Source organism: Bufo gargarizans, chromosome 4 (assembly GCF_014858855.1).
Source record: "Bufo gargarizans isolate SCDJY-AF-19 chromosome 4, ASM1485885v1, whole genome shotgun sequence".
Taxonomy (NCBI): domain Eukaryota; kingdom Metazoa; phylum Chordata; class Amphibia; order Anura; family Bufonidae; genus Bufo; species Bufo gargarizans.
In genome coordinates, this window is record NC_058083.1 from 95,835,801 (window position 1) to 95,896,748 (window position 60,948).

General features: G+C 42.8%; 1 protein-coding gene across 1 annotated transcript; it reads right to left on the bottom strand.

The window, feature by feature from the left end:
* Positions 1 to 1,479: 1,479 nt before the first annotated feature.
* Positions 1,480 to 60,726, bottom strand: LOC122934552 (serotransferrin-B-like). The gene is made up of 17 exons (XM_044290112.1): positions 60,611 to 60,726; positions 60,185 to 60,348; positions 59,624 to 59,732; positions 57,654 to 57,830; positions 55,561 to 55,699; positions 53,854 to 53,909; positions 40,245 to 40,408; positions 25,329 to 25,476; positions 25,021 to 25,169; positions 23,972 to 24,068; positions 21,044 to 21,085; positions 11,909 to 12,067; positions 9,616 to 9,766; positions 8,785 to 8,849; positions 5,656 to 5,840; positions 4,191 to 4,383; positions 1,480 to 1,926 (listed from the first exon to the last, which is right to left on the bottom strand). Exons 1-17 carry the CDS (start codon positions 60,654 to 60,656, stop codon positions 1,892 to 1,894), a joined length of 2,079 nt encoding a protein of 692 aa, XP_044146047.1. The 5' UTR covers positions 60,657 to 60,726; the 3' UTR covers positions 1,480 to 1,891.
* Between the last annotated feature and the right edge of the window lie 222 nt (positions 60,727 to 60,948).

Below are 60,948 nucleotides of genomic sequence, written 5' to 3' on the forward strand. Positions count from 1 at the left end.
CTTTCTGGCCATAAAGTCCAAATTGGTGGAGTGCTGCAGTGATTGTTGACCTTTTTGAAATTTCTCCCATCTGCACACAGGATCTTTGCAGCTCAGCCAGAGTGACCATTGAGTTCTTGGTGACCTCTCGCATCAAGGTCTTATTACTTAGTATGGAGGGCACAAGAACTTTCAGTGCAGCAGATATTTTTTTGTAACCTTCTCCAGATCTGTGCCTCCACAGAATCCTGTCTCTGAGCTCTACGGACACTTCTTTCTTCCTCGTGGCTTGTTTTTTTCCCCTCTGATATGCAAAGTGAGCTGTGAGACCTTTTAAAGATAGGGCTATGTCTTTCCAAATTATGTCCAATCAACTGAATTTACCACAAGGTGTAGAAATATCTCAACGATCATCAATGAGAATTGTGAGGCCACTAGAGCTAAATTTAAAATGACCATGTAAAATTTGAGTTTTTCCTTTTTAAAAAATGTCTAAAATTCTGTTTTCACTTTCTCATTGTGGGGTATTGTGTGCAGAATGATGGAAAATACTTTATTTTTTATTTTTTTTATTTTAGTAAAAGGGCACAACATAAAATGGGACACAAGTAAAGGATCTTAAGACTTTCTGAATGCATTGTAATTCAGAAACGATGGGCCTTAAAAAAAAAAAAGGTCTTACCCTGGGTCCCAGCCAGTGTTAGGGTACGGCCACACAGTCAGGTTTTTAGAAGCCAAAACCTTGAGTGAAATAATAAAAAAAGAGGAGTCGCATCTTTCCTGTATACTTTCTCTCCTTTTATGATGTACTCTTGACTTCCAAAACTGCATGAAGAAACCTCACCGTTTTGCCGTACCCTTAGGCGCAGGGCACAAGGAGAGGTGTCCACTCTTTCTGTATAGGAAGAGACTTGTCAGCTGTAGTGAGCTGGTTGGAGAAAGGAGAAGTCAGCATGCAATGTTATTTGTCCAGCCAAAAGCCCTCATTTATGCCAAAAACCGTCCATTATAGTCACTGGGAATTTGGCAGTGCCTGGCCGTGTCCGGCACTTCCAGATACAGTGCAAAACAGCTGCCAAAGCAGCCTGCCGGATTTCACTACACAACACTACTGTTAGGCCCCTTTCACACGGGCGGGAGGTGAACGCATTGCACCCGCACTGAATCCGGACCCATTCACTTCAATGGGGCTGTTCAGATGAGCTGGGATTTTTTTCATGCAACATGATGAGGTGAGATAATTAATTGTTATTATTTTTTAACCCCTAAAGCCACATTTTACTAAGCATTCTGTATTAAGGATGCTATTACTTTCCCTTATAACCATGTTATAAGGGAAAATAATAAAATATACAGAACACCGAACCCAAACCTGAACTTCTGTGAAGAAGTCCGGGTACCGCAGTCAGTTTTTTTTATCACGTGCATGCAAAACGCATTGCACCCGCGCGATAAGAACTGAACCCAATTGCAGTCAAAACCTAATCCGGACCAGCTCGTCTGCAAGGGGCCTGAACGTAGCCTAAGGCCTCTTTCTGATGGCCAGTATCTAATCAGTATTTGTAAGCTAAAACCAGGAGTGGGTCCAGAGCACAAAAGTGGCACAAATCTTTATATATTACTTTTTCTCTCCCGGCTTTGGCTTACAAATACGCTGGTTCTATGTATATAATGGTGCAAGAAATCCGTGGAAAAAAAAAAATCACCAAGCAGAAGCCTTGCTTTAAAGACAGCAAGAGGCAGCTGTGGTAGCTGTGAAAAGGTATTGACAGTGTGAATAATGGAGGCAAATATAGTCACGTCTATAACATTTATTGAAGAAATGGGTCTGTTTTAGTAGACGGATGAAGACTGGATCAGGAAATGAAGGACCAGTGGCCAGCAGTGGGTAATTCTTCACTTCCAGACCGGCCTAACAGCTGTGGAAGATGCAGGCGGACAGCAGTTCTGTGAATGGAAACATAAATATATGCAATATGTAAATATATAAAAGTATATATGTAATTTATAGACAATCCCTCGGACTCACGACACTCTCACCTCTTACTACATCCACAATTAACCAGCAGCGAGTAGTAGGTTCACAACTGATCTCTCCTCACTCCATACATCAGCTGGATCTCCTGCATGAGAAGCCGTACTTCCATAGCAGGTTTCCGTTATTGTATGGTTGAATATATTATGTCGGTAATTCTGTGTACCTCCAACTACAACCTCTTCAATGTTAGGGTATTTAGTAAGACTGGCCTGTTTGCCGTTTAGTCCATTTTAAATTTGTGCCTGTGTGTGGAAGCTGCAGAAGGAGAAAATGCAGGATACACACGGCCTGTATCTGTTTTGCGTTTCCATGATTTGGGGATCACAAAACGGATACAGTCATGGGAAATCCCCCTTTGTCAGTGGAGCCCACCAGGCACCATTGGTGTCTCCTGTGTGATGGAGCCATCATTTGTGATCCACATCTGATCAGCTATTTATGAGTGTCACATGTGGACCCGTTCATTTGCTGTCCATATCTGTATAACTGTTCCACAAAAAAGATAGAATATGCCTTTTTTTTGCTCAGTCATTTACTTGAACTAATCTATACATATAGGGGTCATTAACTAACAGTTCTATGCCCCATTTTGGCATAAAAATGTTGCAGGAACCCTTTTTGCGACATTGTTGGCAATATTTTTTGCATGTGGGTTTTTATGCCGTTTTCGTCACATAGGAGTCTTGGTTAAGTGGTAGGAGTGTGGCTAAATAACTAATTTTACGCCTGGAAAAAGGTGTAAAAGTTGCCAAAAAACTGGCGTAGATTCTTTGGCAGGGACAAGAACTACCAAAGATGCATTTAAATTAGGTGCATTTTCCAGCAGCAATGCAGCGTAAAGCAAATAAAAAAGTCTGCCCCAAACAAATTACGGCTTTAACCCTTTAAGGACCTCTGCCGTACATGTACGGCAGAAGTTCGGTCCCCATAGCCGCCAGTTTTCTGCTATTTTAAATAGCAGAGACCCGCGGCACATGTATGCGATCAGCCATAAGGCGGATCGCATACATTTTCCCTTTCAGATGCCATGGTCAAATGTGACCACGGCATCTGCGCAGTCCAGAAGCGGAAGTCGTGCACTTCCGCTCTGGTAACAGCGTTCCCCGGCTGAGGTCGGGGAACCTGTTACATTGATCTAATAGGCTGAAGCCTCAAGCAGGCTTTGGTGCCTATTAGATGACTATACCAATACAGGCCACTAGGTGGCAGCATTGTATTGGTATAGTGCAAATGAAGTGTTCAATGGTGTCTATATAGACATCAATGATCATAATAGGCAATCTAATGAGTGCCAGTTATTGTCACACAACGTGACTTAAAAAAGTAAAAAAAAGTATTTGCAAATATAAAAAATAAAAGTTCAAATCACCCCCCTTTCCTTAAAATAAAAATACTTAAACAATAAAAAAATAAACATCATGGGCATCGCCGCGTGCAAACATGCCCATACTATTAAAATAAAACAATATTAATGGCATACGGAAAAAAGCGTAACGGGAAAAAAAATTAAAAGCCAATTTGCAATTTTTTTGTCGCTTCAACTACCCAATCATTTTTTTTATAAAGAGTGATCAAAAAGTCTCACACACTTCAAATTGTTATCACTGAAAAGAACAGATCGTCCCACAAAAAATGAGCCCTCACACAGCCCCGTACACATAACTACAAAAAAGTTATAGGGCTCAGAATATGGTTATAAAAAATATATAATTTTTTCCTCAGCATTAAAATGCAAGAAAAATTATACAAGTGTGGTATTGTTGTCACTGTACTTTCCTGGAGAATGAAGATAACAGGTCAATTTTACCGCATAGTGTACAGTGTAAAAAAAAAATATAACTTTTTCAGAATTGTGTTTTTTCCCAATTCTACCCCATTTGGAATTTTTTTCCTGCTTCCTACTACATGGTATGCAACCATAAATGGTGCCATTAGAAAGCACTACGTGTCCAGCAAAAAATAAGCCCTCATAAGGCTGTGTGAATTAAAAAATATAAGGACTATGGGAAGGCGGGGAGTGAAAAACGAAAACGCAAACATGGAAAATCCCAGGGTTTATAAGGGGTTAATAAATGACCCCCATGGTATACAAAGAAAGCCACCACAGGTGCACACCAGTTTATGCATAAAGCTCATATGAGTGGGAGAAAATTGGAACTGGAATAGTAAATACCTGATGTTGTGGAGCATTTGTTAAGTGTAGACACTGCTGAGTAGTAGGCTTTTCCTAGGAAATCCTCCATAGTCATTTTTTGGTCAATCTCAAGCAAACATTGGGTAGAGTCCTTGAAAAGAAGATCTTTGCCTTCAGTAGAGCCAAATAACTGAAATTTCTGTCTCTGGATTCCATCGCGTCCGAACAGAGACTGCAGAAAGAAATTATGGTCATTTAAATTGATTGATGTTCTCGATTTGACAATATTTATGTTTCTTGGTTTAATATACTCTGTCCCAATGCTTAGCACCTATAATTAAAGTGGACCTTTCATGGGTCCAGACATTATGAAATAAGTAGCAGGTTTTGTAGGGCATAGTCCATGGATGTAAGATCACTTACTATTTTTTCTGGGCGCCGCTCCATTTGCCTGCTGTGCCCCTGTTCACTTCTCCCACCTGGTATCAATACAGAAAGGAGGAAACGCCAGGGTTTCTTAATGGGCCTCTACTCCTATCTGGCTGTAGCGTGGTCCAATCACACCGGAGAGCGTCACTGCCAGGGAGAAGGAGACGCCCATTTATAAACAGGGCAGTCTCCTCCTCCCTGTAATTCATTAGCATACCAGGCGGGAGAAGTGAACAAGTGAACAGGGGCACAACGGGCGAACGGAGCGGCGCCCAGAAACAATAGTAAGCGATCTTACATCCATGGACTATGCCCTACATAGCCTGCTACTTATTTCATAATGTCTGGACCCACGAAAGGTCCTCTTTAACATCAACTGGACAGTCACAAAAATAAAATTTATGAAGCACATATCAACAATGGCAGAAAACAAAGTACTAAAGTAAACTCACTGGTAGATGAAGTAAGAATGGAGTAAGGTCCTCCTGAATATAAAATGACTAGACTAGACAATCAGCAACTCCCCCCTATTTAACCAGGCAAAGCTAGATTATAACCAAAACCCAGATTCAGATGCAACTGTCCAAGCAAAATTTGTAACTACATGAACATAAAGCAAAAGGCAGACCCCATGTTGCTAGAAACAGACCCCAGATAAAATATATGCATCGCTTGATCCCAGATAAAATCTCTACATTGCTCATTCTTAGTTAAATGCTCTACCTTATTTGATCCCAGATATCTCTGCTGGATCTGAGATAAAGAAGTTTTGGTTGATGGAGATTTGATCCATAAAAACCATCCAGCACACTTCAGGGGGACTTTGCAGGCTCTAAAGGTATAAATATCTAAACTTCGATCTTTGTTTTCAGGGATACCTTGAGTAGTTTTGGTGTGGGTGGATATGAGTGGGTGCAGCAGTCTTTTGGTGTGGGCTTAGGTGCTGGTGTTTCAGCACTAATTGTGAATGAATCTACCTCAGGATAATTGCTTGTTTTTGAAATCTGATAGGAAGCAGACAAATGACGCAGAAACATTTGGAGATGATTTGACAGTGATCTTCTCAATTCATTACCTGCTGTTTGCTAAGCATCTTCTGCACACTAATCCTCTTCTCTGATCGGGTGACGACAGCATGGGCCGGTACTTCTGCCAGGTTGCAGGTTTTGTAGTCACTGACAGATGCACGAGAGCCATCAAGGCATAACAACTCAAAATCACTTGACTTCAGTTTCTTTGCCCATTCTGTAGAACTTTTACCTGAATGAAGCCCATCAACAATAAATGAATAAACCTTAAAGAGGACCTTTCACCTGTAAAAACATTGTGAACTAAGTATGCTGACATGTACAGCAGCGCCTGGGGATCTCACTGCACTTACTATTATCCCTGGACGCCACTCCGTTCTCCCGTTATGCCCTCCGGTATCTTTGCTCTGTAAGTTATAGTAGGCGGTGTCTGCCCTTGTCCTGTGGGCGTCTCCTGCTCCTAGGCTGCAGTGCTGGCCAATCGCAGAGCACAGCTCACAGCCTGGGAGTTTTTTTTCTCCCAGGCTGTGAGCTGTGTGTTGCGATTGGCCAGCGCTACAGCCTAGGAGAAGGAGACGCCCACAGGACAAGGGCAGACACCGCCTACTATAACTTACAGAGCGAAGATACTGGAGGACATAACGGCAGAACGGAGCGGCGCCCGGGGATAATAGTAACTGCAGTGAGATACCCGGGCGCCGCTCTCCATGTCAGCATACTTAGTTCACATTGTTTTTACAGGTGAAAGGTCCTCTTTAATGTCTACCAGTGCATTAACAGTATAACCTGCTACATGAAATTGAGCCATTGAGTTATTCAATAAAATGTATCTGTATAGTGCCACCTGCTGTTTAGTTTTTTTTTTCTTATTTCTTTGACCTACTCACTGAGATGGCCGCATATGCTCAGTTTCATCCTTCAACTGCCTCCTGAGTTGGATAGGGAGAGTATGTAGCTATAGCAGAAAAGACACTCCCCTTGAGCTGTCAGCTTGATATAAATCTAGCAGAGCAATGAATGGGGAGATCTTTGGATCCATTTGAGGTACCTGGATAGTTCTAGCTTTGTTAGAAAGAGGTTGCCATGTACTATACTATTTTTTACATTACTCATGGGATAACCCCTTTAACAGCAAACAATTGTTTTAGCCAATGAATGACAGGCCATTATTGACTGTGTTTAATATTTTCAAGAGATCTTTAATTCAAAGAAAGATCATTCGTCAACGAAACATCTTACTTTGAATGAAAGTTCCTTGAAAGATCTTTCGTCAATTGCCCTGTTTAGTTAAAAATGTATGGCCAATATGGAATAAAATGTGTTTGATTATGTCTGTGAAATGAACGTTCACCAGACGTTTGTTAGTTTAACTGCTGTCCAACTATCAACCAACCTCTATCTAACATGTTTGGCCAGCTTAAGTTTTCACGTCTGTCAAGTTGTTAAAATTCAATTCAGCTGCTTTTTAAAGGGTTGATCCCTTTAGGCTATCCCTGACAAGAAGCCAAATGCAGGCAACCAGGGTATATTAGGTCCCGCAAGAGAAAGGGCCTAGTAGGGTGGCTATCAGCACTTTTGCTGTATATTATATGAGTGATTAAAATATGGTGGTGCAGGTACCAGAATGGCTAGTTTTTGTCCACTTTGCCTCCAAAAATGAATTTAAAAGCGGATTAAAGGTTATGACATTGTAATTATTTGCAATTTCAGACAAACTCTGTCTGCAGCTCCTCTCTAAGGCTGAGTTCAGATCACTGGGGATTTTCCTATATAGGAACACAAAAAAAAGACATGCCAGATCCAGCATGTATTAGACACAGATGGTGCCTGACAGATCCCAAAAAAGATCCAGCATGTACCAGACACTAATGGTGCCTGACAGATTCCACTGACTATATTAAGGTTCATCAGGTTTTAAATGCCGTTTCCTTGACTCTGCCAGACATGCACTGGTATTTTGTCCTGCTTTTTTTTGCTTGAATTAGCATTGGAGGATCCTATCGGGACCTAGCCTAACCTTTCCTGAAGCTAATCTAAGGTCAAATTCTGTTTGACTCACATTTTTGCATTAACAGTTTTAGATCTGATCTTAGATTAGCTTCAGTGGAAGCAAAAATAAGGCTGTAGATAGATCTGTCACCCAAATTAAAATGTAGCCTTTAATAAATATTTCATAACAAGTAACCCACAATCAAAAGGAAATAGATGATAAACGAAAACAAAATAATAAATCAGCAATGGAGATTAGGGCAGTTTTGTAGATTTAGGTGTAGGCCACTAGATGAAGACTTTCTTTAGTACTGGCCCTATGTTGTAGTCCCTTCCTACAAAACAAAATGGCCGCCCCGATAGGGACGATCCCGTATTCAGGAACCTCCTGAAAGCCCCTAGATGGCCCTACCATAGTAGTGTGGCCTAAAGCAGGTTTATCAGAATACCTAACATAAATGCCAAAAACAAAAAATTATAGATACAAGAGATATTCAGTAATAAAATGTCATGGCCTACACCTATATCTACAAAACTGCCCTAATCTCCATTGCTGATTTATTATTTTGTTTTCGTTTATCATCTATTTCCTTTTGATTGTGGGTTATTTTTTTATTAAATATTTATTAAAGGCTACATTTTAATTTGGGTGGTGGTCTGCAAATTGCTATAAATATATATACTACCTGTAGTAACTTTACTCTCTGATGGGTTATAGTCTTAGCTGTGATATTTCAGATTTAGCACAGAACTGAGCAGTATGCATTGTACTGTATTATGTGCAAGTTGCACAAGTCAAACGGTTAAAAAATGTTATAGAAATCAATAGCAAATCTTTTATCTTAATGTTTTATTTAAACCAAGACAACCCCTTCATTTATATTTGTTTCTGAGAAAGTTGGATAAGAACCAATGTCTCTACAAGTACAACTATCCCTATCGATATTTTCTTCCATGTAGGTGTGTGTTTAGTCAGATGTACTGTGTACGGTCTAGACGTTGGGTGTTAAGCAGCCATGTTATTAGTTATCAGGCTTTCTCAGAAACTGATATAACAAGAAACACCAAAATAGCTAATAAACTCGAGAGAATGACTCAATAACTTAGAGTTACTCTCTTTTGTGGGTATTTCTGTTTAATATAAGCTTACATTATAGGTTTAGAACTACAGCATATTAATTTCTTACCATCTGTGTTCTCAAATACAGTTGTGTGCTTTACAAAAGCTACATCTCCTCTTTCAACAAGACACCTACAATTACAGAAACGTATGTTAGTTATCAACATTGACAATGTATTAGTCCATTTCTTCTACCCACCACTCATTAATGACAGAAGCTACTACCTCCACTAAAACACTATGACGTTAGGTTAGATTATCCTTAGTTTAGCAGTTGTACATGTTGTCCAGATTTGCCTAAAATCCACTAATTTCCCAGTCCCTTTTTAATTTGTTTTCTAGAAGGCGAGGAGGTAAAGGAACAAAGGTCACAGGCACTTTCATTGGTATAGTAGGTGGCCATAGTGTGTCAAGGTTAGTTTTGGCGTGGTGGCACGTGCTTCTAAGAGGAATGACGGAGGCTCCTTGAATAGCAGCTGGCCATTACTGTTAGTCCCAAAGGGCAGTCTACACCTGGTCTAGCACATAGTGGTGACGATAAGACCGCAATTAGATTAAAGAAGTTCTCTAAGTTACAGATGTTGACGATACCCCCACAATCAGCTGTTTCAGGTTGCTGTAACTCTTAACGAAAGCTATATTCAAGTGAACTGGAACTGGAAACTACACAAGGCATGTAGCCTTCTGCTTCCAATCTGTACAATGTTAGTTTCTTGCGCCACTGTAACCTGAAACAGCTAATGGGTGGGCTCAGATGTCAGACCCCAGCCGATCTGATATTTATGATCTATCCATGGATAGCCCAGAGAACTCCTTTAACCAGCTTATCATCTTTCAGATATTTCACTTTTTTTGAAATTTGAACAAGAGATTATTAGAAGCTATTAGTCTTAGTTACCTGAAGGCTCCGGAGTATCCATAATAAGCTTCAGCATCACTAGGAGAACACTTAGAATCTGTGAGAGGTTTTTGGGGGTCACCCATACATAGCTGACAGAAGGTGGAATCAATGTCCGAGCCAGGAGCACAACTTTTACTGAAGTAGGAACCTGCCATATACACAAAGCAGATGAAATATTATCAGTAACATTACAGATACACTTGCTTGGTTCCAGGGGTGGATTATAATGAGGGTAATCTGGGCTACTGGGCCCAAATTGCCCTCATTATATCTGCCAGGAGCTGTAAATCTCTTGCACGTACAGATCGATCTCATGTCTTAGAGAAGATAATGCAACTCATTTGTGTGCATTGCAACGTTCTCTAAAGCTGGATTTTTACTGCCCGATGTTTGGGCTGATTATCAGGAATGAATGTTCTTACGAACTCTCATTTATGATAATCGGCCGATGTCGCTTCACATGTGTCATCACTAGTGGCTCTGAAATCTCAGGAACTTTCAATCAAAAAGAAAAAGAGCTGCTGGGTGATGTGATGGTGAACCAAATGGAGGGACCCTGCCCATGGCGCACCAGAAACCTTATTTTCAATAGAAAGATGTGCTGATGTTTTGGGGAACACATGATAATATGCTTACATTGAAATACATTTTGGGGGTGATGCCCTTTAAAACTTTTGAGTTTTGATATAGCTGTTACATATTTGTTATAGCATCACTAGTATTCCTTTGATTCCCTTGCTGTACGTCCAGTGCTGGTGGTCACATGTGCTCAGTTGCTCAGTATTGCAACATGAACATTTCTGTATGTGGTTGGTGGGGAGACTCCTGCTATTGTACAGAAACAAAAGGAATTGCTGCACTGTAAGAGACTTCTCGCAGATATTGGATATCTTAGGAAGATGTTTTGAGAGGGAATCAAAATAAGAGCAGTGGGTGTTATTCAAGTATGTAACAGCACCGTTTGGAGTTCTAGACAGAGGGTCCTTTTACACGGACCAATTTTTAGATAAATTATCGGGGATGAGCGCTTGGTTCCCGATAACTGTGGCCTGTGTAAAAGGTGCCAATGTTCACACTATGAATGAGCAAACACCACATTTATCAGGTGATTGTGTTGTTCTGCCGGAACCAAAACTCATTGTTCCTGTCTGCAGATCATGATGTTTAAGCAGTGGTCTGCTACCAAGTGTGGTAAGGTGAACAGAAAAGTGTATGGTAAAGTCCTGGAAGGGGTGTATATCCCACCCAGCTTCCTCAACTGGGTGAGGTACAAAAAATCCAGAAGGTTAAAATGGCCTCAGCAATGTGTAGGTTGCTGAGACAGTTTTGTTAAGTTTATGGGCTGGATTTTTTTTGGACTGGGAGAAGGTAGGATTGGTAGAGGGACCTCCCCAGTCCACCACATTCCGTGGCAGGTTTTCCCCTAGCCTGAGGGATCCCCAGCTGAGGCCAGCTGGGATTGTCAAGGGGAAGTAAAGTCAGTCCAGGCTGTCAGTCTGGGGAGAGTAATGCCTGGAGAAAGTCTGGGAAACTGGCTGCCCTGCTGGGTAGAGAATCCGAATTCTCTGTGTGACCTGTGTTCAATAGGTGTTACAAACTTCACTGTATTAGCCAGAGCCCAGACGGGCAGGTGTTTATTTTGGTTTGGTTTATGTTTTTGTGGTGCTGGAAATGAAAATGCTCTAAAATGAGATCAAAATGTTGTATGTATGTATCCCAAAATGATACCAATGAAAACTACAAGTCGTTGTTCAAAGATAAAGCCCTTACACAGCTCCATAGAAAGAAAAATCAAAAAGTTCTGGGTTTTGGGACGCCGTGAGGCAAAAATATTTTCTTTTTTTGTGCATGTGACGATAAAAAATAAAATAAAAATTTGCTTGGTCACTAATGTGTAAAACAGACTGGTCACGTTACTCAGAATAGCAAAAACATGGCTGCTATCTTCTCAAAACAGCACCACCCCTGTCCATGCATTGCATCTGGCATTGCAGCTCAGCCTGTGGACAGGTGTGGTGCTGTTGTGGGAAGAAAGCAGCCAAGTTTTTGTAACTCTGCCCAACTCTTTAAGAAAAGGTGACATTTATGTATGTACGGCTGGCACCACCACAAGATAAGACTTAAATTTTTCGTTGTGCTGCTATACGCATTTTTTCCTATGACATTTATGTAAGATATATTTAAAGATTTGGGTTTGGTAATTAGCCGATCATGCAAATAAAGATGTTTTGAACAGTTCTTTTTAGCGAGGTAAGCTCTTTGCATAGTTGTCACACTGTTTTGCACTCACCAATATCACAATTATTGTTCTTCTTATTAATAAGACCCACTGGAATATTCCAGCCAGCAGTGCGTCCTACAGCTGTATGGCACGACATCTTGCCTTTAAGATTATTCCATGAGATGTCTTTGTTACTCTTCTTCACAACAGCAACAGCATAATATGTTCCTGTGCGGAGAAAAAATGAAAAAATTATAATTTACGTTATCCACGATGGAGACAGACAGAGAAGTGTGCGAGTGATGGCCTTTAGGTTCTTAGGTTCTATGTATAGCAAATAACATAGTACCAAAACAGTTTTCAGGTGTGCAGCACTCCAAATTCACAAGCGGGTAAAGCCAATTTTAAGAATTTTTAGAAGGTACCAGATGAATATTCTGAGGGTACCTGGTCCCCACAGCGTCGGATCCTAGCTTAGATCTGAAGCAGTCTTTCAATTAAAGCATAAATGACTCCATTATTAGGGGTACAGATAGGGCGATCTGTCACAAAGACTGGGATCATCGAACGGTGTGTTGTCTTCCTGGAGCTCGAATTCGACACATTGCGGATCGGGTTGACAGATTACTGGGAGGGGCTGGAGAAGATCCAGCGGTCATCGTCCATATCGGAACCAATGACAAAGTTAGAGGTAGGTGGAGCGTCCTTAAAAATGATTTTAGGGATTTAGGTCAAAAGCTTAGGGAAGGGAACTCAAAGGTAGTATTTTCCGAAATACTGCCTGTACCACGAGCCACGCAAGAAAGGCAGCGGGAGATTAGGGAGGTTAACAAGTGGCTCAAGAACTGGTGTAGGATGGAGGGGTTTGGGTTCCTGGAGAACTGGGCTGACTTCTCTCTCGGCTACAGGCTCTATCGTAGGGATGGGCTGCATCTCAATGGGAAAGGGGCAGCTGTGTTGGGGGAGAAAATGGCTAGATGGTTGGAAGAGTGTTTAAACTAGGGACTGGGGGAGGGTAATTACTTTATAGGAGGGGAAGATAGTGCAGATAGAGACCGGGGGCAAGGTAGTGGAACTGGGGGAGGAATGGAAGGAGAGACTAGAACACTTCAGAAGTAAAGGTGTAGGGTAAAAAATATACATAAACCTCTTAAATGTATGTATACTAATGCCAGAGGCCTGACTAAAAAAACTGGGGAACTGCAATTAGTGATGTTTGAGGGGGACTATGACATAGTGAGAATAACTGAGACATGGCTGGATGATAGCTATGACTGGGCAGTTAATGTACAGTGTTACAGTCTGTTTAGAAAGGATCGCCAAAACTGGTAAGGGGGAGAAGTCTGCTTTTATGTAAAATCCTGTCTAAAGCCCACAGTCCGGGAAGGTATAAGTGAGGAACATGAACATGTGGAGTCACTGTGGGTAGAAATACATAGAGGCAAAAACAATAATAAATTACTAATAGGAGTTTATTATAAACCACCCAATATACCAGAGTCCACAGAAAATCTACTAATAAACAAGATAGATGAGGCAGCAAATCATAATGAGGTGGTTATTATGGGGGACTTCAACTACCCAGATATAGACTTGGAAACTGAAACCTGTACATCTCATAAAGGAAACAGGATCTTGGCATTAACTAAAGCCAATTACCTTTCCCAACTGGTTCAGGACCCGACTAGAGGGACGGCCATACTGGACTGAGTATTAACCAATAGACCTGACAGAACAACAGACGTGCAGGTTGGGGGACACCTGGGAAATAGTGACCATAAAGTAATAACCTTCCAATTATCATTCATAAGAGTGTTTCTTCAGGGAGAAACAAAAATACCAAACTTCAAAAAAGCTAAATTAAGCCAACTAAGAGAGGTCATAGGCCGAACTAACTGGGACAATGTCCTCAAAAATAAAAATAAAGCCACAAAATGGGATAATTTTTAAAAGCATCCTAAAATCTAATTGTGAGAGGTACATACCTTATGGGAATAAAAGGTTAAGAACAAGAAGAAACCAATATTGGATAAATAGAACTGTAAAGAAACCTTTTGACAAAAAGAAAGCATTTAAATCACAAAAACAGGAGGGTAGTGAGGAAGCACTGAAAAACTATAAGGAACAAAATAGAATATTGAGAGCAAGAGAGAAAGTAGTAGGGCACACCACTTATTTGGTTCCACACGGATTATTAGTACAACAATATTTATTAGTCGTAATATACAATGTTAAATGGACATGCTAAAATTAAACACTCTAAAATGGATTAATAAAATACTTAAATAAAGTAGTAAATGAATTATATTAGTTCTCTGTATTTAAACCAGAGCTTCAGGGTCTTTTATATGGTACGATAATGTCTTTCCAAAGGGTTAATTAACCCAATCGATATCCCAATAGGTAACACTTCAATAGTAGACTTGATATTCAGATACAGTCTTTTAAATAGTCGATTGTATCTTTGCGGCTTGGTCGTCACTTTACATATATAATCGCTACAATGTTACTGCCTGTTTGTAAGAATAAGCCGGAGCTGTTTTACTCACTGTTTTGAATGGAGTAATGCCGGTTTTATTACATCACTGGTGGCGTCCCCCGTGTGATGAAGTTCTTTACAGGATGTGATGCAATTTCTACAGGACTTGTAAGGATTCGGGATCCTCGGTGTTCGTATACAAATGTACTGTATTGGAGGTTAGCTGGTAGTATATTCCTTCTGCACTTTTAGTTGGTGTTTCGCAGGGTTAAAACTCACCAGGAAAGACTCTCCAGAAAAGCAGGTATCCGGCTTTTCTTTGCTTTTAAGAACGAAAGATTCACCGGTCCCTCTCCTCTTTCTTTTCTTTACTTTAAGCGCTTTTTGATCCTCCGGTTCTGTACTTTATCATGGGATTAATTACCATACGCGTTCGGAGTGGGCTATGACTCCTTCTTCAGTGGCTGAATTTCCCATGAAAGTGACCAGTTTTCATACACCTAAACAGGTGTGGTCTAAATTGATTAACTTAAATCAACATACACATAAATATACCACTTTGTATTAAAAGCGTACAATAGAATACATCAATAAAATAAATCTAAAATGAAAAAGTCGTATATATGAAAAAAAACGTATATATTTGAAAACCTAAAATGAAAAAATCGTATATATTAAAAAGATCGTATGCATAAAGGACGAGATCACATTTGTCTACATTATAGATAAAATCCATTGTATTATATCCCATATTTTATATGGTAATAGTTATATATGGCAAGAAAGAGAACTGAAAAACGCACAGCCCGCTATGCGGTAATTCTGCGATTTTTATACAGTGCGATTTCATTGCGTTTTTACTGTAATTCAGTTTTCTACGATTGTGTATATATTAACTTATATTAAAGTAATCGTATATTCCTTCTAATTCTGTCTGTAATAAATATATGACATCAATATTATACAAATAATTAAAGTCGTATATATTATCAAGAGATAGTATATATTCTTCCAATAGGACAAATGTAATCAGTAATAAAACAGAGATATTTTCTCAAAGGATTTTCATACCAATTTTTCTGTAAAAATTCTTTAAAAAATCTACTCAAAACAGATGTTCTATTTATTTAATTCAGGGGAAAAGAGATTCCATTCTGAGAGAAAGTATTCCATTCAGAAGATATTTTCAACATTTTCAATATTTTCAATATTTAGAATATTGAATAATATTGAAATAATATTGAAAATGTTGAAAATATCTTCTGAATGGAATACTTTCTCTCAGAATGGAATCTCTTTTCCCCTGAATTAAATAAATAGAACATCTGTTTTGAGTAGATTTTTTTAAAGAATTTTTACAGAAAAATTGGTATGAAAATCCTTTGAGAAAAATTCTGTTTTATTACTGCTTATATTTGTCCTATTGGAAGAATATATACTATCTCTTGATAATATATATGACTTTAATTATTTGTATAATATTGATGTCATATATATATTACAGACAGAATTAGAAGGAATATACGATTGTATGACTTAAATATAAGTTAATATATACCCAATCGTAGAAAACTGAATTACAGTGAAAACGCTATGAAATCGCACTGTATAAAAATCGCAGAATTACCGCATAGCGGGCTGTGCGTTTTTCAGTTCTTCAGTTCTCTTTCTTGCCATATATAACTATTACCATATAAAATATGGGATATAATACAATGGATTTTATCTATAATGTAGACAAATGTGATCTCGTCCTTTATGCATACGATCTTTTTAATATAGACGATTTTTTCATTTTAGGTTTTCAAATATATACGATTTTTTTAATATATACGACTTTTTCATTTTAGATTTATTTTATTGATGTATTCTTTTGTACGCTTTTAATACAAAGTGGTATATTTATGTGTATGTTGATTTAATCTTTTTTTAAACTGAGAAATAATGGGTTTGTGAGTGACATATATGTCTTTCCGACCATGAAAAGAAACCCACGTCGCTTCCTATACACAGCACAAGTAAATCAATTTAGACCACACCTGTTTAGGTGTATGAAAACTGGTCACTTTCATGGGAAATTCAGCCACTGAAGAAGGAGTCATAGCCCACTCCGAAACGCGTATGGTAATTAATCCCATGATAAAGTACAGAACCGGAGGATCAAAAAGCGCTTAAAGTAAAGAAAAGAAAGAGGAGAGGGACCGGTGACTCTTTCGTTCTTAAAAGCAAAGAAAAGCCGGATACCTGCTTTTCTGGAGAGTCTTTCCTGGTGAGTTTTAACCCTGCGAAACACCAACTAAAAGTGCAGAAGGAATATACTACCAGCTGACCTCCAATACAGTACATTTGTATACGAACACCGAGGATCCCGAATCCTTACAAGTCCTGTGGAAATTGCATCGCATCCTGTAAAGAACTTCATCACACGGGGGACGCCACCAGTGATGTAATAAAACCGGCATTACTCCATTCAAAACAGTGAGTAAAACAGCTCCGGCTTATTCTTACAAACAGGCAGTAACATTGTAGCGATTATATATGTAAAGTGACGACCAAGCCGCAAAGATACAATCGACTATTTAAAAGACTGTATCTGAATATCAAGTCTACTATTGAAGTGTTACCTATTGGGATATTGATTGGGTTAATTAATGCTTTGGAAAGACATTATCGTACCATATAAAAGACCCTGAAGCTCTGGTTTAAATACAGAGAACTAATTTAATTAATTTACTACTGTATTTAAGTATTTTATTAATCCATTTTAGAGTGTTTAATTTTAGCATGCCCATTTAACATTGTATATTACGACTAATAAATATTGTTGTACTAATCATCCGTGTGGAACCAAATAAGTGGTGTGCCCTACTACTTTCTCTCTTGCTCTCAACATTTTTTAGAGGATTGGGTGAATCCTCTTTGTAGGAGCACCCATACCATTCTTGATTAGTAGGTGAGCCCTCTCTAATATTTATTTTTGACAAAATAGAATATGTAAAAAACAAATAAAAGCGGCCAAACTAGAGACCACAAGATTAATTGACTAAGAGAGCAAAACTAACCCTAAAATGTTCTTTAATTATATAAATAGTAAAAAGTATAAATCTGAAGGTGTCAGCCCTTTACAGAGTGATGAAGGGGAAGTTGCAGAGAACGATGAAGAGCAAGCAAAGTTATTAAATATTTTTTTCTTTACTATATTCACTGAAGAAAATAATGATGAAATGCAGAATGAATGAGGAATTTTCTTTTACAAAGTGCCCTGTCTGACCCAGGAAGAAGTACAGCCGCGTCCTAAAGACAAATCGCCAAGACCGGATGGCATACACCCCCGTATCCTAAGAGAATTAAGTAATGTCATAGCTAGACCCTTATTTCTGATATATGCAGACTCTATACTGACAGGGAGTGTTCCACGGGATTGTCGCATAAACGTGGTGCCAATATTCAAAAAGCATCCAAAAACAGAGCACGGAAACTATAGGCCGGTAAGTTTAACATCCGTCGAGGGTAAACAGTTTGAAGGTTTTCTAAGAGATGCTATCTTGGAGTACCTCAATGAAAATAAGCAAATAACATCATATCAGCATGGCTTCATGAGGGATTGGTCATGTCAAACTAATGTAATAAGTTTCTACAAGGAGGTAAGTTCTAGACTTGACAGCGGTGAATCAATGGATGTCGTATATCTGGACTTCTCCAAAGCATTTGACACTGTACCACATAAAGGGTTAGTATATAAAACGAGAATGCTCGGACTGGGAGAAAATGTCTGTATGTGGGTAAGTAACTGGCTCAGTGATAGAAAACAGAGGGTGGTTATTAACAGTACACACTCAGATTGGGTCACTGTCACTAGAGGGGTACCTCAGGAGAAAGTATTGGGCCCTATCCTCTTCAATATATTTATTAATGATCTTGTAGAAGGCTTGCACAGTAAAATATCAATTTTTGCAGATGACACTAAACTGTGTAAAGTAATTGACACGGAAGAGGACAGTATACTACTACAGAGGGATCTGGATAGATTGGAGGCTTGGGCAGAGAAGTGGCAGATGAGGTTTAACACTGACAAATGTAAGGTTATGCACATGGGAAGGAATAATGCAAGTCACCCGTACATACTAAATGGTAAAACATTGGGTAACACTGACATGGAAAAGGACCTAGGAAACTAAGCTGTAAAAACCAGTGTCAGGCAGCTGCTGCCAAGGCCAGTAAGATAATGGATTGCATCAAAAGGGGCATAGATGCCCATGATGAGAACATAGTCCTGCCACTTTACAAATCACTAGTCAGACCACACATGGAATACTGTGTACAGTTCTGGGCTCCTGTGAACAAGGCAGATATAGCAATGCTGGAGAGGGTTCAGAGGAGGGCAACTAAAGTAATAACTGGAATGGGGGGACTACAGTACCCTGAAAGATTATCAAAATTAGGGTTATTCACTTTAGAAATAAGATGACTGAGGGGAGATTTAATTACTATGTATAAATATACAGAGATCTCTCCCATCATCTACGGTAAGAGCAGTGAGACTATGGAACTCTCTGCCTGAGGAGGTGGTGATGGTGAGTACAATAAAGGAATTCAAGAGGGGCCTGGATGTATTTCTGGAGGGTAATAATATTACAGGCTATAGCTACTAGAGAGGGAATTATTCAGGGAAAATTCATCCAGGGAATTATTCTGTGGGGAAAATTGTCTTCTACCTCACAGATTTTTTTGCCTTCCTCTGGATCAACTTGCAGGATGACAGGCTGAACTGGATGGACATATACTATGTTACTGTGTAATTAATTCACTAACAGGCATCAGAACCTAGCAACGTTTTGACTTCAGTAAACATGCTTGTAAAAAAAACTTGCTAAGGCTACTTTCACACTTGCATTGTATTTTTCCGGTATTTAGATCCATCAGAGGATATCACTAACGGAAAAAACTGTTTTGTCCCCATACATTCTAAACGGAAAGAGATCCATTCAGGATGTCGTCCGTTTCGTCAGTATTCGGTTGTGTGACCAGACACAAAACTGCTGCAAGCTGCGGTTTTGTGTTCGGTTATAAAAACAGAAAAAAACTGATCCAGTGCTGAAAACTATGTAAGGCTACTTTCACACTAGCGTTTTTGCTAGATCCGGCACTGTTCCGCAAAAACGCTTCCGTTACTGATAATACAACCGTCTGCATCCGTTATGAACGGATCCGGTTGTATTATCTTTAACATACCCAAGACGGATCCGTCATGAACTCCATTGAAAGTCAATGGGGGATGGATCCGTTTTCTATTGTGTCAGATTGTGTCCGAAAAAACTTGACTTGCATTGTGGGTCATGACGGATCCGTCTTGCTCCGCATCCCAGGACGGAAAGCAAACCGAAGCATGCTGCAGTTTGCTCTCCGGTATGAGAACGGAATGCATTTCGGAGCATTCCGTTCTGTTCAGTTACGTTTTGTCCCCATTGACAATGAATGGGGACAAAACAGAAGCGTTTTTATCCAGTATTGAGACCCTATGACGGATCTCAATACCGGAAAATATTAATGCTAGTGTGAAAGTAGCCTAAGTTAATGGTGATGGAACTGTTTTTTTAGGAGCCTAAAAACAACACATCCGTCACCCGTTGACTTTCAATGTATTTAGTGACAGATTTCATTTCACACAACCGCATCCTAATTGAACGGATACATCCTGAGCACACAAGGTCCACAAAAATTAGAATTCACAATAAAAAAAAAGATGAAGTTTGTGTTGCATCTGTTTTTTTTTTGTGGACCCTTTGTGCTTTCCGCACCCATATGTTTGTTCCACAAAGGATACAAAATGTCATATTCTTGGCCACAAATGCAGACCATGAACCCATTGAAGTTAAAAGGGTTGTCCAGGTTCAGAGCTGAACCCGGACATACCCTTATTTTCACCCAGGCAGCACTCCTGAGGCTTCCATCGGAGCACCTCATGCTCCGATGTGCTCCCTTGCCCTGCGCTAAATCGCGCAGGGCACGGGCTCTTTTGTTTATCATAACACATGGCCAGGCATAAGCTTCCGCCCGTCAGTGTGTTTGGTGACGTCACCGGCTCTGATGGGCGGGCTTTAGCGCTGCCCTAGCTGTTTTACTGGCTAGGGCAGCGCTGAATCCCGCACATCAGTGCCGGTGACATCACTGGGCTTCCTGTAAGCCCCATGGAGAGCCCCGGTACATCACCGAATCTCCAAAAAATGCCTTTGCCCTGCATGATTTAACGCAGGACAAAGGAGAGCATCGGAGCATGAACTGGGGGGGAAAATGGAGGAATGTCCGGGTTCAGCTCTGAACCCGGACAACCCCTTTAATGGTTCTGCAAAAAAATGGATCCAACACGGACGTTATCTGTGTTTTGCCACCCTCGCTCCTCTTGCTTCCTCTACCAACCCCTCCCTCTTCTTGATTAACAGGGCTAGGTTTCTGCATTGTCATCTTGCCTGGCCCTACCAATCAAGAAAGAGAGGCAGGTGCTGACCGAGGAAGCAGGAGGAGCAGGGGTGCACAGAGTGGCTTAGGCCCCACCCTCGGTGCACTTAACTACTCATTTGCATGTGAAATAAAAGTACTATTTCTCCAGAATGAAGCAGAGGATCAGTAAGTAAAATGTATCATTACATTCAGGTGGAAAGCATTGTGCCTGGTGTAACCGTGAATTTCCTCGTGACAGATTTCCTTTGCTGAGAATAAGTCAATACCTTGTGTTTTTGATCCACTTGTTCTGCATGGTTTCAAATCATCTGTAAAATAGAGAGGATATTGGAATATAATCTGCTCATCTAGGTATTACTGCATAACTAAGGTATAACTAGTGTCATAGCCCAAACAATAATGGGATGACCCAAAGGAGGTATACTGGGACGAATGATCTCCCCTAGTGTGAGATCAGGGAGTCTCTTTGTAACATAGACCATCACAGAGATGCCTAGGCATGGCCGCTGGGCCAGTATATTTGGATTCCTTCTTGAGATCATGAAGGTTGTGGTTGACCCCAATGTCGTGGGGCACTAGGCATTCCGTGGCACTCACCAGCACTATGTGGAATATAGAAAAGTGGCTTTAAAAAGTCACAAGCTGTGTGTTTGTGACTTTTTAAATGCAACTTTTTGGAGAAAAAAAAGTCCCAAGTGTATCTTTTTACATTGCTCTTGCCACTTTTCCAAAAGGAGGCGAGGTAAGGGTGGGAAAGGGTTATGGCCAACACTCGAGACAGATTTATCTATGTTTACACCAATTTTCTGGCGCAAAAAAAGCCAGAAATCTACAGAATTAATCAATGAATACGCTGTTTGGCACTATCGGCATATTGTTTGATACTTTTATTTATTCAATGTATTCATATGGGAAACAACGTTTACTGTTATGTAGAACTCGTATTATCGTTGGTACTATTAGGCCTCTTTCACACAAGCGACGGATTAGGTCCGGATGCGTTCAGGGTGCGTTCAGTGAAACTCGTACCATTTCACAAGCAAGTTCAGTCAGTTTTGTCTGCAATTGGGTTAATTTTTTTCCCCGCGGGTGCAATCAGTTTTGATGCATTTTTCGCACGCGTGAAAGAAAACTGAAGATTTATAAACAACTTCTCCTAGCAACCTTCAGTGAAAAACGCATTACATCTGGACTGCATCTAGACTACATCCGGATGCAATACGTTTTTCACTGAAGCCCCATTCACTTCTATGGGACCAGCGCTGCGTGAAAAATGCAGAATATGGAACATGCTGCGATTCTCATGCAACGCCGAACTGATGTGTGAAAACCAACGCTCATGTGCACAGATGTATTGAAATGACGCCACGCATTGCATCCCTGCGGAAAACTCACTCGTGTGAAAGGGGCCTTACTGTAATAAATACCGTATGCATTATAACTAGTGATATTAGGGTCCATTCACACGGATCCACAAAACACGGACAGCGGCAATGTGCTTTCCGTATTGTGTGGACCGCACATTGCCGGCACTAATAGAATATGCCTATTGTTGTCCGCAATTGCAGACAAGAATAGGACATGTTCTATTTTTTTCGGGAACAGAATTGCAGACCCGGAAGTGCGGGCCTGCAATTCCGTATCCGGGCAGCACATCGTGCTGCCCCATAGAAATTAATAGGTCCGCAATTTGCGGAACGAAATTGCGGACGTGTGAATGGACCCTTACTGTAACTATTCTTCATGATTTGTACTACAGAATAAGGCCTCATGCACACGACCTGTAGTATTTTGCGGTCCGCCAAAAATACAGATGTTGTCCGTGTGCATTCTGTATTTTGAGAAACGGAACAGCTGGCCCCTAATAGAACAGTACTATCCTTGCCTGTAATGCGGACAATAATAGGACATGTTCTATTTTTTTGCGGAACGGAAATACGGACATACGGAATGCACACTTAGTAACTTCCGTTTTTTTGCAGACCCATTGAAATGAATGGTTCCATATATGGTCCGCAAAAAAAACTGAACGGACACAGAAAGAAAATACCTTCGTGTGCATGAGGCCTAAGTAGGCATTATGCTACCTGCACACAGGTGCATCTTACTTGCGTTTTTTTGTGCGGATTTGATGTGGATTTTCCGCAGAGCTCAACCTTGCCTTTCCAAGGGTAAAATCCACACAAACAATTGACATGCTGTGGATTTCTAAATCCACACGGCAGGTCAATTTCCACAATGCAAAAGAAAACTAAGTGTACATGACATTTGTCTCATCTCATTCACTGTATTATGCAGTGTTTTTTTGCACAAAAATCTGTGTGGAAAAACTGTGCATAATCTGCAATGTGTGCAGGTAGCCTTAAAGGGGTTGTCTCACTTCAGCAAGTGGCATTTATCATGTAGAGAAAGTTGATACAAGGCCCTTACTAATGTATTGTGATTGTCCATGTTGCCTCCTTTGCTGGCTGGATTCATTTTTCCATCACATTATATACTGCTCGTTTCCAGGGGTTCTGACCACCCTGTAATCCAGCTACATGATAATTACCATTTGCTGAAGTGAAACAACGGGTGATGGCTGCCATTATAAAATATGTACCACAGCTGAAAAGCAGCATGACCAATTGAACGAGTGTTGGTTAAGGCTACCTGCACACATTGCGGATTATGTACGTGTTTTCTGGTTGGATTTTCATTAGGAAAATCTGCTGTGTAAGGCTACATGCACACGACCGCGTGCCCACCATGGCCGTATTGCGGCCCTCATACAGCGGGTCCGCAATACACGGGCACTGGCCGTATGCATTCCACATCACGGTTCGCGGCCCTATTCACTTGAATGGGTCCGCAATCACGGAGAGGCGGAAGGGAGGCACGGATCGGAACCCCACGGAAGCACTACGGAGTGCTCCTGTGGTGTTTCTGGCCGTGCCCCTGCACCGCAAAAAAGTAGCGCATGCTACTTCGTGGGATTCGATTCGCTCATCTCTATTATTACAAGATTTAGGGCCCCACTTTTGATTTTGCCCAGGGCCACATTTTGTCTAAAACCAGCCCTGCACAGAGGTAAGACCCACACCTCAGGCATTTATGGGATATCTATATATTTATAGGATGATTTTAGCCCGGAGACATTTGTGAGTCTCCTGAATTACATTGCACTTGCCGACTATGTAGTGAATGTTCCTTACCTTGGTTATAGTACTCTCCCATTACAGGAACTAGACCGCATTGCCCTGCTGTGTACAAGTACCCGCCATCTAGTGTCACTGCATCAGCTTCACCTTTCTACAAAGGAATGGAATTACATTTATTAACAGTAAGGGGTTTATAATTAGAATATATATTTTTTTTTCACGTTAATAAAACAAGTAAAATTCTGAATTCTGCAGATTTGTACCCATGAAACGGCTAACCTGTTCAATGTTTGCTGGGCAGCTGAAGGCATCTGTGGGAAAAACACAGAGGCCTTCAGCTGCCAAGCGAGCAACAGGTCAGCCAGTTTCATGGGTACAAATCTGCTGACAGATGCACTTTAAAGAGGTTTTTAAAATTGATGGCCTATCTATAGGATAGACCCGAATATTAGATGAGTGGCGGTTCGACTATCATCATCCATGCTGATCAGCTGTTTGAAGGAGTTGCAATGCTTGGAGAGCGCTACAGCCTCTTCAAGTACCGCACACCTGTGTACTTTTCATAGAGACATAGCCGCAATACCAAGCACAAGTGGTACGAAGAGTATGCTCTTATGGCAGTATGAACCATTGTAAAGAACTTATCAGCAGGGCTACAAGAGTCCGTCCCTTCATTAGTCTGTACCCAGGTTGGGATTACTACAGGAACCTGCAGTCCATTGTTCTGCCTGTACAAGTGAGAAAATCCAGACACATTTGATACTAAAGTGTGGGAATAATTGGTGATAACTCCTATAATATCTTCTATGATAACCAATAAATTGTAACTTATTGCCTTACTTATTTTTCAGGCAAAAAGTATGCAAAAAAAGCTCATGGCATCCAAACCAGAGACACCCATCTGTAGACAGCTGTCTCGTGGTTCTTGCCCCTCACCAGTACAGAGCAAGGCACTGGTTGGCTGGATGAAATGCCTTAGATGCAGCTCATGGTAGGGGTTACAGTTTCCTATTGAAGAGACATAATGAAGTATGGAGAACAAAGTATGCAGATTATCTTCTAGCAGCCAAGCCAGGGCTATTTTGCTGACGAATATCCTTTACCAAGACTTGTAGAACGCATTCTTCTGCAGAAGATGCCTGAGTGCATTCAATGGCTCCACCGCTTGCAGGTGTCCACTGGTCACACTTTGTCTTCTCCTGTTTGCTCTGTGTGCACCATCGCACAGTCTCCTTGGAAGGAGAATTTAACACTAAAAAAAAAGTAGTGAATAAAGAAAAATTTGATCCAGTTCCAACCTTTTATCTTTCACGATGATCAGAATTTTCACCCTCACTCCATGAGACAATGCATACAGTGCTAATGACAAATACTCAGTCCCCTCATTTCTATTTCTGTCCATGTCACTTACCATGCGTTGCTCGGATAGAACTGAAGTGACTTGCTCCCAGATACAAGAAGGCATCCATTGAAGATGGTAAAGGAAGAAGAGTGGCTGCTGAGTTCATCAATAGCAGATTCTTCCCGTGCTTAGAGCCTGATAGTTTGCACTCTTTTTTCTATATATGTAAAATATTAATAGTTAAAAATAAGAAAAAATAAAATATTCATATTTCATCAGGTGAAATTATACCCAATTCTCCTAAATAAAATGAATTACTATAGTTAATGAGTAGGGATGAGCGAACTCGAACTGTATAGTTCGGGTTCGTACCGAATTTTGGGGTGTCCGTGACACGGACCCGAACCCGGACATTTTCGTAAAAGTCCGGGTTCGGGTTCGGTGTTCGTCGCTTTCTTCGCGCTTTTGTGACGCTTTCTTGGCGCTTTTTGAAAGGCTGCAAAGCAGCCAATCAACAAGCGTCATACTACTTGCCCCAAGAGGCCATCACAGCCATGCCTACTATTGGCATGGCTGTGATTGGCCAGAGCACCATGTGACCCAGCCTCTATTTAAGCTGGAGTCACATAGCGCCGCCCGTCACTCTGCTCTGATTAGCGTAGGGAGAGGTTGCGGCTGCGACAGTAGGGCGAGATTAGGCAGATTAACTCCTCCAAAGGACTTGATTAACTGATCGATCTGCAGCTGTGGATCATTGAGCTGCTGATCCTCAATTGCTCACTGTTTTTAGGCTGCCCAGACCGTTTGTCAGTCACATTTTTCTGGGGTGATCGGCGGCCATTTTGTGTCTTGTGGTGCGCCAGCACAAGCTGCGACCAAGTGCATTTAACCCTCAATGGTGTGGTTGTTTTTTGGCTAAAGCCTACATCAGGGTGAAGCTGTCACACCAAGTGCATTTAACCAGCAATAGTCTGTTCATTTTTTGGCCATATACAAAATCAGGGGCAAGCTGCGCCTGTCACCAAGTGCATTTAACCCTCAATGGTGTGGTTGTTTTTTGGCTAAAGCCTACATCAGGGTGAAGCTGTCACACCAAGTGCATTTAACCAGCAATAGTCTGTTCATTTTTTGGCCATATACTAAATCAGGGGCAAGCTGCGCCTGTCACCAAGTGCATTTAACCCTCAATGGTGTGGTTGTTTTTTGGCTAAAGCCTACATCAAGGTGAAGCTGTCACACCAAGTGCATTTAACCAGCAATAGTCTGTTCATTTTTTGGCCATATACTAAATCAGGGGCAAGCTGCGCCTGTCACCAAGTGCATTTAACCCTCAATGGTGTGGTTGTTTTTTGGCTAAAGCCTACATCAGGGTGAAGCTGTCACACCAAGTGCATTTAACCAGCAATAGTCTGTTTATTTTTTGGCCATATCCCAGTCTAATTCTGTCACTAAATCCATACCGGTCACCCAGCGCCTAAATACTAGGCCTCAAATTTATATCCCGCTAAATCTGTCCTTAGTGCTGTAGCTGGGCGAGTTATTTAGTGTCCGTTCAAGCACATTTCTTGTTCTGGGTTGAAATACAATTCCCAATTTAGCAATTTCATAATTTAGTGGTTTCTGCTATATCAGAGCTATTTGAAATCTATCCCTAAAAGGGTATATAATATTCAAGGTGCACATTGGGTCATTCAGAATAACTTCACACATACCCGCTACTGTGTATTTCCAAGTCTAATTCTGGCACTAAACCCATACCTGTCACCCAGCGCCTAAATACTAGGCCTCAAATTTATATCCCGCTAAATCTGTCCCTAGTGCTGTAGCTGGGCGAGTTATTTAGTGTCCGTTCAAGCACATTTCTTGTTCTGGGTTGAAATACAATTCCCAATTTAGCAATTTCATAATTTAGTGGTTTCTGCTATATCAGAGCTATTTGAAATCTATCCCTAAAAGGGTATATAATATTCAAGGTGCACATTGGGTCATTCAGAATAACTTCACACACACCCGCTACTGTGTATTTCCAAGTCTAATTCTGGCACTAAACCCATACCTGTCACCCAGCGCCTAAATACTAGGCCTCAAATTTATATCCCGCTAAATCTGTCCTTAGTGCTGTAGCTGGGCGAGTTATTTAGTGTCCGTTCAAGCACATTTCTTGTTGTGGGTTGAAATACAATTCCCAATTTAGCAATTTCATAATTTAGTGGTTTCTGCTATATCAGAGCTATTTGAAATCTATCCCTAAAAGGGTATATAATATTCAAGGTGCACATTGGGTCATTCAGAATAACTTCACACACACCCGCTACTGTGTATTTCCAAGTCTAATTCTGGCACTAAACCCATACCTGTCACCCAGCGCCTAAATACTAGGCCTCAAATTTATATCCTGCTAAATCTCTCGTTAGTGCTGTAGCTGGGCGAGTTATTTAGTGTCCGTTCAAGCACATTTCTTGTTGTGGGTTGAAATACAATTCCCAATTTAGCAATTTCATAATTTAGTCGTTTCTGCTATATCAGAGCTATTTGAAATCTATCCCTAAAAGGGTATATAATATTCAAGGTGCACATTGGGTCATTCAGAATAACTTCACACACACCCGCTACTGTGTATTTCCAAGTCTAATTCTGGCACTAAACCCATACCTGTCACCCAGCGCCTAAATACTAGGCCTCAAATTTATATCCCGCTAAATCTGTCCTTAGTGCTGTAGCTGGGCGAGTTATTTAGTGTCCGTTCAAGCACATTTCTTGTTCTGGGTTGAAATACAATTCCCAATTTAGCAATTTCATAATTTAGTCGTTTCTGCTATATCAGAGCTATTTGAAATCTATCCCTAAAAGGGTATATAATATTCAAGGTGCACATTGGGTCATTCAGAATAACTTCACACACACCCGCTACTGTGTATTTCCAAGTCTAATTCTGGCACTAAACCCATACCTGTCACCCAGCGCCTAAATACTAGGCCTCAAATTTATATCCCGCTAAATCTGTCCTTAGTGCTGTAGCTGGGCGAGTTATTTAGTGTCCGTTCAAGCACATTTCTTGTTCTGGGTTGAAATACAATTCCCAATTTAGCAATTTCATAATTTAGTGGTTTCTGCTATATCAGAGCTATTTGAAATCTATCCCTAAAAGGGTATATAATATTCAAGGTGCACATTGGGTCATTCAGAATAACTTCACACACACCCGCTACTGTGTATTTCCAAGTCTAATTCTGGCACTAAACCCATACCTGTCACCCAGCGCCTAAATACTAGGCCTCAAATTTATATCCTGCTAAATCTCTCGTTAGTGCTGTAGCTGGGCGAGTTATTTAGTGTCCGTTCAAGCACATTTCTTGTTGTGGGTTGAAATACAATTCCCAATTTAGCAATTTCATAATTTAGTCGTTTCTGCTATATCAGAGCTATTTGAAATCTATCCCTAAAAGGGTATATAATATTCAAGGTGCACATTGGGTCATTCAGAATAACTTCACACACACCCGCTACTGTGTATTTCCAAGTCTAATTCTGTCACTAAATCCATACCGGTCACCCAGCGCCTAAATACTAGGCCTCAAATTTATATCCCGCTGAATTTGAATACAATACATTGGGCCAAATAATATATTTGTTGTTGTGGTGAACCATAACAATGAGAAAAACATCTAGTAAGGGACGCGGACGTGGACATGGTCGTGGTGGTGTTAGTGGACCCTCTGGTGCTGGGAGAGGACGTGGCCGTTCTGCCACATCCACACGTCCTAGTGTACCAACTACCTCAGGTCCCAGTAGCCGCCAGAATTTACAGCGATATATGGTGGGGCCCAATGCCGTTCTAAGGATGGTAAGGCCTGAGCAGGTACAGGCATTAGTCAATTGGGTGGCCGACAGTGGATCCAGCACGTTCACATTATCTCCCACCCAGTCTTCTGCAGAAAGCGCACAGATGGCGCCTGAAAACCAACCCCATCAGTCTGTCACATCACCCCCATGCATACCAGGGAAACTGTCTCAGCCTCAAGTTATGCAGCAGTCTCTTATGCTGTTTGAAGACTCCGCTGGCAGGGTTTCCCAAGGGCATCCACCTAGCCCTTCCCCAGCGGTGAAAGACATAGAATGCCCTGACGCACAACCACTTATGTTTCCTGATGATGAGGACATGGGAATACCACCTCAGCATGTCTCTGATGATGACGAAACACAGGTGCCAACTGCTGCGTCTTTCTGCAGTGTGCAGACTGAACAGGAGGTCAGGGATCAAGACTGGGTGGAAGACGATGCAGGGGACGATGAGGTCCTAGACCCCACATGGAATGAAGGTCGTGCCACTGACTTTCACAGTTCGGAGGAAGAGGCAGTGGTGAGACCGAGCCAACAGCGTAGCAAAAGAGGGAGCAGTGGGCAAAAGCAGAACACCCGCCGCCAAGAGACTCCGCCTGCTACTGACCGCCGCCATCTGGGACCGAGCACCCCAAAGGCAGCTTCAAGGAGTTCCCTGGCATGGCACTTCTTCAAACAATGTGCTGACGACAAGACCCGAGTGGTTTGCACGCTGTGCCATCAGAGCCTGAAGCGAGGCATTAACGTTCTCAACCTGAGCACAACCTGCATGACCAGGCACCTGCATGCAAAGCATGAACTGCAGTGGAGTAAACACCTTAAAACCAAGGAAGTCACTCAGGCTCCCCCTGCTACCTCTTCTGCTGCTGCCGCCTCGGCCTATTCTGCTGCTGCCGCCTCGGCCTCTTCCTCCGCCTCTGGAGGAACGTTGGCACCTGCCGCCCAGCAAACAGGGGATGTACCACCAACACCACCACCACCACCTCCGTCACCAAGCGTCTCAACCATGTCACACGCCAGTGTTCAGCTCTCCATCTCACAAACATTTGATAGAAAGCGTAAATTCCCACCTAGCCACCCTCGATCCCTGGCCCTGAATGCCAGCATTTCTAAACTACTGGCCTATGAAATGCTGTCATTTAGGCTGGTGGACACAGACAGCTTCAAACAGCTCATGTCGCTTGCTGTCCCACAGTATGTTGTTCCCAGCCGGCACTACTTCTCCAAGAGAGCCGTGCCTTCCCTGCACAACCAAGTATCCGATAAAATCAAGTGTGCACTGCGCAACGCCATCTGTGGCAAGGTCCACCTAACCACAGATACGTGGACCAGTAAGCACGGCCAGGGACGCTATATCTCCCTAACTGCACACTGGGTAAATGTAGTGGCAGCTGGGCCCCAGGCGGAGAGCTGTTTGGCGCACGTCCTTCCGCCGCCAAGGATCGCAGGGCAACATTCTTTGCCTCCTGTTGCCACCTCCTCCTTCTCGGCTTCCTCCTCCTCTTCTTCCACCTGCTCATCCAGTCAGCCACACACCTTCACCACCAACTTCAGCACAGCCCGGGGTAAACGTCAGCAGGCCATTCTGAAACTCATATGTTTGGGGGACAGGCCCCACACCGCACAGGAGTTGTGGCGGGGTATAAAACAACAGACCGACGAGTGGTTGCTGCCGGTGAGCCTCAAACCCGGCCTGGTGGTGTGTGATAATGGGCGAAATCTCGTTGCAGCTCTGGGACTAGCCAATTTGACGCACATCCCTTGCTTGGCGCATGTGCTGAATTTGGTGGTGCAGAAGTTCATTCACAACTACCCCGACATGTCAGAGCTGCTGCATAAAGTGCGGGCCGTCTGTTCGCGCTTCCGGCGTTCACATCCTGCTGCTGCTCGCCTGTCTGCGCTACAGCGTAACTTCGGCCTTCCCGCTCACCGCCTCATATGCGACGTGCCCACCAGGTGGAACTCCACCTTGCACATGCTGGACAGACTGTGCGAGCAGCAGCAGGCCATAGTGGAGTTTCAGCTGCAGCACGCACGGGTCAGTCGCACTACAGAACAGCACCACTTCACCACCAATGACTGGGCCTCCATGCGAGACCTGTGTGCCCTGTTGCGCTGTTTCGAGTACTCCACCAACATGGCCAGTGGCGATGACACCGTTATCAGCGTTACAATACCACTTCTATGTCTCCTTGAGAAAACACTTAGGGCGATGATGGAAGAGGAGGTGGCCCAGGAGGAGGAGGAGGAGGAGGAGGAAGAGGGGTCATTTTTAGCCCTTTCAGGCCAGTCTCTTCGAAGTGACTCAGAGGGAGGTTTTTGGCAACAGCAGAGGCCAGGTACAAATGTGGCCAGCCAGGGCCCACTACTGGAGGACGAGGAGGACGAGGATGAGGAGGAGGTGGAGGAGGATGAGGATGAAGCATGGTCACAGCGGGGTGGCACCCAACGCAGCTCGGGTCCATCACTGGTGCGTGGCTGGGGGGAAAGGCAGGACGATGACGATACGCCTCCCACAGAGGACAGCTTGTCCTTACCCCTGGGCAGCCTGGCACACATGAGCGACTACATGCTGCAGTGCCTGCGCAACGACAGCAGAGTTGCCCACATTTTAACCTGTGCGGACTACTGGGTTGCCACCCTGCTGGATCCACGCTACAAAGACAATGTGCCCACCTTACTTCCTGCACTGGAGCGTGATAGGAAGATGCGCGAGTACAAGCGCACGTTGGTAGACGCGCTACTGAGAGCATTCCCAAATGTCACAGGGGAACAAGTGGAAGCCCAAGGCCAAGGCAGAGGAGGAGCAAGAGGTCGCCAAGGCAGCTGTGTCACGGCCAGCTCCTCTGAGGGCAGGGTTAGCATGGCAGAGATGTGGAAAACTTTTGTCAACACGCCACAGCTAACTGCACCACCACCTGATACGCAACGTGTTAGCAGGAGGCAACATTTCACTAACATGGTGGAACAGTACGTGTGCACACCCCTCCACGTACTGACTGATGGTTCGGCCCCATTCAACTTCTGGGTCTCTAAATTGTCCACGTGGCCAGAGCTAGCCTTTTATGCCTTGGAGGTGCTGGCCTGCCCGGCGGCCAGCGTTTTGTCTGAACGTGTATTCAGCACGGCAGGGGGCGTCATTACAGACAAACGCAGCCGCCTGTCTACAGCCAATGTGGACAAGCTGACGTTCATAAAAATGAACCAGGCATGGATCCCACAGGATCTGTCCGTCCCTTGTCCAGATTAGACATTAACTATCTCCCCTTAACCATTATATTATTGGACTCCAGGGCACTTCCTCATTCAATCCTATTTTTATTTTCATTTTACCATTATATTGCGAGGCTACCCAAAGTTGAATGAACCTATCCTGTGTCTGGGTGCCGGGGCCTAAATATATGCCAATGGACTGTTCCAATGTTGGGTGACGTGAAGCCTGATTCTCTGCTATGACATGCAGAATGATTCTCTGCTGACATGAAGCCAGATTGTCTGTTACGGGACCTCTCTCCTCTGCCTGGGTGCTGGGCCTAAATATATGCCAATGGACTGTTGCAGTGGTGGCTGACGTGAAGCCTCATTCTCTGCTATGACATGCAGACTAATTCTCTGCTGACATGAAGCCAGATTGTCTGTTACGGGACCTCTCTCCTCTGCCTGTGTGCTAGGCCTAAATATATGCCAATGGACTGTTGCAGTGGTGGCTGACGTGAAGCCTCATTCTCTGCTATGACATGCAGACTGATTCTCTGCTGACATGAAGCCAGATTGTCTGTTACGGGACCTCTCTCCTCTGCCTGTGTGCTAGGCCTAAATATATGCCAATGGACTGTTGCAGTGGTGGCTGACGTGAAGCCTCATTCTCTGCTATGACATGCAGACTAATTCTCTGCTGACATGAAGCCAGATTGTCTGTTACGGGACCTCTCTCCTCTGCCTGTGTGCTAGGCCTAAATATATGCCAATGGACTGTTGCAGTGGTGGGTGACGTGAAGCCTCATTCTCTGCTATGACATGCAGACTCTGCTGACATGAAGCCAGATTGTCTGTTACGGGACCTCCCTCCTCTGCCTGGGTGCTGGGCCTAAATATATGCCAATGGACTGTTGCAGTGGTGGCTGACGTGAAGCCTCATTCTCTGCTATGACATGCAGACTAATTCTCTGCTGACATGAAGACAGATTCTCTGTTACGGGACCTCCCTCCTCTGCCTGGGTGCTGGGCCTAAATATATGCCAATGGACTGTTGCAGTGGTGGCTGACGTGAAGCCTCATTCTCTGCTATGACATGCAGACTAATTCTCTGCTGACATGAAGCCAGATTGTCTGTTACGGGACCTCTCTCCTCTGCCTGTGTGCTAGGCCTAAATATATGCCAATGGACTGTTGCAGTGGTGGCTGACGTGAAGCCTCATTCTCTGCTATGACATGCAGACTGATTCTCTGCTGACATGAAGCCAGATCGTCTGTTACGGGACCTCTCTGCTCTGCCTGTGTGCTAGGCCTAAATATATGCCAATGGACTGTTGCAGTGGTGGGTGACGTGAAGCCTCATTCTCTGCTATGACATGCAGACTGATTCTCTGCTGTCATGAAGCCAGATTGTCTGTTACGGGACCTCTCTGCTCTGCCTGTGTGCTAGGCCTAAATATATGCCAATGGACTGTTGCAGTGGTGGCTGACGTGAAGCCTCATTCTCTGCTATGACATGCAGACTAATTCTCTGCTGACATGAAGCCAGATTGTCTGTTACGGGACCTCTCTCCTCTGCCTGGGTGCTGGGCCTAAATTTTTGACAATGGACTGTTGCAGTGGTGGCTGACGTGAAGCCTGATTCTCTGCTATGACATGCAGACTGATTCTCTGCTGACATGAAGCCAGATCCTCTGTTACGGGACCTCTCTCCTCTGCCTGTGTGTGTGCTGGGCCTAAATATATGCCAATGGACTGTTGCAGTGGTGGCTGACGTGAAGCCTCATTCTCTGCTATGACATGCAGACTGATTCTCTGCTGACATGAAGCCAGATTCTCTGTTACGGGACCTCTCTCCTCTGCCTGTGTGTGTGCTGGGCCTAAATATATGCCAATGGACTGTTGCAGTGGTGGCTGACGTGAAGCCTCATTCTCTGCTATGACATGCAGACTAATTCTCTGCTGACATGAAGCCAGATTCTCTGTTACGGGACCTCCCTCCTCTGCCTGGGTGCTGGGCCTAAATATATGCCAATGGACTGTTGCAGTGGTGGCTGACGTGAAGCCTCATTCTCTGCTATGACATGCAGACTAATTCTCTGCTGACATGAAGACAGATTCTCTGTTACGGGACCTCTCTCCTCTGCCTGGGTGCCGGGGCCTAAATATCTGAGAATGGACTGTTCCAGTGGTGGGTGACGGGAAGCCAGATTCTCTGCTATGGAACCTCTCTCCAATTGATTTTGGTTAATTTTTATTTATTTAATTTTTATTTTAATTCATTTCCCTATCCACATTTGTTTGCAGGGGATTTACCTACATGTTGCTGCCTTTTGCAGCCCTCTAGCTCTTTCCTGGGCTGTTTTACAGCCTTTTTAGTGCCGAAAAGTTCGGGTCCCCATTGACTTCAATGGGGTTCGGGTTTGGGACGAAGTTCGGATCGGGTTCGGATCCCGAACCCGAACATTTCCGGGATGTTCGGCCGAACTTCTCGAACCCGAACATCCAGGTGTTCGCTCAACTCTATTAATGAGGCTTAACAGCCCTATGACATTTTTACAAATAACTGACCATAGTATAAAATAGCAAAAGGAGTAATAGCCACCTTTCTCAAACCCCTTCTGCTCCTGTACTGACACTTCCCTATTTCCCTGCTGGACAGGTGCAAAAATGTGTTGCACATAGTTTGAGATGTTACGGGCTAGCATTATTGACAAGTATTGGCGGAGTAGGTGGTCATATAGTGAGCCATAAAGGCAAAGGTGTTTATACTCCTGGCGCCTACATATGTGATGCCACATATATTCTTTTGTATCAACTCTGTACTTGATCAGGAGTGTATGTATCAATGTTTCTTTGATTATGAAAAATTCTCTCAAAATAAAGAATTTACAAAAAAAAATGTGTTGCAGAAGTTTTTGTGATCATCCCATATTTCTGAATGGGTTTTATAGAAGTCCATGTTTGTGCAAAGATGCAACCCCATTCAGGTGTATGGAACACATTTTTTAATCAAATCAAATTTCTGCAACTAATCTACTTAATCTCGGGAGCAGAATATAAACACCTTAAGGACCCTGCCATTTTTCACCATAAGGATCAGGCCATTTTGAGCAAATCTGACCAGTGTCACTTTATGTGGTAATAACTATAAAAAGCTTTTACTTATCCAGGCAATTCTGAGATAGATTCATTTTTATTTATAAAAAAATGCCAAATTTACCAAAAAATTGAAAATATTAGCAAATTTGCTAATTTCAACTTCAAAAATAGTTATTACTTTACATTCCCCATATGTCTACTTCATGGTTGGATCATTTTGTGAATGCCATTTTATTTTTTGGGGACGTTAGAAGGCTTAGATGTTTACAAGCAAATCTTGAAAATTTCCAAAACCCAGTTTTTAAGGACCAGTTCAGGTCTGAAGTCACTTTGTGAGGCTGACATAATAGAAACCACCCAAAAATGGCCCCATTTTAGAAACTACATCCCTCGCTGTATTCAAAACTGATTTTACAAACTTTGTTAATACTTTAGGTTTTCCACAAGAATTAATGGAAAATGGAGATGAAATTTAAGAATTTAACTTTTTGGGCAGATTTTTTTTTTTTACTAACAAAGCAAGGGTTGTCTGTGAAGGTTCTCATTTATCCAGGTCATGGTATATATCTGTAAAGAATAAATCAAGGCAACTGGGCATACTGTAGATTTCTTGAAAACGTTTCACTCGTTCTTCCAACAAGCTTTCTCAATTCTGAGTGACTGTACAAAAATTCTGGGAATAAATATGTAACTGAATCCACATCTGGTAATTATACCCAGCATTGGGTCAAAGGTGTTGATTCCATTATCCTAATTGGAGTCAGTAGGTGATAAAGACTTCCCAGAAAAAGGCGTCAAAACAGCATTGTATGTGGCAGACAATAGATGTCTAACCCCCCCACTTCTATTCAAGCTTGGTCACACCTTTGAAGACAGTCAAGTACATGTTTTGGATAAGGAGGCCGATTGGTACAAACGAGGTGTGGAGGTAGCCATCTACGTAAAAATGGAGAAGCCAAGCTTGCATAGAGGTGGTGGTGGTGGTGGTGGGGGGGGGGGGGGGGTTAGACATCTATTGTCTGCCACATACAATGCTGTCTTGACACCTTTTTCTGGGAAGTCTTTATCACCTACTGACTCCAATTAGGATAATGGAATCAACACCTTTGACCCCATGCTGGGTATAATTACCAGATGTGGATTCAGTTACATATTTATTCCCAGAATTTTTGTACAGTCACTCAGAATTGAGAAAGCTCGCTGGAAGAACGAGTGAAACGTTTTCAAGAAATCCACAGTACGTCCAGTTGCCTTGATTTATTCTTTACAGATAAAGCAAGTGTTAACAGCCAAACAAAACTCAATATTTATTGCCCTGATTCTGTAGTTTACAGAAACACCCCATATGTGGTCGTAAACTGCTGTATGGGCACACAGCAGGGTGCAGAAGGAAAGGAGCGCCATATGGTTTTTGGAAAGCGTATTTCACTGGGATAATTTTAAGCTGCCATGTCACATTAGAAGACCCCCTGATGCACCCCTAGAGTAGAAACTCCCCAAAAATTACCCCATTTTGAAAACTACGGGATAAGGTGGCAGTTTTGTTGGTACTATTTTAGGGTACATATGATTTTTGGTTGTTCTACATTACTTTTTGTGAGGCAAGGTAACAAAAAACAGCTGTTTTGGCACAGTTTTTATTTTTTGTTATTTACAATGTTTATCTGACAGGTTAGATCAGTGGTCAGCAAAGTGCGGCTCGTGAGCCACAAGCGGCTCTTTAGAACCTTCAATGCGGCTCTTTGGTGTGGGCTGGTGGGTGGGCGGTCGCGCAGCCATATCGCGCCGCTCAAGCTGCTTGCAAAATGTCCGTCATGCACCTCCTGCCCCGTCTGTCTGCTCCTTCCACTTTATGAATAAGTCAGAGACAAGATAAGGAGAAAAAAGAGGGTTAGTCACTGGGCCTTCAATACGATGGTCCAGGGATAACTGCGCAGGGCGCATCTTATGCTATATATGTGTCATCCACAAATATCCCCCATAAGTGCGTCATCCACAGATATCCCCCATAAGTGCGTCATCCACAGATATCCCCCATAAGTGCGTCATCCACAGATATCCCCCATAAGTGCGTCATCCACATTACATCCACATCTACAGACAAGTTTAATAAAAGTAAAAAATGATAAAGATAAAATGAAATAATAATCAAGATCCAAATAAAAGAAAGTACATATAAAAGTATGTAAAAACACACTCTGGGCTCATGCCCACGAATGTAAGGGCGCCGTGCCTATGCTGCGGACCGCAAATAGCGGTCCGCAATGCACGGACACAGACCATGGGGCAGCTGCATGAGGATCGCGGACCCAATCACTTGAATGGGGTTCACGATCCGCATCCGAATGCCCGCACACGCAAAAAAGTAGCGCATGCTGAAGTGAATGGGTCCATGATGCGGGCTGCACACAAAAAAGTAGTGCATGCGCTACTTTTTTGCGGTGCGGAGGCACAGCCAGAAGCACCACGGAAGCACTCTGTAGCACTCATATCCCGGATCCTGGACCCATTGAAGTGAATGGGTCCTTGATGCGGGCTGCACACGGCCAGTGTCCGTGTATTGCGGACCCGTCGTATGCGGCCTGCAATATGGCAACAGCGGGCACACGGTCGTGTGCATGAACCCTAATAGTCCTCACTGGTACTGTTGACGCAATATTTTAGGTTTTAAAAATGTGGCTCTGGAAAGAAATTTCAATCGTGGTTTTGGCGATATTTGGCTCAGTTGACAAAAAAGTTTGCCCACCACTGGGTTAGATCATGTGGTATTTTTATAGAGCAGGTTGTTACAGACATGACAATGCCAAATATGACTACTTTTTTTGTTTGTTTGTTTCAGTTTTACATAGTAAAGGATTTTTTGTGTCTCCATATTCTGACATAGTTTCTTTTTATGCAGGGGCTCATTTTTTTCATTATGAGATGATGGTTTGATTGGTACTATTTTAGGGTCCATATGACTTTTTGATCGCTTGCTATTACACTTTTTGTGATGTAAGGTGATAAAAAATGTTGTTTTTTTTACACTTTTTTTTACAGTGTTCACTAGACGGGTTAGCTAATGTGATATTTTTATATAGCAGGTTGTTACAGACACAGTGATACCTAATATGGCCTCTGTACATGCCGGGCCCCAAGGCCTTGGAATGGCTTGGGGCTGACATGGCAACGATCGGGCCCCTGCCACCGCAGCGCGGGGACCCGATGGCTAAGGAGAGGGAGCGCAAACCTCCCATATGCAGCGGTCAGCGCTGACTGTGGCATATGAGGGGTAATCCACCAGCATCGGCATTATCACCAATGCTGGTGGATGCAGAAGGGATCTGGCTGTCAGTAACAGCCGGATCCGTGCTGCAGATCGCGGCACCGCACGTTGGGGGGAGGAAGGACTGCAGGACAAGAATGCTCGTCCTGGGGCGCAAAGTACCGGCCTTTTAGGACGAGCATTCTCGTCCAAGGTCCTGGAGGGGTTAATTACAAATCCCTAGGATAGGTCATCAGTTAAAGAACATAACAGCACTTTCAAAGCTCTAAATGCAAAATCTATATATTAACTAATACCATATTGGATATAATAAAAAATGAGGTTCTTAGCAAATACATTTTGATCAAAAAATATCTGAGCCCACCTACCCCAGCAAGATAACCTCATTCCAGACCGAAACGTAATCTGTTTAATATATATCTCTAGGCCAGTGGGCATCTACATTCAGGAGAGCCGAACCTGTACATATACTGTGTTGCTACTTGTTAACTGTGTGTGCATTTAAAGAGTCACATAATTTCATTTAATAAAGAATGGTGTAACTATCAAATTTCTAAATCAATTTATTAAAAAATATCTGCCTGCATCCACCTGAAAATAACTGTAAAGTCATTGCCACTAGGGGTCTCACTTCCACCTAACTTGAAGTCCACTGTCTGTTGTCAGGCAAGATCCATCCCTGGAGAGACTCAGAAGACAGCAGAGAGGAAGTGGGGACATGTCAGATCTAGCTGAGCTTCTGAGCCTGATAAAAATAACTGCTTCTACACTGCTTCTGAAGATCACAGGAACCTCCTGTGTGTCTGTGAGTGTGATTTATCCCTCCTTATTAGCTTTCTGAGGTTCCTAAAAGAAACCAAACATAGAAGCAAGGGGAAGTGAGGTCATGCAGTACTGGAACATTCAAAATAAGGGAGACACCAACTGCTTGTGAAATGCATCTAGCTGTGCTGCTGAAGCAGGGAATAATTTGGATGAAAGAGACTTTAGGGAAGCCCAAATATAATTACTCCTTCACAGCTATAATTGTACAAAGAAGCACCCATTATGCAAACTTATTTTTTTTAAACTCCGGTATGCTTTAAGCTTCCAATGAGGAAGAGGATAGCTTAGGGAAGATCACCCACACCTGATCGTTGGGGGTTTCACATTGTGCACTGCCACCAATAAGCTGTTTGAAGAGACTAGGGTGCACCAGTGAGCATTGTGTCCTTTTTGCAGCATACCAGACACAGTGCAGGGCGATGTATAATGGATATGCTTGGTATTTGCTGCCCAGGCCCATTCACTTTGTTGGGACTGAGCTGAATATAGGCCATGTTATCGATAAACGTGACATCACTGGCCTAGGAAATGGATGCAGCACTCATTGGAGCATGCAACTTCTTCAAACATCTGATTGGCAGGGGTGCCAGGCGTCTGACGCCACCATTCATATATTGATGACCTATATGGAGGATAGGTCATCAATATCTAATTGGTGGGGTCAAACCCCTTTAAACTCTTCAGAGGTAGTGACATAGAAATGTTTTTTCTTCTTCTATCCCATAATTACCGTAAAGTTATATTTTACTTTATTTTACCTGAGCGCTTTGGAAAAAGGCCACAATATCCATAGTCTTGTCTCCAGTATTCCTGGTCACCACAGCATTGACTGGAACTCGTGCCAGATTGCACTGTTTGTATTGGTAGATTGATTTTCTGGTATTGTCAGGGCAGAGTAATTGAAAGTTCTTACCGAGTTCAGCTGAAAAACAGGGTTTTACAAGTGATATTTCCAGACACTATGCACTTTGATGTATTAATGGGGCATGGGTTGATTAGTCACATAGCCATATCACAGCAGCAGCACCCTGATACACCCAACACACTGGTTCTGAACTGAACTTAGGTCACCATATACTAGTATTGGAACAGAAAACCCAGCTGAAACCTACAGGTGCAAGAAAAAGTAAGTGACGCTTTGGAATGACCTTACCACTTACTGATAAAACGTGGTCTAATTGTTATCTATAGAACAATTACAGACAATTACTAATGCAAACAGTTGAAAAATTGATTTCTCTTAATGAGCAGATAAAGTCCACAGTGCAGCAGGGAAAAATGTAAATGAACCATTGAATGGAAAAACCTGTAGATCATCATAAGCAGCAATCACCTCCACTAAACACTTCCTTAAAGAGAACCTGTCACCGCCCCTGACATGCCTGTTTGAACAGCTTCATGCATTCCCTATTTAATAACAATCCTGGAGCATCTATTCTTATGGCTTTATGTTGTGCCATTCCTTTATTATTCTTGCTAGAAGTTATGAATTACTAGCAGTCTGCAGTAAGGGTACAGAGGGGAGGTAACCAGTTGGGTGTGTGTACCTGCACAGTCTGACAAAGGCAGCTCTGATTGGATAGAGTGAGATACAGTGCAGGGACCCACCCCCAACTGGTACCACCCCTCTGTACCCTTACTGCAGACTGCTAGTAAAACATGCATAACTTCTAGTAAAAATAATAAAGGAATGGCATAACATAGAGTCATAAGTCTAGATTCTCCAGCATTGTTTTTACATTAAGGAATGCATGAAGCTATTAAAACAGGCATGTCAGGAGTGGGGAAAGGTTCTCTTTAAGCTGCATATAAAATTGCTGAGAAGGAATTTTGGACCTTCTTCCCAGAAATGTTCTTCAGTTCATCAATATCTGGGAAGCCTTGCATCCACAGCCGGCTTCATGTTACGCCACAGTGTTTCAATAGGTTTAAAGTAGACCTGTCATCGTAACTACTTGCATTCCCCATGTACAGTAATAACAATTCTCGAACATCTCTGTAGAGATGAGCGAAGTTTTGAAAAATTAGATTTGGCGGCTTTGCCGAACTTTGTTAAGAGATTTGATTATTTACTAATTGCTTTGTAACAAATTGCCTTCCATTTTTGGAGCAGGTGCAATGACCGGGAACAGCAGCCACACATACAGTACCCCCCGTCATTTAACCCTTAGGTGCAGCGTTCATGCTGACCCCTGTATTTGAGACTCATTCAGGTCTTCAGAGATTAATCCCGGATTAATAAAAAATAAAAAAATTATTATACTCACTTCATCCACTTGATCGTGGAAAGGTAATTTGCTCCTGTCTTGATAGAAGAAAACACGCCAAAGGACCTGTGAAGAGTGTGAAGACGTCATCACATGATCACGTTGGTCTTGCACGGTGTCATCACTGATGACGTAACCATGCGCTGCCAGCGTGATCATGTGTTGATGATGAAGAGGCTGTCTGCAAAAGGACTTGCGGCGAAGACATCAAGTGAATTAGGTGACTATAATTTTTTTTCACTTTTAGCCACCATTTTAAGAAAAATGTATTCATTACCACGAAGCGTGAGGAAATTTGGCTTTGTGGCAAATCAAATTTTTCCTTAAATTCAGATCGAAGTCCACTTTGGATACTTCAATGTGCCATTGCTTTATTATTTCAACTAGAAGTTTATTAATGGTATGTCAGCAGCTTGCGGTAAAGGTACAGGTACAGATGGGTGTTACCAGTTGGGGGTTTTGTCTCTGCACAGCCTGACACCAGCAGCACTGATTGGTAAGACTCAGACATACCATTTACTGGTTACACCCAGCAGTACCTTTACTTCAGACTGCTGGCAAATTTATTTGTAAACTTCTAGTAGGAATAATACAGGAATTGTACAAAATAGAGTCAAGAATAGATGCTTCTGAATTGGTATTACATGTCAAATGTAAATAGTTACTAAGGCTACTTTCACACTTACGGCAGAGTGATCCGGCAAGCAGTTCCGTCGCCGCAACTGCCTGCCAGATCAGGCAATCTGCATGCAAACGGACAGCATTTGTAGACGGATCCGGATGCGGATCCATCTTACGAAATCATTGCAAGAAGTCAGTTTGTAATACAGACAAACGGATCCATTTCTTTTTTTTTTCCAGATTTTTAAAGGTCTGCGCATGTGCAGACCGATAGGATGGATCCGGCATTGCGGTACTTTTAATGCTGGATCTGGCACTAATACATTTCAATGTAAATTAATGCCAGATCCGGCATTCCGGCAAGTGTTACGGAATTTTGGACGGAGATAAAACCGCAGCATGCTGCGGTATTATCTCCATCCTGAAAAGTCAAAAAGACTGAACTGAAGACATCCTGATGGATCCTGAATGGATTTCTCTCCATTCAGAATGCATGGGGATAAAACTGATCAGTTATTTTCCGGTATTGAGCCCCTAGGACGGAACTCTATGCCGGAAAAGAAAAACGCTAGTGTGAAAGTACCCTTAAACTAACTTGTCAGGAGAGGTGAAAGGTCCTTTTAAGATCAGGACTCTGATATGAATATTCAAAAACACAAACCACTTCTCTTTCAACCATTCTTTAGTTGATTAACGTGTGCGTGTTGAGTCATTTACTTGTTACATCACCTACCAATTTTGTCTCATCCGTCCATAGAGCATTTTACTGGAAGCCTTATGGAATATCCAGGTGGTCTTGGGAAAACATGAAAGTGGCCAAAATGTTTTTTTTTGGAAAGCATTGGCTTTTGTTTTGTGATCTCCAGTCCAGTGTTTTTCTGGCTTTCTTGGGATTGTTTATTGTGCTTTTTGAATGATCTTAACAGAATGACTACTCCTAGGGAGAGTAGAAACAGTCCAGATTTTTTTCCATTTGGAGATAATTTGTCGACTCGTGGATTGATGTACACCCAGGTCTCTAGCAATGCATTGTAGACCTTCACGTGTGTCTATAACCTGTCTTCTGCAGTCTTATGAACGTTGTTTGCATTAAGGGATGGTTCACAACAGCCAATGATGAGAAGAACAGATTTGTAAGAAACAAAACTTTGTGTGCCTTTATTTAAAGAAGACCCGTCACCACAAAATTTAATGAAATCTAAAAGCAGCATGTTATAGAGCAGGAGGAGCTGAGCAGATGATATGTAGTTTAATGGGGGGGAAAAATCAGTCACTGATAACCCCTCCCTCCTGTACCGATAGCTCTTCACAGGAGGTGCAACAAGCAGAGATATAAATGTATAAATTACAAGTTTTACAGAATCTTTTCCCACAAAACTATACATCCATCTGCTCAGCTCCTCCTGCTCTATAACATGCTGCTTTCAGATTGCATTGCATTTTGTAGTGACAGGTTCTCCTATAAAACCCTTACTTAACCACTTCAGCCCCGCTAGGTGAAACCCCCTTCATGACCAGAGCACTTTTTACACTTCGGCACTACACTCCTTTCACCGTTTATCGCTCGGTCATGCAACTTACCACCCAAATGAATTTTACCTCCTTTTCTTCTCACTAATGGAGCTTTCATTTGGTGGTATTTTATTGCTGCTGACATTTTTACTTTTTTTGTTATTAATCAAAATGTAACGATTTTTTTGCAAAAAAATGACATTTTTCACTTTCAGCTGTAAAATTTTGCAAAAAAAGACATCCATATATAAATTTTTCGCCAAATTTATTGTTCTACATGTCTTTGATAAAAAAAAAATGTTTGGGCAAAAAAAAAATGGTTTGGGTAAAAGTTATAGCATTTACAAACTATGGTACAAAAATGTGAATTTCCGCTTTTTGAAACAGCTCTAACTTTCTGAGCACCTGTCATGATTCCTGAGGTTCTACAATGCCCAAACAGTAGAAAACCCCCACAAATGACCCCATTTCGGAAAGTAGACACCCTAAGGTATTCGCTGATGGGCATAGTGAGTTCATAGAACTTTTTATTTTTTGTCACAAGTTAGCGGAAAATGATGATGATTTTATTTATTTATTTTTTTCTTACAAAGTCTCATATTCCACTAACTTGCGACAAAAAATAAAAAATTCTAGGAACTCGCCATGCCCCTCACGGAATACCTTGGGGTGTCTTCTTTCCAAAATGGGGTCACTTGTGGCGTAGTTATACTGCCCTGGCAATTTAGGGGCCCAAATGTGTGAGAAGAACTTTGCAATCAAAATGTGTAAAAAATGACCGGTGAAATCCAAAAGGTGCACTTTGGAATATGTGCCCCTTTGCCCACCTTGGCAGCAAAAAAAGTGTCACACATCTGGTATCGCCGTAATCAGGAGAAGTTGGGGAATGTGTTTTGGGGTGTCATTTTACATATACCCATGCTGGGTGAGAAAAATATCTTGGTCAAATGCCAACTTTGTATAAAAAAATGGGAAAAGTTGTCTTTTGCCAAGATATTTCTCTCATCCAGCATGGGTATATGTAAAATGACACCCCAAAACACATTCCCCAACTTCTCCTGAGTACGGCGATACCAGATGTGTCACACTTTTTTGCTGCCAAGGTGGGCAAAGGGGCACATATTCCAAAGTGCACCTTTCAGATTTTGCAGGCCATTTTTTACACATTTTGATTGCAAGGTACTTCTCACACATTTGGGCCCCTAAATTGCCAGGGCAGTATAACTACGCCACAAGTGACCCCATTTTGGAAAGAAGACACCCCAAGGTATTCCGTGAGGGGCATGGCGAGTTCCTAGAATTTTTTATTTTTTGTCACAAGTTAGCGGAAAATGATGATTTTTTATTTTTTATCTTTTTTCCTTACAAAGTCTCATATTCCACTAACTTGCGACAAAAAATAAAAAATTCTAGGAACTCGCCATGCCCCTCACGGAATACCTTGGGGTGTCTTCTTTCCAAAATGGGGTCATTTGTGACGTAGTTATACTGCCCTGGCAATTTAGGGGCCCAAATGTGTGAGAAGTACTTTGCAATCAAAATCTGTAAAAAATGACCGGTGAAATCCGAAAGATGCACTTTGGAATGTGTGCCCCTTTGCCCACCTTGGCATCAAAAAAGTGTCACACATCTGGTATCGCCGTACTCAGGAGAAGTTGGGGAATGTGTTTTGGGGTGTCATTTTACATATACCCATGCTGGGTGAGAGAAATATCTTGGCAAAAGACAACTTTTCCCATTTTTTTATACAAAGTTGGCATTTGACCAAGATATTTTTCTCACCCAGCATGGGTATATGTAAAATGAGACCCCAAAACACATTGCCCAACTTCTCCTGAGTACGGCGATACCAGATGTGTCACACTTTTTTGCTGCCAAGGTGGGCAAAGGGGCACATATTCCAAAGTGCACCTTTCGGATTTTGCAGGGCATTTTTTACACATTTTGATTGCAAAGTTCTTCTCACACATTTGGGCCCCTAAATTGCCAGGGCAGTATAACTACGCCACAAGTGACCCCATTTTGGAAAGAAGACACCCCAAGGTATTCCGTGAGGGGCATGGCGAGTTCCTAGAATTTTTTATTTTTTGTCGCAAGTTAGTGGAATATGAGACTTTGTAAGGAAAAAAGAAAAAAAAAGAAAAATCATAATTTTCCGCTAACTTGTGACAAAAAATAAAAAATTCTAGGAACTCGCCGTGCCCCTCACGGAATACCTTGGGGTGTCTTCTTTCCAAAATGGGGTCACTTGTGGCGTAGTTATACTGCCCTGGCAATTTAGGGGCCCAAATGTGTAAGAAGTACCTTGCAATCAAAATGTGTAAAAAATGGCCTGCGAAATCCGAAAGGTGCCCCTTTGCCCACCTTGGCTGCAAAAAAGTGTCACACATGTGGTATCGCCGTACTCAGGAGAAGTTGGGTAATGTGTTTTGGGGGGTCATTTTACATATACCCATGCTGGGTGAGAGAAATATCTTGGCAAAAGACAACTTTTCCCATTTTTTTATACAAAGTTGGCATTTGACCAAGATATTTTTCTCACCCAGCATGGGTATATGTAAAATGACACCCCAAAACACATTGCCCAACTTCTCCTGAGTACGGCGATACCACATGTGTGACACTTTTTTGCAGCCTAGATGCGCAAAGGGGCCCAAATTCCTTTTAGGAGGGCATTTTTAGACATTTGGATCCCAGACTTCTTCTCACACTTTCGGGCCCCTAAAAAGCCAGGGCAGTATAAATACCCCACATGTGACCCCACTTTGGAAAGAAGACACCCCAAGGTATTCAATGAGGGGCATGGCGAGTTCCTAGAATTTTTTTTTTTTTTTGCATAAGTTAGCGGATATTGATTTATTTTTGTTTTTTTCTCACAAAGTCTCACTTTCCGCTAACTTAGGACAAAAATTTCAATCTTTCATGGACTCAATATGCCCCTCACGGAATACCTTGGGGTGTCTTCTTTCCGAAATGGGGTCACATGTGGGGTATTTATACTGCCCTGGCTTTTTAGGGGCCCTAAAGCGTGAGAAGAAGTCTGGAATATAAATGTCTAAAAATGTTTACGCATTTGGATTCCGTGAGGGGTATGGTGAGTTCATGTGAGATTTTATTTTTTGACACAAGTTAGTAGAATATGAGACTTTGTAAGAAAAAACAAAAACAAACAAAAAATTTCCGCTAACTTGTGCCAAAAAAAATGTCTGAATGGAGCCTTACCAGGGGGGGGGGGGTGATCAATGACAGGGGGGTGATCACCCATATAGACTCCCTGATCACCCCGTCATTGATCACCCCCCTGTCACTGATCACCCCCCCTGTAAGGCTCCATTCAGACATCCGCATGATTTTTTACGGATCCATGGATACATGGATCGGATCCACAGAACGCATGCGGACGTCTGAATGGAGCCTTACAGGGGGGTTATCAATGACAGGGGGTGATCAGGGTAATCAGGGTGATCACCCCCCTGTCACTGATCACCCCCCCTGTAAGGCTCCATTCAGACATCCTCATGATTTTTTACGGATCCATGGATACATGGATCGGATCCACAAAACGCATGCGGACGTCTGAATGGAGCCTTACAGGGGGGTTATCAATGACAGGGGGGTGATCAGGGAGTGTATATGGGTGATCACCCGCCTGTCATTGATCACCCCCTGTAAGGCTCCATTCAGACGTCCGCATGTGTTTTGCGGATCCGATCCATGTATCCATGGATCCGTAAAAATCATGCGGACGTCTGAATGGAGCCTTACAGGGGAGTGATCAATGACAGGGGGGTGATCAGGGAGTGTATATGGGTGATCACCCGCCTGTCATTGATCACCCCCCTGTAAGGCTCCATTCAGACGTCCGTATGCTTTTTGCGGATCCGATCCATGTATCCGTGGATCCGTAAAAATCATACGGACATCTGAATGGAGCCTTACAGGGGGGTTATCAATGACAGGGGGTGATCAGGGTAATCAGGGTGATCACCCCCCTGTCACTGATCACCCCCCCTGTAAGGCTCCATTCAGACATCTGCATGATTTTTTACGGATCCATGGATCCATGGATCGGATCCACAAAACGCATGCGGATGTCTGAATGGAGCCTTACAGGGGGGTTATCAATGACAGGGGGTGATCAGGGTAATCAGGGTGATCACCCCCCTGTCACTGATCACCCCCCCTGTAAGGCTCCATTCAGACATCCGCATGATTTTTTACGGATCCATGGATACATGGATCGGATCCACAAAACGCATGCGGACGTCTGAATGGAGCCTTACAGGGGGGTTATCAATGACAGGGGGTGATCAGGGTGATCACCCCCCTGTCACTGATCACCCCCCCTGTAAGGCTCCATTCAGACATCCGCATGATTTTTTACGGATCCATGGATCGGATCCACAGAACGCATGCGGACGTCTGAATGGAGCCTTACAGGGGGGTTATCAATGACAGGGGGTGATCAGGGTAATCACCCCCTGTCACTGATCACCCCCCCTGTAAGGCTCCATTCAGACATCCGCATGATTTTTTACGGATCCATGGATACATGGATCGGATCCACAAAACGCATGCGGACGTCTGAATGGAGCCTTACAGGGGGGTTATCAATGACAGGGGGGTGATCAGGGAGTGTATATGGGTGATCACCCGCCTGTCATTGATCACCCCCTGTAAGGCTCCATTCAGACGTCCGCATGTGTTTTGCGGATCCGATCCATGGATCCGTAAAAATCATGCGGACGTCTGAATGGAGCCTTACAGGGGAGTGATCAATGACAGGGGGGTGATCAATGACAGGGGGTGATCAGGGAGTGTATATGGGTGATCACCCGCCTGTCATTGATCACCCCCCTGTAAGGCTCCATTCAGACGTCCGTATGCTTTTTGCGGATCCGATCCATGTATCCGTGGATCCGTAAAAATCATACGGACGTCTGAACGGAGCCTGACAGGGGGGTGATCAATGACAGGGCGGTGATCAATGACAGGGGGGTGATCAGGGAGTTTATATGGGGTGATCATGGGTGATCAGGGGTTTATAAGGGGTTAATAAGTGACGGGGGGGGGGGGTGTAGTGTAGTGTGGTGTTTGGTGCTACTGTACTGACCTACCTGAGTCCTCTGGTGGTCGATCCTAACAAAAGGGACCACCAGAGGACCAGGTAGGAGGTATATTAGACGCTGTTATGAAAACAGCGTCTAATATACCTGTTAGGGGTTAAAAAATTCGGATCTCCAGCCTGCCAGCGAACGATCGCCGCTGGCAGGCTGGAGATCCACTCGCTTACCTTCCGTTCCTGTGAGCGCGCGCGCCTGTGCGCGCGCGTTCACAGGAAATCTCGGCTCTCGCGGGAGGACGCGTATATGCGTCCACCCAGAAGAGCAGGACCGCCGGCAGGACGCAATCCTGCGTACGGCGGTCCTGAGGTGGTTAAAGAGGACCTTTCATCGGTCCAAACATTGTGAACTAAGTATCCTGACATATACAGCGGCGCTCAGGGATCTCACTGCACTTACTATTATCCCTGGGCGCCGTTCCGTTCTCCCGTTATGTTCTCCGGTATGTTCGGGGACTTGGTTATAGTAGGAGGAGACTGCCGTTGTTGATGCTGGGCGTCTCCTCCTCCTAGGCTGTAGCGCTGGCCAATCGCATTGCATCGCAGAGCTCACAGCCTGGGAGAAAAAACCTCCCAGGCTGTGAGCTCTGCACTGCGATTGGCCAGCGCTACAGCCTAGGAGAAGGAGACGCCCAGCAGAACAAGGGCAGTCTCCGCCTACTATAACCAAGTCCCCTAAGTCTCCGCCTACTATAACCAAGTCCCCAAACATACCGGAGGACATAACGGGAGAACGGATCGGCGCCCAGGGATAATAGTAAGTGCAGTGAGATCCCTGGACGCCGCTGTATATGTCATGATACTTAGTTCACAATGTTTGGACCGATGAAAGGTCCTCTTTAAGTTCCAATCTCATCTTCTTAATTGAAGAGCCGATTAGTCTTGGAGACGTCATTAACAGAGGCCGCTTACATTTTCTCCTTGCTCCATGGATTTTTATTTAATGTGATTAATAAAAGATGTGAACAGTACAACTGTTTTCATGTTACTAGTTTAATCAGGTTGTGTTTGTCTATAAGTGTGACTTAGACAACAGACCGTGCTTTATTAGTAATGTAGAAATTCAGGTATTCCAAAGGGTTCACTTACTTATTCCTACAGGTACATAGCACAGTTAAACCTTATTTACACACGACTGGACAACCTATTATTAGAAGTGATGTATAACACTCTCCTACATAGAGGGGATCTGAGATACGGGCCAATCATCACAATGGAGTCTGCTTTATGTATTTTCTCAGGACATTCTCTGACCTACAGTACAGACCAAAAGTTTGGACACATCTTCTCATTCAAAGAGTTTTCTTTATTTTCATGACTATGAAAATTGTAGATTCACACGGAAGGCATCAAAACTATGAATTAACACATGTGGAATTATATACATAACAAAAAAGTGTGAAACAACTAAAAATATGTCAAATTCTAGGTTCTTCAAAGTAGCCACCTTTTGCTTTGATTACTGCTTTGCACACTCTTGGCATTCTCTTGATGACCTTCAAGAGGTAGTCACCTGAAATGGTTTTCACTTCACAGGTGTGCCCTGTCAGGTTTAATAAGTGGGATTTCTTGCCTTATAAATGGGGTTGGGGCCATCAGTTGCGTTGTGGAGAAGTCAGGTGGATACACAGCTGATAGTCCTACTGAATAGACTGTTAGAATTTGTATTATGGCAAGACAAAAGCAGCTAAGTAAAGAAAAACGAGTGACCATCATTACTTTAAGAAATGAAGGTCAGTCAGTCCGAAAAATTGGGAAAACTTTGAAAGTGTCCCCAAGTGCAGTCACAAAAACCATCAAGCGCTACAAAGAAACTGGCTCACATGCGGACCGCCCCAGGAAAGAAAGACCAAGAGTCACCTCTGCTGCGGAGGATAAGTTCATCCGAGTCACCACCCTCAGAAATCGCAGGTTAACAGCAGCTCAGATTAGAGACCAGGTCGATGCCACACAGAGTTCTAGCAGCAGACACATCTCTAGAACAACTGTTAAGAGGAGACTGTGTGAATCAAGCCTTCATGGTAGAATATCTGCTAGGAAACCACTGCTAAGGACAGGCAACAAGCAGAAGAGACTTGTTTGGGCTAAAGAACACAAGGAATGGACTTTAGACCAGTGGAAATCTGTGCTTTGGTCTGATGAGTCCAAATTTGAGATCTTTGGTTCCAACCACCGTGTCTTTGTGCGATGCAGAAAAGGTGAACGGATGGACTCTACATGCCTGGTTCCCACCGTGAAGCATGGAGGAGGAGGCGTGATGGTGTGGGGGTGCTTTGCTGGGGACACTGTTGGGGATTTATTCAAAATTGAAGGCATACTGAACCAGCATGGCTACCACAGCATCTTGCAGCGGCATGCTATTCCATCCGGTTTGCGTTTAGTTGGACCATCATTTATTTTTTTCAACAGGACAATGACCCCAAACACACCTCCAGGCTGTGTAAGGGCTATTTGACCATGAAGGAGAGTTATGGGGTGCTGCGCCAGATGACCTGGCCTCCATAGTTACCGGACCTGAACCCAATTGAGATGTTTTGGGGTGAGCTGGACCGCAGAGTGAAGGCAAAAGGGCCAACAAGTGCTAAGCATCTCTGGGAACTCCTTCAAGACTGTTGGAAGACCATTTCAGGTGACTACCTCTTGAAGCTCATCAAGAGAATGCCAAGAGTGTGCAAAGCAGTAATCAAAGTAAAAGGTGGCTACTTTGAAGAACCTAGAATATGACATATTTTCAGTTGTTTCACACTTTTTTGTTATGTATATAATTCCACATGTGTTAATTCATAGTTTTGATGCCTTCAGTGTGAATCTACAATTTTCATAGTCATGAAAATAAAGAAAACTCTTTGAATGAGAAGGTGGGTCCAAACTTTTGGTCTGTACTGTATATGCCAGGGGTGAACTGACCATGTCATGTCCTAGTGGTATGACATCACTTTTTATGATCGGAATACCCCCTTATTGATGATCTAAACCTCACTGTTACCTTGCTCAATATTAAAGTGCAGGAGAGGGATTTACATCTGTTTCATCTGCACCACTGAGAAAAATCCCATCTACAGGATTCCTGTCCTAATAAGGCCTCATGCACACAACCGTTCAGTTTTTTTTGCGGTCTGCTAATTGCGGATCCGCAAAACACGGAAGCTGCCCGTGTGCCTTCCGCAATTTGCGCAACGGAACAGGCGACCCATTGTAGAAATGCCTATTCTTGTCCGCAAAACGGACAAGAATAGGACATGTTATATTTTTTTTGCGGGGCCACGGAACGGAGCAACGGATGCGGACAGCACACTGAGTGCTGTCCGCATCTTTTGCGGCCCCATTAAAGAACACCGGTCGTGTGCATGAGGCCTAACAAGCAGTGACATTGGTTATACCTTAAAACATGGTTACATGATAAACTTTTTGATTTCTACATTTATGGGACAGTCACTGAGTAAACTTTATAGGCTATGAACACCTACGGTGCAATATTTTATGATTGCATTTTACTCATTTTGGGCAAAAATTAACTTGGTCAATTGGTCCTAATTGAACAGTATTAATCCAAAGTTTTGAACAAAGCGACTTTGGATATAGCATCCAAAGCTCGCTTCGCTCATCACTAATCTCAATTTGATTGCCTTAAAAATAAGCTAAATAAATAGAAGCACTGGCTTTATCTTGAAATTTGGAGTGCTTGAGTTATCATTTATTTACACTGAGTTCCATCAATTTGCTGTTTTGACAGCTAGATCTACAATCCTAATCTCTGAATTCCTGACAGCTCATAAACCCTCATTTAAATCATAATTCGTATCAGTATGAGTGTAACGCCCCAGAGTGGCATTACCACCTTTGCACCTTGCTATTGCACCTGGTAATGTGCCTGTTTCACCAGTAGGTGGCAGCAAACAAGGCAGAGTTATAATTACATAGAGTGGAACCTTCTTTTCCATTCTAACCCCCACTTGCTGCACGAAGGGTGGAGTTCTAGTTAGAGTTAGTTCCAGCTTACCCTCTGCTAAGGGAGGTTATGCAGGAGCTTGTCCCTGCTGGACGTGCCTTGTCTAAGCCAGCTAGAGCACCTTCAGCTCTGTTGGATTTAGAGGCCACAGCTTGGAGCCTCAGAGGCAAGGAAGAAAGTTCCCTGGATTAAGCTAGAGTCAGGCTACAGATAGAAGTTGCAGCATCCTGCAGAAGCAGAGATTCTATTTAAGCCTGTCAGCACAGCAGAGCCAGAGAGCAACAGATGTAGCAGAGAGTTTTGTCCATGCTAAAGCCTGCTGGGAGCCAAGATAAAGTCTGTAAATCATTTGGAGCAACGTTTATTGAAAGTAAAGCTGATTTTCAACTTCATCACAAGATCTGGACTTCATTTATTCTTCATCTCCAAGTTAACTTATCACCTTTTTCTGCTGCGGAAGACAACGCCTGGGGTCCAGTGTATCCAGGTAGGACCACCGTGACACGTGCAAAAACATTAATGGACATTATAGGCCACCCTATACCACTCGGCCATTCCTACATCTGGGTACCACCACAAAGGGACCCTTTGCCGCTGTCGGACGTTGCATGAGCATTCAGGAATTCAGAGATAAGGGCTATACAAGATATCTATACAGTATATATATATATATATATATATATATATATATATATATAAGCAGAGCAGCAACCTGACAAGACAGCTAAAACCTTGTAGGACAAAATCTGCTGACATTTTTAAATAAAGACTATTTAAAATAAAAAGATTTCAGGCAAAAATGTTTAACACGCATTCATTAAAAAAAATTGCCCCTAAAAGTGTTTACACCCTTTCATTTCTGTGAAATGTGTGTGAAATGCATGTATTTTGGTTACCTGGTACAGATGTGTGTGACACGAAAGCTACGTCCCCCTTGTTATCTCTCAAACATCTGTATAAGAGGAGAAATAAAGTTTAATTTCCTGAAATCAAGATATAATACAGTATATATATATATCAGTATACACATTATGGGGGTCATTTATTATCGGTTTTACACCACTTTTTGGCGTATTTATGCTGCAGATTTTGTCACAACGTTTTTTTGTGGCAAAATCTGTTATTTTTCCCCACTCATGCCACTTTTGCAAAGTGACAAAAAAAGGGGGTAGGGTATGAGGGCGGGCCGGTAGGCTTGTCTTATTCATCACAAGGAAAACAGCTGTGCAGATTAAAGCTGTCACGGCTGAGGATGGGGGAAATCCTCAGCCGTGTGGTGATGGTGGATGTCCGGTCGCTACTGGCCAGGACCACAGAGTTAGGGAGCAGGTCACCTCCTATCGCATCCCTAACGCTGACCCTGTCTCCTGTCAGTATGAGCCGACCTTGATGGTAGGAGGGCTCATAAGCTGGAACCTTATAGTCCCTACAAGCCCTCAAGTCGGCCCTGAACTAAGAGAACAGAGTAAGACAACCCACTCCTCCTAGACACGGAGGAGCAGGAGTCTCCTTGGCCAAGCAGCATAAAGAAGGGAACATCAACAGGCCTATGGATATGGCAGGTGCTGAACTAGTTCCAGCCACCTGCCACAGCCTTGCTGACTGGGTCCATGTGCAGGCAAGCTAGAGTCCACAAACAACATAAATGTAACTCAGCACACACACATCCACACACAGGAACCCAGATCCATAGCTGCACAGAAAAGTAAAGGAAAACATAAACTGAACATCACACAAACACCAAAGGACATATATTTTACTATGACCAGAAGGATGGCCCCCACTTGGCAGATGGAGGAGACAGGCAGCTGCTCCAGCAAGCATGGCTGAAGCAACCCCACTGAGCCATAGCAAACACAGAGGCTATATAGGGCCCAGAGGCCACACCCACCAATCAGACACACCCCGTGACTCACAGACACACTGGGAAGGGAGTTAACCCTTCCAACACCACAGAAGGGAAAACACCAACATAAAGGGGAAGTGTCCAAATCCAACGCACACTGTGGCTGTAGCCGCCGGCAACGACATGGGTGGCAACTATGTCCTGGGAATCAGCCCGAGGGCCGGGACAGTGCCACCACATGTACACACTACAACCAAACGTTGCCACGGGCAACCACAGTGCGGGGAATGATGTCAGTGCACACCAAAACAACACAGTGTACACAGACATAAAACAGTGCATAACTACACGCACACAACTCCCCGGGAACCGCACACATAGCTGTTGTCCGCGGCAACCGCACTGAGGCTAACTACATTATGCCTCAGCTGCGGTTGACACAACAACCCAAACCGCGGGCAACTGTATGCGGCTCCCAAGGAGTCACGGCCATAACCGTGGCCGTGACAAAAGCATGTCACATGGCCAGTAGAAGCAAGTGCTAAAGTTATGTAAAGGCCGCATCCCAACATAACTTTGGCGCATCCACCGGCAGCACACAGGGATTCAGACTGGCGTCTCAATTGCCGGTCTTAATAGCTGTTGCCCTATATATTTATGTATTTATGTAATATTCCATTAGTCTATGCCAATATAAATATCTGGTATAAATCTGGGACTAGACAGGCTGTGCCAGCTGGGACTGCGTTGTACGTACTTGAATGCTCCCTCAGAGCTGTAGTATGGTTCATCTTTGCTGAGCGTGCATTTTTTGCTTCCCCGTCCTGTACATTGCTTACAGAGGTTGGACTCAGTAGCTCCTGGGACACAGCTTGCTGAGAAGAACTTTGAGACCGCTAAAGATAAAAGCGAAAAGCTGGTCCATGTAAAGTATAGAAAACAACGAAAACTAAAATATATCTCTACAAAAAAAAAAATGGGTTCACTGTATTGAGCCCAGACTTTAAATTGCCCTCAGTGTCTACATCAGTGTGCCCAGTTCCTGCTGGCTCTTGTTCACTTTATTGTTATATCGCCATTCTGCCTCCATTTAATTACATCCAGATCCAATTTCTGGCTACAACTGTGACCTCAGTAGGTATAAAACTTCTGTCAGCAGATTTGTCCCTATAAAACTGTCTGACCTGTTGCAGGTGCACTTGACAGCTGAAGGCATCTGTGTTGGTTCCATGTTCATATGTGTCCACATTTCTGAGAAATATGGTGTTTTAATATATGCAATTGAGCTTCTAGGAGCAACAGGGGAGTTGATGTTACACCTAGACTCTCGTGAACAATGCCCTCTGCACTTTGACAGGACCAGGCAGTTAAAACATCATAACGCACAGCCCTGTCAATCAAAGTGGAGAGGGTGCGGCAGCTGCAGAGAGAGCAGAGCCTCTAGGTGTAACGGCAACTCCCTCGCCGCTCCTAGAGGTTCATTTCTAACATGCGGATCCACTAAATATGGATACTGGCTGTGTATATGTGCAGGAGACCTGTGCCATAACCAGGGAAGTGAATTATAGGAGTTGTTGATTGGCAAGCCAAAGTATTTTCTGAAGCCATACCTTTTACCCATATATTCTGATAATAGTATACATCATACAGAGCTATTGTTGTGTGTCCGTTTTTCACTAGTGTATTCTGATATGGGACTACTTGTAGCAGGCCAGCTAAGACTTGTCCTAGTTTGCTAATATAGCTTGTGTGTTTATGCAGCTAGACCTGCCAATAACCTTAATACAGTTCCTATGTTTATGTGTTAGAGACAAAAGTAGAGTTATTTACAGTGACTTCATGTTTTGGATGTCATATAACTGTTATATTTTGTGTTCACAGAAGCAGAAAAAGATAATATGCCTTAAGATTCACTTTGTAAAGTAAGGTAAGCTCAGTGACACAGCAGAAACAACAGATAGCATAGTGTTAATTTCTTGTTACTGGGCAGATGTCTGGACCAATCACAGCCAGCTTCTCACACAGCAAGAGTTTTCACCAATCACAGCCAGCCTCACACACAGCCTGTCTGGGAATTCCCCCAGCTCCTTCTGCTAGAATCATTATTCACCAGAGACAGGAGCTGCAGAGACATTCACTCCACTGAGCGCTGAGTTTTATGGGAACAGGAGGCCAATATAGGTATTTAAAACAGTTAAATAATGTTCATATTGTTAGTATTGTGTTTAGAACTGTATACTGAACTAGATATATATGTGTTTACTTACAGTTCCATCAAACTGCAATTGCAACCATACAATTTCAAAGTACAAATACAAATTTCAAACATTCAGATTCCATATTGCAATCCAAATTGCATACAACCATACCAGGTCATACTCAACTAATCTGCAAATAGTTACTGCTAACTGCATACTGCAAGTGAGCTATTAGTTAGACCTCAGATATACCTCTCAGAGAGATTATAAGGTGCTTAAATAACTTAAAGTGAGAGTACAGATACTCAAGAGAGAAATATAGCCACCATTTTATGTTGAATGACAAGATTGAACAGTTGAACCACCATCTTATGCATACCACCATCTTGTGATATCTTTTCAACACGTGTTATGTACATGGACTATCTTCTGCAGAGGCGGAAGTGTTATATGAAGAAAAGTTGAAGTTAATAAAGAAGTTATTTCAAGCATTTGGTGTGCTCTTTAAACCGACTGCTTCCATAGAATGGCGCTAGAGGAATTACAGAGTAATAGACAGTCTGGGTAGACTAAAAGTCAGAGATATCAAAATTCTTCTATTGCCACAGCGCAAAAGGCACTTCATAGTGCTGTGCCTGCCACACTACTTTACCCCGTTCTGTTTCATCAATCGTCCAGTTCAATAGCTTCTTCTCATGAAGAACCCTCAGTGGTGAGTACCAGCCGGCCATGTGTCCTATTCCAGTGTGACAAGATCTCTTGTTCTTCAGATCACTGAACTTGAAAGTGCTTGATTGTTTCACTACGGCCACTACATAGTAGCAAGTTTCTGCAAAAAGCCCAAAGGTTGTTATAATCATCCTTATCCACATAAAAAGCAGATAATTGTTCCATAGTTACATAGTCAAGGCAGTTGAAAAACACACAGGCCCATTAAGTCAAACCTATAATCCTACCCTGTTTATCCAGAGAAAGGGTACAAATAATTGCTCCATATTATAAAATTGCTTCATAATTAAAAACACAATCACAACGTGGTGTGCGCAACAAATATACAGTAACTCAAACACCTACTGTAGCAAAAACACACTACAGGGGGAGGAAAGAAGCTACAGGAGGAATATACATTGGGGTTCAAAACAGCCTTGTGATCAGTATTTTTCTTGATTATCTTATTTAATGATTTCTGTTTCTTTTTAGACTTGTTTTCCAAGTTTTTTTTTACCTTGCAGAACCTTGCTTTACTTCCATGTGTGATTAAAGGGGTTGTCCAGGCTTTTACTATTGATGACCTATCCTCAGGGTAGGTCATCAATATCAGATCGGCGGGGGTCCGACACCTGGCCCCTTCGCCAATAAGCTGTACGGGGAGACGGCGCAGTGTGCATGTGCCATATCCCTTCTCTCTTCCTGTCCATTGCTGTATGTCTATGGGTCAGCAGCATCTGACAGGAAGGGAGACGGCACGTGCACACTGCGAATGCCGTCTCCCCGTACAGCTGATCAGTTTGGGTACCAGGTGTCGGACCCCACTGATTTGTTATTGATGATCTATCCTGAGGATATGTCATCAATATTAAAAAGCCCAGACAACCAATTATATCTGCGAGGCATATTTGCAATGTCTACCATACATCTTATAACATCTTAGGGCACTGATGGCGAACCTTTTAGAGACAGAGTGCCCAAACTGTAACCCAAAACCCACTTATTTATCACAAAGTGCCAGCACAGCAATTTAACCTAAACACTACAACCCAATATACTATATCTTCCATGTACTTTATAATTTAGCTATAATAGCCTGCCTACATTCAGTGCGCTGCCTGTGCTGTTCATAGTGCGCCCTGCGCTTATGAATGGCAGGAAACATCATACGGCATATTGGTACACCATAGCCTTTTTCCAGGGTGCGGGTGCCATAGGTTCGCCACCACTGTCTTAGAACATGGACTTTTTATCTTTACTTTGCAGATGCGCTGCCAGAATATTTATATTGGCAAGATAATTGACAGGCAGCTCCCTTTTTGCATATGATTGCCACTTTTTATCAGTTATTGTCTTCTTGTTTTTAATGATTTAATAAAACTATATTTTATATTATGTTGTGGCGTGTGCTTTTGGTAGATGTTTACAACTCAGAATATGTATCACAATATGTTCCTGGATCAGTGTCCTATCTTCAGATACCTAGAAACTATAGAATGATAAATGTTCCTGAGCCGCAACATCCGACACAACACATGGACAAGATTTCTGTTATTTCTAGCAACAAATGAGCCTTTTTAAAATCTTATATCATACGACCTGTGACATAATTATCTCACATCTGGTGCCAAACTCTGGCTTGCCTCAGACTGTGCTGTTGTTTTTTCTTGAGGATAATCAGCTGCATTATCCTATTAGTCACTATACTGCTTTATCTGCTCTATTTGACTTTCCCCAGTTGGCAACTGTTCTGGGGTCTGCGTTATGGGGATCCATCTGCAACCAAGACCATCGTTCCTCGCAAGGGGTGAAGAGTGAAGACCAGATGATCCCTTAGAGTCTGAGCTTCAGTCTAGCCAGCACCAAAGCTATGTTACACTTTTTTTTTTTCTTCCATACAACGGGATTAGATACCTTTTTGAGGGCTGTAGCTTTCTGCCAGGATTGGCTTCAAGTTGTACGGGTGCAAGGATGCTTTGTAGACATCTCCACTCTCCACAGAAGTGGCGTCTGCATCTCCACCCTGCAGGATATCAAGCATTTGTTTTATTCGGTGTATAGTTTAGACTAGTAAAATATAATCCAAAAGAAAATCTGACAGCTACATACAGGGGTGGAACATGTTGCCCAATACAGTGAATTATGGTGGTCATAAGAACACATTCATTTCATTGCCTCCCAATTCATATTTCCCCACTGATTTCCAGCTTTCTTATTCACACAGGGAAATATGGATTAGATCTTTTTAACAAAGATCCAGACATAGCCCCGCTCCTCAATGGCCCCCTATCAAACTGGCTATTCTGTCAACCCCACTTCCTTCCCCTGGCTACATTGATGACGTTCGTCAATGTAAAATTCCATTTATAAATTAGGTTTATAGGTTAATTTATTAAATACATAATAGCAGCCATATATTTTTTTTATACGATATGATCATTTGCACACGTCATTGCTTTAATCATAAAAACTTACATTAATGGCAATAAAACAGTCTTCGAGACTAGATCTCTTTACACAGATGAGGGGAATGTCTGCTGTCCTACAAGATCTTGCCAAATCCTTACACTTTTTGTATTCACTTCCTGAGGTCAGACACCAGCGAATAGTTCTTGTTTTGGGTAATGCTAGACAAAAGACTGAGAAAAACAGAAAATAAAATTAAATTCTATCCAATGTGATCTTTTATGCCATCAAATAAAGGCCTCCATAGAAAAAGAGAACACAAGACCATCTTGGGCCACCAATGCCACATCAAAGGGCAGGAGGGCACAATCTTTGATGATCTCCCCACCTCTCTGCTTATCACAGTACACCCATGACATTAACACTATAGATTCGCCTTCCACACTTAATAAACATGTACGTCCTCTTCTTAATTTTGCAATAATTTTTCCTTACCTAGCATGTAGAAGCACAGAACCACAGAGAAGTAAGGAGCCATCATCCAGTGTCTCTAGTGGCTAGAATGAGAGCGTTCTTCACTTGCCATTAGGACTCTTATTTATATAGACAAATGAGTCGCTGTGTGCAGATGTTGCTTCACCGCAGGGTTAAGATCATAACATTTCTCAATATTACACTCCACCTCTGCTTCCTGATGGCTCTGAATGGGCTCATTCATTTCGACTGGTAATATGAATTCCTGGCACTCGGTCTTATGGACCCTCTGGACTGTGTAGAAGTAACCCTTTCACCTGCAAGGAAACTGGAGATGAAGAATCCAGGGGAAGGTTGCT

Bases quoted from the DNA above. Each gene is read 5' to 3' on its own strand.
- LOC122934552 (XM_044290112.1), bottom strand. From the start codon at position 60,656: ATGATGGCTCCTTACTTCTCTGTGGTTCTGTGCTTCTACATGCTAG. The intron at 59,733-60,184 runs GTAAGTTTTTAT...GATATCCTGCAG, and splicing joins ACTGTTTTATTGCCATTAAT to GGTGGAGATGCAGACGCCAC. The intron at 57,831-59,623 runs GTATCTAATCCC...GGCTTTTTGCAG, and splicing joins AAGCTACAGCCCTCAAAAAG to AAACTTGCTACTATGTAGTG.